Here is a 72,089-nt window from a genome sequence, read left to right on the forward strand (position 1 = left end):
TAGGTTGCGTATTGATGTAAGAAGGTCGAGTTGTGGCCTATGCGCCGAGACAATTAAAGCCACATGAGAAAAATTATCCGACCCATGATCTCGAATTAGCTGCCATCGTATTCGCCTTGAAAATATGGCAACATTACTTATTTGGTGAGAAGCGCCATGTATTTTCGGATCACAAAAGTCTCAAGTATTTGATGACTCAAAGAGACTTAAATCTGCGACAAAGACGTTGGCTCGAGTTGTTGAAAGATTATGAGCTTGTCATTGACTATCACCCGGGAAATGCTAATGTGGTTGCGGACGCCTTAAGTCGGAAATCACTGTTTGCTTTACGAGCGATGAATGTACACTTGTCTATTCTACCCGACAACGTGTTAGTAGCTGAATTAAAGGTCAAACCATTATTGATTCATCAAATTTGTGAGGCTCAGAAAGTCGATGACGAATTGGTTGCAAAACGGGCTAAATGTGTTTCGAACATGGAATCAGAGTTTCAAATTGATGACGACGATTGTTTGAGGTTCAAAAGTCGTTTGTGTGTTCCAAGGAATTCAGAACTTATTTCGATGATTCTGAACGAAGCTCATTGTAGCCGAATGTCAATTCACCCGGAGTACGAAAATGTACAACGACCTAAGACGCCGCTTTTGGTGGCATGGTATGAAACGAGACATTTCGATTTTGTCTCGAAGTGCTTAGTATGTCAGCAAGTGAAGGCGGAACATCAAGTGCCTACTAGTTTACTTCAGCCAATCATGATACCTGAATGGAAATGGGATCGAGTCACGATGGATTTTGTATCTGGGTTGCCAGTGTCAGCAAGTAAGAAAGATGCGATTTGGGTCGTTGTTGATAGATCGACTAAGTCGGCTCACTTTATCCCCAGACGCACGGACTTTTCATTGGATAAACTAGCTGAATTGTATGTCTCTCAGATTGCGAGATTACACGGGGTACCTACTTCTATTGTGTCGGATAGAGATCCGAGATTCACCTCACGATTTTGGAAGAAATTGCAAGAAGCTTTGGGTACCAAGTTGCATTTTAGCACCGCTTTTCACCCCCAAACCGATGGTCAATCCGAGCGGATAATTCAGATACTTGAGGATATGTTGAGATGTTGCATCCTCGAGTTCAGTGGTTCATGGGAACGGTATCTACCTTTGATTGAGTTCGCTTACAACAATAGTTTTCAGTCAAGCATTAAGATGGCGCCTTACGAGGCTTTGTACGGTCGAAAATGCCGTACACCATTGTTTTGGACCGAGCTCGGTGAAAGTAAAATTTTCGGAGTTGATTTGATTAGAGATGCTGAACAGAAAGTAAAAGTAATCCGTGAAAGTCTGAAGGCAGCCACAGATTGTCAGAAATCGTATGCGGATTTGAAACGAAAAGACATTGAATATCAGGTGGGAGATAAAGTGTTTCTTAAAGTTTTGCCTTGGAAAAAGATACTCAGATTTGGCCGTAAGGGCAAGTTGAGTCCGAGATTCATTGGGCCGAACGAAATCTCCGAACGAGTTGGTCCAGTTGCGTATAGATTGATTTTGCCCCCTGAACTTGAAAAGATTCACGACGTCTTTCATGTTTCGATGCTTCGACGTTATAGATCTGATCCGTCACACGTAATTAATCCATTAGAGGCTGAAATTCAATCCGACATGAGTTATGAAGAAGAGCCGATTCGTATAATAGCTCGTGAAGTGAAAGAGTTACGAAACAAGAAGGTTCCTTTAGTAAAAGTGTTATGGCTCAAACACGGGATAGAAGAAGCTACTTGGGAACCCGAGAACTCTATGAAAGAGCGATACCCAAACCTATTTACGGTAAGATTTTCGGGACGAAAATTTCTTAAGTGGGGAGAGTTGTGACACCCTAAAGTGACCCTAGTCGGAAGCGGTTTCGGACCGCTAAACCGAGTCACCAAATTATTTGAATATGATATTTAATGTCTAAAATATGTGATTATGAATGTGTGAAAGTTTTAAGCTTCGATTTAGTAAATTGCATGTGAATTTAGTCAATAGGACTTATGTGAGAAAATTTTGAAATGTGATAGGTCAAAACATAAGGATCTATTAGTGCATGAAATAAAAAGGGGACTTGCATGTTAATTTCCCCTAATTAGTAGTGGCCGCCATGACAAGTATGGTGGACCAAGTGTGATGGGCAAAAACATGTCATAAACATGTTAAGTTAGTGTTTCATGGGAGGTATGATAAAATAAGGAGCATGGGAATAAAATAATGAAAGGGAATATGATGAAAACAAAGAGAAAAAAAAAGTGCGTGGTTGTTCCCCCATTTTGCCAAAACTAGAAAAAAAAAAAGAGAAAGGCTTCATCCTTTGGTTCTTCTTGGCCGGTTTGAAAGGAAGAAGAAGAGAGGTTTCGGTCACCTTGAGCTTAAGGGGAGGTTAGTATGTTGTGTTAAATTCTTAAGTTTTAAACTTGTTTCTAGTTAATTAGCTAATTTCTTACACAAACCATGGCAAAATTTTGAAATCTCGGTGATGGCTTGAGCATTCGGTTTTGGTTGTTGAAAGGAATGACTTGGAGGTTGGATCATGTTAAGATTCGGCCTTGTTCATAAACATTAAGAGTTTGATGTTTTGTGATTTTGGAAGGTAAATAAGGTTACACAAGATAAATACTAAGATTTTGGTTGACTTGTTTTTAGTGAGGTTCGGCCAAGGACCTTATGTGCAAGTTTATTCGATTTAAGTAGAGAAAACGTGACGGGTAGATATGAAGTAATGTGTATATTGGTTCGGCTGCTAAGCAAGGAAATAATTGTTAGTAACATAGTATCTATGCACTTATGTATATATATGTATGTACAAATAACCTATTTAGCTATGGATATCTAAGGTGTTAAATAATGAAATCCTCGACGACTTGGGTTAAATAGCATTCGGCCAAGGACTATATGGGCTTGCTAATTAGGTTTAAGTGAAGAAACTATGATAGATAAATATGACTAAATTGTGGACTTTGACAATTTAAATGATGCATTTGACTTGTGTACCGACCTAGGACGATATGTGTTTCTATATGAAGTTAGATGGTGTTGATGAAATTCGATAATGCATGATGTTTAAATAGTATTGAGCAAGGTCATTGTACTTAAATTGTATGACATACATGTATTGAATGGAATTGCCCAAGTGAAAAATAATTAAATGAATTTATTGTTTAAATTAAGCTCAAGAGCAAAGGGGATCTAAATCCGATAAAGGGAAGGAAAAAGTGGTCGAATAGCCATCGAAATCGTTCGACAACATCCGAGGTAAGTTTTCTAGTAACGAGACTTAGTTTACGATTTGATTAAGTCATGACGTATGAGCGTAACAAATATACGGTGATATGATGATTCTACTGGAATTTTATGTTGAGTTAATTTGTCTATACGTGTGACGGGTAGCCGTATGTACATAGAGATCGTGTCATAAAGCAAACTAAACCATGCTGTTTGTATGTGGCTAGTGAGCCGAAAATGGGATTGCTTAATACATGACTTGTGTTTGAACTCTGATTATGAAAATGGAATATAAATGTGTCATGATTTGTTGATATGTGCATGAATGTTTGGATGATAACCGGGCTAAGTCCCGAAGGCATTTGCGCTAGTGACTAGTTCGGGCTAAGTCCCAAGGCATTTGTGTGAGTTACTATATCCGGCTAAGTCCCAAGGCATTCGTGCGAAGTTACTATATCCGGGCTAAGTCCCAAGGCATTCGTATGAAGTTACTATATCCGGCTATGTCCCTAAGGCATTCGAGCGAGTAGCTATATCCGTTAAATCCTCAAGGTACGTGGCTTGGGAATGAGCGACCTTGCTGTAATAGTTTCAATTAATACGCCGTAAAATCCAAGTGATGAGGTATGTTTTGTATGTGCTTTGAATTAGTTGATCCCTTACAAATAAGTATTCGCTCAATCGATAAATGAGCTATCGGCCTTTGGCTATGTTGATCTTTTGTGTATGAATATAAGGGTTGGTAATGTGAAGTAAGTATGATATTGAGAATTTGTGCATGTCAAATTATCCATTTAGCCATATGAATGCTACATTTTAGTTGTGTCAAATTTTATGGCTCAAAGCTTACTAAGCATTAAATGCTTACTCGCTTCAGAATCTGCTTTTATAGATTTTGGTTCTTCAGCTATCGGACTCGGGATTTTTGAAGTCGAAGTCGCCCACACTATCAAAGCTCCTTTTGGTACACTTTTGGTTGAACTTTGAAATGGCATGTATAGGACACCTCTTTTTTTTTTGTTATTAGTCAAGTACTTTGGTGTTGTATATATTTGGATAGCCATGCGAAAATGGCTTATATATATTTTGAGCATAATGTTATAATCATCTTGAATGTATATGTTCATTAAGAGGCATGGAAATGTTTGGCAACGATTAGCCATTAGAATGGTTCATCATGATTATATTTTGGGCTATATATGCTAAAGGGCTAGTTGAATCATGGAAACTATGAAATAGGTAAAGTCTACCTTAAAGGCAGATGCTGACAGCAGCAGTGATGTATATTTGAAAAATCACTAAAACTTGTCTGAATGGAATTAAATAGTGAATAAATTATGTAATCAAACCTTGATGAATATACTTTCACATGGAAGAAACGAAACGATCATATGAGTTGTATGTTAAGAGATATGTTGGTTTTCACGAAACAGGGCCAGAACAGTTTCTGGATCCCCTGTTCCGAATTTGGAAATTCATTATAAATTAACCAGAGACATTTAGAAGTTATGCAATATATGTATAGATTTCTCTTTGAGTCTAGTTTCTGTAGAAACAAACGGTATCAGTATTGAAGCCCTGTACAGGGAGATATCCAAGTCGTAATGCATGAAGGTCAGCATAGTCGAACTCTGAAACAGGGGAGACTTTAACTAATAAACTGTACTAATTGGCTTGACCAAAAATTCTAGAAAAAAATATGTAGATGGGTATATGAGTCTATTTTCAGGAAATATTTACGAGACTGGTTTTCAAGTTTTGGAACTCGAGATATGATTTTTAAGGTGACAGTGACGCAGTTAGCCAGCTCGTCTGGAAATTTAAAATGGACTGTACAAATAAGTGAGTTAAGTCTGCGAACCCCTCGTGTCTGACTCCGGCAATGGTCTCGGGTTCGGGGTGTTACACAACTTACCTAAAATAAATATCACACTTAACATAGAATACATACCAATCAATCGACCAAGATTATCCATGAAACATATGCAATATTTACCAACAATCAAGTTCAATGAACATTTAACCAATAGCATATAAAACCAAATTTAGACATAACAAGCAAACCATTTTCGAAGCACATGGTACCTACCACAAATATTAAATATTCATGGCACGTAACTATGAAACTAAAGCGAACATAAACCAAACTTAACATAACCTAATTTAAAAATAAAAGTTTAGCCATTTTCCCATGGCTTATATACATAGGCAACATTCAGCATTTCAAAAGTAAGTTCCAGTCTATACATGCCATAGTTCCAAAATGCAACTTATAAAATACCGAAGGTGGTCGATAGTGTGGTAGACTTTGCTGACGATCCCCGAGCTTGTAACTTGAATCCAAAATCTTTAAAACAGAGGCAAAACACACACAGTAAGCTATTATACCTTAGTAGCTCATAAGCAAATAAACAACTCAATAATATATTCAATTTGTTTTAAGCTAAACCGAATTACATTATCATTATCAATGTTTAACCTTTAACCTACAAATGAAATAAAATAATACATTTCCATACATCATTTTTTTTTACCTTGGCCGAATGCTCACCTAAACTAACCAACCAAATGTCATTCAACTTTTAAGGCAAAATGTCACTATATAATCAAACATACTTATACACATTCAAATAAGCTCAAGGAACAAAATATGACATTTTGTATACTCCTTATTTAGCAGAATATACGTAGTCACACACATGTATATACACATAGTTAAAAATCATTTTAATAATACTTAAATTATTTAACTACAAGGTCGAATTCACATACCATATTCGCATATAATCATTATTAGTATCACACACAATTTGTAACATATATCAAGTAGCTTACTTACCTCATTTCAAAAGATAACAGACTATTTCTTACCTGGTCTTTCAGCTCAAATTTCATATTTGTTCACAACTTATCCTTGCCCGATGAACCATTCAGAATTGGATAGGACACTCGGATAATCACACATATCGTACAATGCCAACGTCCCAGACGTGGTCTTACATGTAATCACATATCGATGCTACTATCCCAGACAGGGTCTTACTCACACACATGTATCGTAATCACATATTGATGCCATGGTCTTACTCGTACACATATATTGGAATCCTATGTCATGACACATGTTTCCTAGCTATTCCTAAGGTTCATACAGGGCTTTCAGACATTGTAACTCAGTCGAAACCAATTCGGAAACATAGTAATCAAGCTTATTCACATTCGGCTTTAGCATAAATAAAATCATATATTTCATTTCAGCATATATACCTTACATTTAATTAAAACTAAATACGTCTATTTTGTAATTTCCAGAATTAGGGCCTAATTAGAATAGTGGTTTCATGACCACAAATCTGAGATAGAAATAATTATTTTATAATTATTTTGATGTTTCTGATATGATTGTATGATTGTGTGAAAATTTCGTGATGAAATCCTATGCCTAAAGTGCTTAAATTGAAATTAGGGACTAAATCGAATAATTTGCAAAACTTGCATTCTAGGAGTTTTTAGTATGAAATTGCTTTGGGATATTAATGAGGAGGTCTTAAATAGAAATTTGACCAATTTCTAAGTCTATGGACAAAAATTGGACATGGATGAAATTTTTTTGAAAGTTTAGTAGGAAGGGCATTTTGGTCATTTAGTTATTAAAATGAATTAAAAACAAAATTAAAAGCCAATTTTTGTCCATCTTCTTCATTAGGCCGAAATTTCAAAGGTTCTCCATAGCTAGGGTTTTTTCAAGCTTCCAAGCTCTATAGTAAGTGATTCCAAGCCCCGTTTTTAATGTTCTTTACGTTTTTGGAATCCCGGTAGCTCGATTAAGCTTATACTAGCAATAATTCAACCTAGGGTTCATATTTGGAAAAATACCCATAGGTGAAATTTGTGTATTTTGGTGTTTTATGATATAATATGAGGTTTTAAATTATGTTAGACAGCTTGTACTACTCGGTTTTAAGTGAAAACGAGTAAAAGGGCTTAATCGATAAAAATACATAATAGTTATAAGTGCTTGTTAGAGTGTGAATTTGATGTTGCTATAGAAGGAAAAAATGATCATCATGTCATAAAACATAAGAATAAGGGATGAAGTTTAATTCCGAGCCTAGGGGCAAAAGTGTAATTATGCAAAGTTTAGGGCAAAATGTAATTTTGCCAAAGTTCGTATTAAAGACTGTTTTGATGAATGTATGTATTAAATAAGATTAATTTTTCATTATAGATCAAGAGAAACGAGATTCAAGTCGCGATCGAGGGAAAAACAAAATTTACGAAGAATAGGCTCGATTGCTAATATTTTGTATCGAGGTAAGTTCGTGTGTTAATATAGTAACATAATTGTCATTTTAAGCAATTTAATGTTGTTTATATGATATGATGCTTATTATTATCATGAAATGTTATGTTTTGTGGTTATTGTTGAATAATATGTAATTATGTGAATTACTTGATAAGTATGAACTATCACCGAAGTATCAATTTCGATATTTCGTGGAAGACGAAAAAGATGTGTAATCGAGGAAAAAGCCCGTTTGAAACTTGAGAATAGATTAGAATACAAGTGACATGTCACTAGGATACTTGAGTTCCGAACTCGTTGAGTTGAGTCCGAGTTCACTTATGGATGCGAATGCCCGAGCTCGTTGAGTTGAGTCCGAGTTCACTTATGGGAGGGTTACATGGTAGCTTGGCTACATAATTTCCGCAGGCTATTGAGTTTGTCTAGCTGCGGGTATGGCACTTACGTTCATGAAATCCGCGTATTTGAATTATATTCCGATGTGTTCAACGGGTGAATCTTAAGTGAATGAGAAGAATGCCTAAAATGAAGGTGACATATTGGTAAGTGTGATGAATGAGAAAATTTGACAGGTATGTGCTTAAATCCTCGGGTTGAGAACTTGGTATGATGAAATCGTAGAAAGATATTAAATGCAAATGAAACATGAATGTCTTGGTGTTGTTTATGCAAATGATGTTTTATGTGGAATTTCATGATTATGTTACTTGCTATTTTCATGTGAACTTACTAAGAATTTATGCTTAACCCCTTCTTTTCATTCATTGTAGTTGTTGAAAAGCTGGATTGAGGATCGGGATAGGTCGAAGACTCGTTCACACTATCCGAAGGCCTAAATTGGTAAAATGGCTTGTGTATTTTGAATGTGGCATGTATGGCAAAATACTCACTTTGTGTAAATGATTTTATGACAGTTATCGTTTGGTAAGAAAAGGGTTTGTGAATCATTAGCCATTGGAATGGCCAATCTAAATCATATTTGATGCCATGTATGTTTAAAATGCTATTTAGTCCATGGAAATCTATAGTAAAGTGAAATTTGTTATAAAATAGAATATTGCTGTAGAAATGATGTGAATTTGGAAAATCACTAAAAATATTAGAAATTGACTTAAATAATGAATAAGTTAAGGAATCGAAGCTTAATGAGTCTATTTTCATATGGATTGAACAAAACAGGTATATGAATTATATTTTATGAGATATTTGAATTTTTGTGAAACAGGGCCAGAGTGATTTCTGGATCCCCTGTTCTGACTTTAAGAATTCACCATAAATTGTAAAAAAATAATTATAAGTCAATTTTTATATTTAAAGATTTCTTATTGAGTCTAGTTTTAATAGAAATAAATGGCATAGTCATTGAAATTCTGTACAGAGAGAAATCTGATTCCTAATACACAGAGGTCAGAGAAGTCAAACCCTAAAATAGGGGAGACTTTAACTAATAAACTGTACTAATTGACACAACCGAAAATTGTAGAAAAAAATTTGTAGATATATATATGAGTCTAATTTCAGGAAAAATTTACAGAATTGGATTTTGAGTTTCGGAACTCGAGATATGAATTTTTAAGCGACTATGATGCAGTTGGCCAGCTTGTCTGGAAATTTTAAAAATAAATTGTTTGAGCTGTTAAAGTAATGAATTAAGTCCGTTAACACCTCGTATTCAACTCCGGCGATGATCTCAGGTACGGGGCATTACATATTTCCTTATAAACTTACCTTTGATGATACAAAATGGAACAAGGTAGCTAGTCGACAACTTTTGTTTTCCCTCGATCCAAATCCGATTTCTCTGGTTTTTGATCTTGAATCAAGCTTGAAAATGCTGAACCTAGGTTTTCTTTTCTTTTTATTTCTTGTTTTAGTTTCAGTCAAGAGAAAATAATATGAATACTTATTCTAATTATCATATATTATATCATATATTAACTTATTATTATTTTACCTAATTAACCTTTACCATTTAATAACAAAATGCCATTACCAAATTAAATGGGTTATTTACAACATAAAAGCTCCAACTTAGAAAGTCACTAACAATTCAGCCCTTATGCTTTTAACTTTCAAGTTTTCAATTTAGGCGATTAAGTCCTTTTATTTAATCGGACATTAAAACAATAAAATTAAATCACAAAAATTTCGCAAATATAAATTCACACATAATAAACACAGAAAATAATTTTTAAATATTTTTCTAACTGAGATTCGTGGTCCCAAAACCACCGTCCTGATTAGGGTCTAAATCGGGCTGTTACAAAAGCGCTACTGAACCGCTCTTACAACAACTTGTTTCTATTTAGTAAAACTTAAAGAAAGGTTTAAGAGTTTACTAGAAGACAGCTTAGGGCACAAGCTTTTATAAGCTTAACAGATAACACCATTGTTAACAACAAAAAACTGTTCTGGTTTTCTTCAATGATAAGAAATACTAGCAAAAAGATGAAATAGAAATCTTCTATCCACTACTAGGTTATCCTATTTATAGGTAACTCTCATCCAAATCCCACTCAAGATTAACTCTAATCAATAGTCATTCTCATAAGCTTCCACTAATTAATCTCATTCTACGAGGCTCTCTAAGTGTCCTGTTTACTAACATGTTACCTCTACTAGGATGTTAGATGACTTAAACATGTCCCACTAACCACTACACTTACATTAGCAACAACACAAAAACATAGGTGGAAGACTTATTAGTGAGAAAATGTAACAAACTGTTTTCAATGAAATTAGAATAGTGGTTTCAGGACCACAAATCTAAGTTAGAAAGAAAATTTGTTTTAAAATTTTTGCATGGTCTGCATCATGATAGAAAAGACGTATGAAAATTTTGATAAGAAAATTTTACCGATTTCATGTTTAATTATAGAAAGGACCAAATAGCATAAAATGCAAAAGTGGAGTTCTAGTAGCTATAAGTATCAAATAGCTATGGAATTCAAAACATGAGGTCCTTATATGGTAATTAGACCATTAAATGGAGTTAGTAGATATTTATGATGAATCATCCATGGAAAATTAGAAAAAGAAAAGGACTAAATTGAAATTTGGAATAAAAAAAGATGATAATAGCCTAATATCATCTTATTTCATCATCTTCCCCAAAGATTCTATGGAAACCCTAGGAAAGAGAAATAAAATCAAGCAAGCTTAATTAGGTAAGTAATCATGTCCCATTTTTAGTAATTTTTATATTTTTGAGATCAGAATAACCTAATCTATCTATTTTGGGGATCAATTTGAAAAGATATTAAAGTATTGAAATTTTCCATAGATGAATATGCTGAAACTGAAATTTATGGTAGAAAATGAAAGGTTGTTGATAGATAAAAAACTTTTGTAAAGTGAAATTTCATGAAATTGTGATTTAGGGACTAAATTGTAAAGATGTAAAATTCATGGAAAATTTGTGAGTTTTATGAAATATATGTGCTGTAAATTTTATATGTAGAAATCAGTTAGGCTTGAATAAGGATTAAATTGCATGAATTTCATTTCCGAGCCTAGGGACAATTTCATTTTGCCTAGGATGTGAATTGAATCAATTGAATATGAAATGGATTAAATTGACATAAATTCATTTATATAGATCTGAATAATTCAAATACGAAATTAGATCGAGGAGAAGAAAAAGTGTCGGATTAGTAGATTTCCGTATACGAACAAGTGACGAGGTAAGTTCATGTAACTAAATTGTGTATTTATATGTTTTCAATTGAATAATATGCATGTAAATTGTATCATTGTCATGAATATGAAATAAATCTTATATCCGAAAAAGCCCAATACATGATAAGTCCCGTTTGAATAATGGAATTCGATGGATATAGGATTTCCTGATTGGTTGAGATCTTGCATATGTTGCGGACACACTATAGCTCTTATGAGAATCTTGTTATAAGCCCTATCGAGCTTCCTGATACATGGTTCCTGCGAGCATCCTGATCAGTAGTGATTCTGCATGTGTTACGGACTACCACAGCTCTTTGTGAGCGTCGTGCTATATGACCATTGTGATCTTGCATATATTGCGAACACAAATGCAGCTCTTTATGAGCATCCTGAGATAGGGTCTTCTTGAGATTCTTGACATGGCTCGCTTGAATATCCTGTTATATGGCTATCCGGAGCTCCCTGATAATAGCTCTTCGGACTTATCTGTTAAGCTCAATGAGCTTCCTGTTCTAAACTCTTATGAGTTTCCTGATTTAGCCCGGATAAGCTTCTTGTTACATGGCTCATATGAGCATCCTGTTATATGGCTCGAGAGAGTTCTTTCTGATTATGTGCCCTAATCGGGTACTCTTGATTATGAGTTGACGGTTTACAGTTTTGTACACTTTGAGTGTACTACACGTGTATCCATCAATATTTCAAATAAATTCAACGGGAATAGTTTTGACATGTTTGAATTGAACTTAAGATGATTGATTATAGAAATGCAAATGCACATGTTATATAGAAATATGATATGAAAAGCATATGTTTATGAAAGTTATTACATGATGAGCTCATCTTTTATTTTTGATGTTTACATGATATACCTGACTAACAAGTTTCTTGAAATCATATGTGTTTAGGAAAATGGCCATAATGATTTGGATGCATGTTTCTATACTTATTTTGTAACGCCCCAAGTTTTGTGCATAAAAAAAATAGGTCTTGGGCTTGGGGAGCGTTTGGAAGTCGGCATGTGAATAATTGTTGTGTAAGAAGTGACATAAATGAAGGCTTGCTTTAGTGGTTAAGGGTCTTGAGAAGTGTTGGAGAAGTCTTGGGTTCAAACCTGGGCTTTAGCAAAATTTTTGGTTTTAAGTGAATAAAACCCTGACTGTTAGGTAGTAAGCCTTTTAATTAATTAAGGTTAAAGGGAGACACAAAGAAGCATGTGGTCAGGTGGCAAGGAGGCGTTAGGAGTGTGCATGTGGTCAGGGGTTCGAGTGTCGGCATAGTATTATGATGGATATTTATTTTGCTACATGGACGGCTAGTATTAGAGTTGGTTTGGGACTCTAAGTTGAGATGGTCATGGAGGAGTGGTTGGAGTGATTTGTGGAGTGATAAGGGGAGAGATTCAAGGAGAAGATTGGGGGGGTTTGTGGAGAAAAGTTAGGAGTTTGATGAGTTGAGGGAAATGTGCCGAAATGGGCATTAGAGATGTGGAAATTCGGCTAAGCTAGTTTTTCCACTCTCTTTTGTTCAGTTTTGGTCACTTTTGTTTTGGGGGAATCCTTCATTTTCTGCCGATTTTGTTATGAACTGAAGTGCCAAAAGTAGTCTCTTATTTTAGTTTCCATTTTGGTTGTTGGCATTGTCGAGTTGACCATTTGGGTAAATTCATGTGTATTGCCGAATACCTCTCTTAACCTCTGTAGACTGCTCACCTTCTTTCACCTTTTTTACCTTTCATTTTCTTGACCGATTTTAGTCTCTTTTCTCCTCATATTTTTCTCCATTTTTTGTTCTCCTTTCCTCTTGATATTTCGATTTCTTCTTATTCTGAGTTGGCCAAACATTCCTTGTCCTATCTCTCCCTCTCTATTCCAGTTCTACAAGAGTTCTCGACAAGACGTAATCGTGGGGTTTTAGGCATTCTTGAGGAGTGGTGAAGTGCAGAAATACTCAAGTCGTCAAACCCTTTTCTTCCATTATTCTATTAAGGTAAGAGCATTACCTTTCTTATTATTTGACATAGGCCGAACGCCCCTATATCTCTGTGAGATTTATGTCATGATCCTAGGCAACCTCACCTAGTAAGATCTTTTGATATCGCAGATTATCGGCAAGTAAAGTGGGATCGATTTTAGTCTACTACGATTTAGTAGAACGGGCCGTGGTTTGTTCAATTGAGGTAGATAGTATTATTGATTTGGGTATTAAGAGCCTATGAACTGTAATAAGTGAATGATTGATTGAATGTTTGGGATGAATGTAGGTTGGAGTACTGGCGGATCCTTCGCACGTTTTCGTAAGCAGGTGTGTAACAGTATGCCTTGTTTTGATAATCGGCTGAAAAGTCAAAAATGTCTGTGTTGTTTACTCTGCTATGACTGTTGTCGAAACCACCCTTTTTCTTTAAAAAAAATTTTAGGTTTAATGAAAATACGGAATCGACTTTTAAAAAACAGAAATATGGAGTCGCCATTGATCCTTTTGCTTTGGTGTGATCAGATCACCTAAGAGTGAGGTTATTTTAATAAAACATTTTTAGTTTACTAAAACAACGATTTTGGTCTACGAATTTTTGAGAAAATGGGTTCGGGAGTCGGTTATGCATGAGGAAGGATTAGCACCCTCACTACACCCAAAATTGGTACCAAATCGATTTAATACTGTCCTTATGTCTAAAATTAAAAATGTTTTTGAAATGTGGTTCCTTTTTTAATAACATTTGAATAACCCGAGTTGGTCACCAAAATTCTCTTGTTTAAGAGGGATAGAACATTACATCCAGCACGATAGGACATGATCTTTTATGCCCTCGAAAACATGATAAATTTTGACTTCCAAAAATTTATATGTTGAAAACCGCAAAAGGATGCCCAAATATTTAGTCCAACGAGAAAATCGAAACCCAGCACAGTAGGGTACGATTCCTTGAATTTCTAAACATCAAGCATTGCCTTATTTTAAAATTTAGAGAGTATGAGTGAAATTCTAAAGGAATCTTCGATTATTGAGCGAACGAGAAATCGCAACCCAGCACGATAGGGCATGATTCCCGAATTGCCAAACATCGAGTATTACCTTCGTTTTAAAGAGTTTTTAGAAGATACGAACAAAATTCTAAAGGGACATTCGATTGCTTTGAGCAAACGAGAAATTGCAACCCAGCACATTAGGGCACGATTCCGCGAATTGTCAAATATACATCGCCTTCATTTTAAAGGATTTTTAGAAGACATGAATGAAATTATGAAGGGATATTCGATCATTTTGAGCAAACGGGAAATTGCAACCCAACATGTTAGGGCACGATTCCGGAAATTGCCAAATATCAAACCTCGCCTTCATTTTAAAGAATTTTTAAATGAATATTTATAAAACTAGCTTAAAATGTATTAATGCATTTTTGAAATGAGACGAATTTAATCATAAAAATTGGGATTTTTTTTATATAAAAAAAACATATTTCATAAACCAAATAGAAAACGATGACATGGGGTAGTGGGCACATATGAAATACGATCAACTAACACGTTATCAATTAAATATAACTAACCTAAAAAGTGTAATCCGATTACAATAATGCATGGAGAATAATTGGCATGACAATATAAACAATGAATGATAAAAAAATAATGCAACGATAACATGCATGGCATAATATAATATGACTACTACGAGATACACAAAATAAAATACAAATCAAATAAGTAATATGATATCAAACTATTTTAAAATAATGATGAATGAATGGGCCATGAAATGTAGGTTGACAAATTTGTACATATAAAAGAAAACTAGGGCTAGATATATCATTTTTGAAATAGACATTATAGAATGAAAGTTTGAATCGAGTTGCATGTAAAGTATTTTAAACACAAGTACATTTGGAAATGACAAACTACATGATGATTTAAATAATATATATAATATAAAAGAATAATAATGAAGATATATGACAAGACATAACACACAAAATAGATTTATAAAAATATGTACAAGTAAGTCTATTGTAAAAAACAACCATGAAATTAATAATAAGATATATATAAAGTTTGAGTTAGTCTAAAAATTATACATGTCCTTATATCAAAACATTTAGAATAATAGACCATACAAACACCAAAGCCATATAATGTAAAGATATACTAAAAATAATAATTTTATAATCACAAAAAATGAAGTTTCTAAAATTATTTCATATATATATACAAAGAGAGTATTTAATAAATCATAAAGCAAAAAATATTTTAAAATAAAAAGATCTATTAAAGTAATAAGTGTATTGATATATATACATATAAATTTAAAAGAGAGTACATGCAAATTTATATAAAATGATAATGTGCATAGGGCTAAATTAATTTTATTATAAATTATAATGGATTGAAGAATATGCTTACATATGCATGAAGAAAACTATATATGTAAAATGTATGGGTTTAATAGTGTATATAAATCAAAGATATGTACTAACATAGGTAAGTATAAAAATAATTTAAATTTTACGCAATATATATATAAAACATATTAGAGTAACAAAAAAAAGGTTAAAGTGCATGGATAGAACCAAAAAACATTAGGTGTATGAAATGATATTAACTTTATCATAATATACATCTATGTCTATATAAAAGAACGCTTTAGACAAACAAATTTAAAAGAAAATAAATAGATAGATATATATATATATATTTATAATTACACATAGATGTATGTACATGGAATGAAGTAAACCTATTATAAAGTGTATATATATATATACACATATATATGACAATGCGTAAAACCTTTGTACAAAATACATAAAACGTGGCGATGGTATTACATAAAAAAAATTACAATAATAAAGAGGTAATTGTCAAGGCAGTAAAAAAAAAAATGTACAAATGAGTGAATAAAAGAAACTGTTAATTAAAAGGATTGAACTAGAACCAAACTAAAACAAAAGGATAATTTGAAAACCAAAAAAATAACAAAAGGGGTAATGTGCGACGCGCGTAAATGTCGAAGGACCTAAACTAGAAATATTCCAGCCCCCAAAATGCAGTATTTAAGTGCGGATTAATGTGCAAACGCATGCAAATTAGGGGGAAAATTTTAAAAAAAAGGAAATGCCAATATAAACTTATTTTAATATTGCGCGAAAGGGGAAGGACCTATATTGGAAATAACCCTTCACCCCGAGAACACGCGGGTCCTGAGGGTATTCCGAAACGGATCGGGTCGGGCTCACTAAGTGGTGTCGTTTTAAGGCTACAAATCATGCCTTAAATAGCACTGTTTCACGTCGCCAATTAAAAGAGGGCAGAGCCTCTAAAAAACCTAGACACTTCAGCCAAAATAATGGGGAGAGGGGAGAACCCTAAAGGCTCGGCGCCATTCAGCCACCATTTCATCGTTGTGACGATGAACAATGACCTTCGGTGATCCCCTTTTTCTCCTCCGTTTAAATTCTAGCGTCGAGTTCGTCGATCTAGCCCCAAAATCCTATCTCCGACTTCGATTTCAGCGAAGGGGATGAAGACTCCAAGGGCTCGCATGCGGAGGTAAGGCCTCTCTTTTTTTCCTTTCGATTCTTATGTTCAAAATGCGCAGTATGTAAAACTGGAGAAAAAGAAATGGAGGGGAAAACGAAAGAAAGAGCCAGAATCTGAATCTCACCTTTTAATTTCTTTTGCGTTTTGTATTTCAAATGTATTGATTGTGTGCGTAACCTTACAACTGGTGAAACCCCCTGGCTTTATAGCCGAATGGGGTAAAAATGATAAAAAAAATAAATCGAAAAATACAATATTCTTCGTTGTTTTGTTTGTTTTGCTGTGCGTTTGTCCGTTCTTTGCAGGTACAGGGTGCGTGGCGCTCAGGTACGAGACTGTGCTGGCACGGACGTGGCTGCTGAAACGTTAAGGCGTACGGAGGCACGGAGCTACTGTCCGATTGCTGTTGTGGCGCAGGAAGGAGGAGTGACCTAGGGTTACTGAAGTTGTTTCAGCTTTTGGGCTGTTTTGGGCCTTGAAGCTTTGGACTGTTTTGTAAATGGGCTAGGGTATTAATTTTAGTGGACTATTTGGGCTTGTAATAGGACTTTAAACATTTAATGGACTGTTATAATTTTATTTATTTTTATTTTTGGCTTGTTTTTTTGTTTTTATATGGGTCGGGCAAATTTGGCCCACTACAGCTGTCCCTCGTTGCTCATTGTCGTGTAACAAGAATAGAGCAAAGACTATAAAAAGGACCAAATTTTCCCGGTCTGGCTAAGTCTCAAAATCTTGATCCTCATCTTCCCCAAAGGTATTCTGATGTCTTTAGGAGTGTCAAATTGGCTATCTTCAACTTGCTTCTTGAAAATTCGGGAACACCAATCTGTTATTTTTGATCTGCTCTCTGCCAATACAGAGATGCCAAATCTGTCATCTTCGATCTGCTCTCTGTCAACACAGAGATGCCAAATCTGCTCGATCTGCCTTCTGACAATACAGAGACGCCAAATCTGCTATCTTTGATCTGCTTTCCGCTAATACAGAGATGCCAAATCTGCTATCTTCGATCTGCTCTCTGACAATACAGAGATGCCAAATCTACTATCTTTGATCTGCTCTCCGCCAATACAGAGACGCCAAATCTGCAGGATTCGCCAATGTCGCTACACTGTCTTCTAAAGACATGATGTGTAGAATTGGTTTCCTGTAACACCCCGTACCCGAGTCCGTTACCGAAGTCGAACACAAGGTGCACACAGACTTAACTTAATTGTTTTCACAGTCCATTTAAAAAATTTTCCAGACAAGCTGGTTACTGTGTCACTGTCGCCTTAAAAATCATATCTTGAGTTTCAAAACTCGAAAATTAGTTTCGTAATTTTTCCTTGAAACTAGAGTCATATGTCCATCTACAGATTGTTTTCTAGAATTTTTGGTCAAGCCAATTAGTACAGTTTATTAGTTAAAGTCTCCCATGTTACAGGGATCGACTACACTGACCTTCGCGCATTGCAACTTGAATACCTCCCTGTACAGGGCTTCAATACTGATGCCGTTTCTTTCTATAGAAACTAGACGCAAAGAGGAATCTATACATATATGGCATGACTCCTAATTATCTCTGGTTAATTTATAATGAATTTCCAAAGTCGGAACAGGAATCCAGAAACCGTTCTGGCCCTGTTTCATGAATACCTAAATATCTCTTAACATACAACTGATATGACCGTTTCGTTTCTTCCATATGAAAGTAGATTCATCAAGGTTCATTTACATAATTTATTCACTATTTAATACCATTCCTACTATTTTTACTGATTTTTCACATCCGCATCACTGCAGCGGTCAACCTCTGTCTTTAAGGTAGATTTTACCAACTTCATAATTTCCTTGATTCAACTAGCCCTTTTAACATACATGGCACAAAAGATGATCACGATTAACCATTCCAAGGGCTAATCGATTCCAAACATTTCCTCATCTCTTAATGAACAACATACAAAATGATTATGATACCATGCCAAAGTGTATATAAGCCATTTTCGCATGGCTATCCAAATTTATACAAAATCAAAGGGTCTATGACCAACAAACGAAAGAGTAGTCCTATACATCATGTGCAAACATATATATATATATATATATATATATATATGCTAGAGCCGAATCTCAAAGTTGATTATAACTACCATGCAATAAGCATAAATTATACTTATGGATGTACCATGGCCGAATACATCACAACACCATACCATTTCAATTTTGGTCATGGTTAAACAAAGAACTTAATGTCTCACTCAAAAATGCTAAAAAGAAAGTCCAAGAGCCATCAATCCACCATCACATGTATCATTAGCAAGCTTCATACTTAACATGCAATGGCATTAACACAAAATCCACCTTGGCCGAATACCATCCCCATGACATAGCAAGGATTTGAACCATGGGCTAATAAGAACATCAAGTTAGCAACCAAAAACATGCATGAATCTCATGGCACAACATCAAACATACCTTAATCTTGATACAAGTATGGCCAAACCTCTTCCTAATCCTCTTCCAAAAAACATGAAGCAAGAATTCCCTCCTCCTTAGAATTTTCGGCCAAGAGAGAATGAAAAGGATGAACAAATTTTTTTCTTTTCTTTTCTTCAACTCACGGCAATGGGGGGAATCACACACCTTCTTTCTTTTTTTTTTTTTCATTTCTTTATTACCCATAACCATTAATTTATTTTTTTTTTCTCCCATGATGCACCAACATAACATGTCTATGACATGTTTTGCCCATAATCCCTTGTCATGGCCGGCCACTAGCTATTAGGGGGGGGAAATTTGACATGCAAGTCCTCCCCTTTGATTACATGCACTATTAGGTCCTTATAGATCAGCCTATCACATTTCAAAAGTGTCACACAAGTCCTAATAACTGAATTCACATGCAATCGACTAAATCGAAGCTTGAAATTTTCACACATTCATAAATACATATTCTAGACAATAAATATTACGTTCAAACATTTCGGTGACTCGGTTTAGCGGTCCCAAAACCACTTCCCGACTAGGGTGAATTTTGGGCTGTCACAACTCTCCCCCACTTAAGAAATTTTCATCCCCGAAAATCTTACCGGTAAATAGGTTTGGGTAACGCTCTTTCATAGAGTTCTCGGGTTCCCAAGTAGCTTCTTCCATCCCGTGTTTGAGCCATAACACTTTTACTAACAGAACCCTTTTGTTTCGCAACTCCTTCACTTCACGAGCTAGGATACAAATCGGTTCTTCTTCATAACTCATATCGGCTTGAATTTCGACCTCGATGGACTAATTATGTGCGATGGATCGATCTATAACGTCAAGCATCGAAACATGAAAGACGCCGTGAATCCTTTCAAGTTCGGAGGCAAAATCAATTGATATGCAATCGACCGACTCGCTCGGATACTTCATATGGCCCGATGAACCTCGGACTCAATTTGCCTTTACGGCCAAATCGAGTATCTTTTTCCAAGGCGAAACTTTAAGAAACACTTTATCTCCCACCGATACTCAATATCTTTTCGCTTCAGATCCGCGCACGACTTCTCGACGATCGGAGGCTATCTTCGATTTTCACAGATTACTTTTACTTTCTGTTCAACATCTTTAATCAAATCCACTCCGAAAATTTTGCTTTCATCGAGCTCGATCCAAAACAATGGTGTACGGCATTTACGCCCGCACAAACCCTCGTAAGGTGCCATCTTAATACTTGATTGAAAACTATTGTTGTGTTTAATTCAATCAAAGGTAAATATCGCTCCCATGAACCATCGAACTCGAGGATGCAACATCTCAACATATCCTCAAGTATCCGAATTATCCGCCGGATTGACCATCGGTTTGGGGTGAAAGGCGGTGCTGAAATGCAACTTGGTACCCAAAGCTTCTTGCAATTTCTTCCAAAATCGCGAGGTGAATCTCGGATCTCTATCCGACACAATGTAAATCGGTACCCGTGTAATCTCACAACTGAGAAACGCACAATTCATCTAGTTTATCCAATGAAAAATCCGACGCGACAGGATAAAGTGAGCCGACTTAGTCACCTATCAACAACAACCCAAATCGCATTCTTCTTACTTGTCGACAATGGCGGTCCGGACACAAAGTCCATTGTGACTCGATCCCATTTCCACTTGGGTATCGTGATCGGTCAAGTAACCTCAAGGCACTTGATGTCCCGCTTTCACTTGTTGACATATTAAACATCTCAAACAAAGTCGGAGATGTCTCGTTTCATACCATGCCACCAAAATCTGGCGCCTCGGATCATTGTACATTTTCGTACTCCCGGTGGATTGACATTCGCTACAATGAGCTTCGCTCGAATCATCGAAATGAGTTCTCAATTTCTTGGAACACACAACCGATTTCTATACCTCAAACAATCGCCATCATCAATTTGAAACTCCGGTTCCACATTCGGAACACATTCAGCCCGTTTTGCAACCAACTCATCGTCGACTTTCTGAGCTTCACAAATTTGATGAATCAATAATGGTTTGGCCTTTAGTTCGCTACTAACACATTGTCGGGTAGAATAGACAAGTGTACATTCATCGTCAGAAAAACAAAGTGATTTTCGGCTTAAGGCGTCTGCAACCACATTAGCCTTTCCCGGGTGATAATCAATGACAAGCTCATAATCTTTTATCAACTCGAGCCAACGTCTTTGTCGCAGATTCAAGTCTCTTGGAGTCATCAAATATTTGAGACTTTTGTGATCTGAAAATACATGGCATTTCTCACCAAATAAGTAATGTCGCCATATTTTCAAGGCGAATACGATGGTAGCTAATTCGAGATCATGGGTCGGATAATTTTTCTCATGTGGCTTTAATTGTCTCGATGCATAGGCCACAACTCGACCTTCTTGATTCAATACGCAACCTAACCCAAGTAGGGAGGCGTCACTATAGATGACAAACTCTTTGCCTGATTCGGGCTGCACTAAAATTGGGGCTTCCACAAATAAGTTTTCAGTTGATCAAAACTTTTCGACATTTTTCATCCATTCGAACTTAACATCTTTTGAAGTAGCTTCGTCATAGGTGTGGCTATCATCGAGAAAACTTTACAAACCGTCGGTAGTAACCGCAAGTCCCAAAAAGCTCCGAACCTCAAGAATATTTCTGAGGCTTCCAGCTAAGTATGGCTGAAATTTTGCTCGGTCGACTCGAAAATTCGATGCAGATACCACATGACCCAAGAAGTGACCTCTTTAACCGTAACTCACACTTGCTGAACTTAGCATATAACCGCTATCCCGTAAAATTTGCAACACTAATCTCGTGTGTTCAAAGATGTTCGGTCTCATTTCTTGAATAGACCAAGTTGTCATCAATGAACACAACTACGAACCGTCCAAATATCGTCTCAAGATCCGATTCATCAAATCCATAAATACCGTAGGGCATTAGTGAGCCCGAACGGCATCACTAAGAACTCAGAGTGACCGTACTCGCTCGAAAGCGCTTTGGGTACGTCCAATCTCGAATCAGAATCGATAATAACCCGATCTCAAATCTATCTTTGAAAACACCGAGGCTCCCTTTAGTTGATCAAACAAATCATCAATACGCTGTAACGGATATTTATTCTTTATCGTCACTTTATTCACCGACGATAGTCAATACACAACCTCATGGTTCCGCCCTTATTTTTCACAAACAATACTGTGCGCCCTAAGGTGAGAAACTTGGTCGAGGGAAACCTCTATCCGTCAATTCTTGCAACCGAGCTTTCAACTCCTTTAACTCGGTTGGTGCCATACGATCTGAGCTATCGAAATTGGCGTAGTCCTGTACAAGCTCAATACCAAACTCTATCTCCGAACAGTGGCAAACCCGTAATTCTTCGAAAAATATCCGGTATTCGCAAACCACCGCATGATTCGGTTTAATTTCTAACTCCTTATCATCATACATACGCAAGGTATGCTTCGCACCCTTTCTTACATATTTCGGGCCAACATTGATGATATTACGGTGGCAACCCTTTAAGTCCGTAGACTCAACTCGGATCATCTCGTTATTTGCGCACTCAAATCCATAGTCTTGCTTTTGCAATTCACAACCGCATCATGCACGGTCAACCAATCCAAACCAAGAATAACATCAAATTCATCGAATGGTAAAAGCATCAAGTCCGCCGGAAAACAGAACCTCGAATTACTAGGGGCATTTCTTACACACTTTGTCAACAAGCACGAACGACCCAAGGATTTGACACCGAATTACGAACTCAAGAGACTCAATAGGTAAAGTCTTATCGATGCTAAGGTTTCGCATATATAAGAATGAGTAGAACCGTGGTCAATCAAAGCAATCACATTAGTATCAAAGAGAGTGAAAGTACCGGTAATAACATCTGGCGAGGAAGCATCCTCACGTGAGCATATGGCATAAGCCCTAGCAGGAGCGCGAGCCTCGGATCTGATCGTAGTATCTCTAGATCCTCTCTGACCACCACTAGCATTGCCCATATTTCTAGATGGTCTACCTCGAGCAAATGGTAGCGCCCGGCTTCCCACTCGATCTACATTCTGCTCGCATAACCCGGGCAATCTTTAATGAAGTGGTCAACTAATCCGCACTTGTAACAAGAGCGGTCACGGAATCTACAACTTCCGAATGCCATTTGCCACAATGTCGACACTCGCTCGTCTCGACGCTCATTCCCAACATGGCGAATCAAGTGCCTCGTGTACCCATTGTGGGGTCGATCACGATCTCGCCTAAAAGGCCCAAGTGCCTCTAGACCGCCCACATCATCACGAAATTTCTTCGATGCTGTTGAAGAGACTTTCCGAGGATCTTTACTAAACTCTCCAATTCCCACATCAACTTTTTGTTTTTCTTTTCTAAGCTCTTCACTTTACAAGCTCGCCGACAAGTACTACGAACTCTCGTATTTCAAGAATGCCAACGAACATTTTTATATCTTCATTCAGCCCATCCTCGAAGCGTTTACATGATGACCTCGGACGAAACACATTCCCGAGCGTATCTACTAAGTCTAACAAATTTTCGCTCAGAATCAAGAATCGACATAGAACCTTGCTTAAGCTCAAGAAATTCCTTCCGCTTTTGATCAATAAATCTCGATCGATATACTTTTTCCAAACTCGCTTTGGAAAAACTCCCAAGTTACTTGCTCTCGGGCACAACAAGTCGAGTACTCCACCAATAGTAGGCGTAATCACGTAGCAAGGAGATAGTACACTTTAGGCATTCATCGGTGTACAAGATAGCTCATCGAAAATCCGGATAGTATTGTCCAACCAAAATTCAGCTTGCTCGGCATCGTCGCTATCCGTAGCTTTAAATTCAGAGCCCCATGTTTTCGGATTTCATCAACTCGGGGCTTATTCGACCTTATTTGGTCGGGCCATCGGAGGCATTGTAGGTGAAATGTGTTTGTTGGGAATGGAGGTTGTGGAATACCAGATTAGTTCGAATGTATTGGTTGAACCAATCATTCATCACGCTATAGAAAGCTTGTCTAGCTTCATCATTTGGATTACTAGCATTAGGTTGAGAGTCCATGGCGCCGTCCCTTGTCTTGGGAGCAAAGCGCTACACTCTAAAGATCATCACTACCACTCGGTCGGGATCGGGATCCATCACTATATATAAACACATGTGCAATTGTCAGAAATCACCACACTATCAAATAATCACATAAAATGGCATGTATAGCTAGACCCAAACTCATTACAGTAGTCCTAGAATCGACTAAACCTGGCTCTGATACCAATAAAATTGTAACACCCCGTACCCGAGTCCGTTACCGAAGTCGAACACAAGGTGCACACAGACTTAACTTAATTGTTTTCACAGTCCATTTAAAAAATTTTCCAGACAAGCTGGTTACTGCGTCACTGTCTCCTTAAAAATCATATCTTGAGTTTCAAAACTCAAAAATCAGTTTCGTAATTTTTCCCTGAAACTAGACTCATATGGCCATCTATATATTTTTTTCTAGAATTTTTGGTTAAGTCAATTAGTACAGTTTATTAGTTAAAATCTCCCATGTTACAGGGATCGACTACACTGACCTTCGTGCATTAAAACTTGAATACCTCCCTGTACAGGGCTTCAATACTGATACCGTTTGTTTCTATAGAAACTAGACACAAAGAGAAATCTATACATATATGGCATGACTCCTAATTATCTCTGGTTAATTTATAATGAATTTCCAAAGTCGGAACAGGGAATCCAGAAACCGTTCTGGCCCTGTTTCACGAATACCTAAATATCTCTTAACATACAACTCATATGACCTTTTCGTTTCTTCCATATGAAAGTAGATTCATCAAGGTTAATTTACATAATTTATTCACTATTTAATACCATTCCTACTATTTTTACTGATTTTTCACATCTGCATCACTGCAGCGGTCAACCTCTGTCTTTAAGGTAGATTTTACCAACTTCATAATTTCCTTGATTCAACTAGCCCTTTTAACATACATGGCACAAAAGATGATCATGATTAACCATTCCAAGGGCTAATCGATTCCAAACATTTCCTCATCTCTTAATGAACAACATACAAAATGATTATGATACCATGCCAAAGTGTATATAAGCCATTTTCGCATGGCTATCCAAATTTATACAAAATCAAAGGGTCTATGACCAACAAACGAAAGAGTAGTCCTATACATCATGTGCAAACATATATATATATATATATGCTAGAGCCGAATCTCAAAGTTCATTATAACTAAACATGAACATAAATCCAAAACACAAATCTTACCTACCATGCAATAAGCATAAATTATACTTATGGATGTACCATGGCTGAATACATCACAAGACCATACCATTTCAATTTTGGTCATGGTTAAACAAAGAACTTAATGTCTCACTCAAAATGCTAAAAGAAAGTCCAAGAGCCATCAATCCACCATCACATGTATCATTAGCAAGCTTCATACTTAACATGCAATGGCATTAACACAAAATCCACCTTGGCCGAATACCATCCCCATGACATAGCAAGGATTTGAACCATGGGCTAATAAGAACATCAAGTTAGCAACCAAAAACATGCATGAATCTCATGGCACAACATCAAACATACCTTAATCTTGATACAAGTATGGCCAAACCTCTTCCTAATCCTCTTCCAAACCAAACATGAAGCAAGAATTCCCTCCTCCTTCATTAGAATTTTTGGCCAAGAGAGAATGAAAAGGATGAACAAATTTTTTTCTTTTCTTTTCTTCAACTCACGGCAATGGGGGGAATCACACACCTTCTTTCTTTTTTCTTTTTTTTCATTTCTTTATTACCCATAACCATTAATTTATTTTTTTTTCTCCCATGATGCACCAACATAACATGTCTATGACATGTTTTGCCCATAATCCCTTGTCATGGCCGGCCACTAGCTATTGGGGGAAATTTGACATGCAAGTCCTCCCCTTTGATTACATGCACTATTAGGTCCTTATAGATCAGCCTATCACATTTCAAAAGTGTCACACAAGTCCTAATAACTGAATTCACATGCAATCGACTAAATTGAAGCTTGAAATTTTCACACATTCATAAATACATATTCTAGACAATAAATATTATGTTCAAACATTTCGTGACTCGGTTTAGCGGTCCCAAACCACTTCCGACTAGGGTCAATTTTGGTGTCACATTTCAGATCTGTATGCCAAATAATTAGGTGCCATGATCAAAATGAACCAAATGTCCCTAACTAGATGTGGTGTTTATGTCAAATAGTTAGAATGCTATGATCGAAATAAATCAAGTGCTTCTAACTAAATGAATGATTATGAATGTAGAAATGTCATGAGAGTGATTCTTTTTTAAACGCTTAAGTTATCATTGCTCATAATTCGTCCGGGTTCTATCATTGATGCGCTGTCACGCCCTCTTGCTTAGCCATTATCTTCGATAGAAAATTTGAAGAGATAGTCACAATTAGGGCTCTTCTTTTTCGAATGTTTCAAATTTTGAACCTGGTTAGTCCTGACTAGTGGCCCTGTTTCAGGTCCTTGTACTATTTAGAAACTTTCCAGAGTAATATGCATAACATCTTTTGTGTGAATATTACATGTCAAAAATCGCGATTTCAACAAAAATGCTAGAAAGAGATTATCATAATGGACTAAATGGAATTTTATTGAGTAAAAATCCAAGTGAATACATCAAACAAGATAGAAAATCTGCTAAAGCAAAAAAATGAGAATGAGAAAAGAGATGCCCTAGATATCGCAGCACGAGTTTCACTATTCCAACTTCTCAAAGGCTCTTTCGAACCAAATGTGTATTCAGGAGATCCTGCGTATTTTGTTGATGCTCCAAGGTGTACTGTTCTTCTGTCTTGCCAATTTCAGGAGGACAAGACTACCATATGCCCCATATTCAAAATTTGAGCTGCCCGTTTTCAGGTTTTCAACTCAAAAGCCCTTTTGGTCTCAAAGTGCCCTTTGCGGGTTTTCACCTTGGCCTCTCCGTTTTTTTTTTTTAGATTTTAGAGCGCCCTTTGCGGGTTTTTACTCTGGCCTCTCTTTCTTCTGGTAAAATACTTCTTGACCGAATTCGAGTTTACAGGATTGGGCAAGTTTCTACCGTCCATCTCGGCTAGAATTAATGCTCCTCCGGAGAAAGCTTTCTTCACCACGTAAGGCCCTTCCCAATTAGGCATCCATTTCCCTCGAAAATCCTTCTGTATGGGGAGGATCTTTTTCAAAACCAGGTCTCCCTCTTGGAATTCTCTAGGGCGAACCTTTTTGTCATAAGCCCGCATCATTCGGTTTTGGTATATCTGACCATGACGAATAGATTTTAGCCTTTTTTCCTCGATCAAGTTCAGTTGGTCATATCGAGATTGGACCCACTCTGCTTCATCCAATTTTAGTTCTAACAACACTCGGAGGGATGAGTTCTCGACTTCGATGGGCAAAACTGCCTCCATTCCGTAGACCAGGGAGAAAGGCGTTGCCCCAGTTGAGGTTCTGATCGATGTTCGATAAGCAAAGAGGGAAAATGGTAATTTCTCATGCCAATCTTTGTAGGTCTCAGTCATCTTCCCCGCGATCTTCTTAATATTTTTATTGGCTGCTTCCACTGCCCCATTCATCTTCGGGCGATACGGTGACGAGTTGTGATGTCTGATCTTAAATTGACTGCAGACTTCTGCTATCGTACTGTTGTTCAAGTTTAATGCATTGTCAGATATGATCCTCTCCAGCTTTCCATATCGACATATGATCTCTTTTTTCAGGAACCTGCTCACTGCTGACTTTGTAACACTAGCATACGAAGTGGCTTCTACCCATTTGGTGAAGTAGTCAATAACCACAAAGATGAACCGATGCCCATTGGAAGCTTTCGGTGATATTGGTCCAATCACATCTATGCCCCACATAGAGAAAGGCCATGGAGAAACCATGACATGTAGCGGTGAAGGAGGCACATGAATTTTGTCTCCGTAGATTTGGCACTTATGGCATCTCTTGGCGTAATTGATACAGTCTCATTTTATAGTGGACCAATAATACCCGAATCTCATAATTTGCCTGGCCATCATAAAGCCATTAGCGTGTGTCCCACAAACGCCTTCATGGACTTCTTCCAAGATTTTCTTAGCCTCTGCAACGTCTATGCACCTTAGTAGCACTTGATCCTTTATTCTTTTGTATAGGATCTCCCCATCTAAGACATAGTCAATGGCCAATCTTCTCAGCGTCCTTTTGTCATTCTCGATTTCCTGGTCCGGGTACTCACGATTATTCATGTATTGCAATATATCGTGATACCAAGGGTGATCATCTTTCTCTTCATCTTCTTCAATATTGTAACAGTGGGCTGGAATTTCATAAATGCTCACCCGGATGGGTTTGATATCTTCTTGTTTGTTCACCTTGATCATGGAAGCTAAGGTAGCCAAAGCATCAGCCATCTAATTTTTGTCTCGTGGAAGGTAGTGGAAGGTAATGTCCTCAAACTCTTTAACCAATTCCAGGACCAGCTTCCGATAATCGATTAACTTAGGGTCTCTGGTCTCCCATTCTCCCTTGAGTTGATAGATCAGTAGTGCAGAATCCTCATACACCTCTAGCATTTTAATCTTTTGTTCTATGGCTGTACGGATTCCCATGATGCACGCTTCGTATTTTGCCATGTTATTCGTGCAATCAAAATCCAATGTACTAGTGAATGGATAATGATCTCTGTTTGGGGACACCAAGACTGCCCCAATTCCATTACCCATGGTGTTTGATGCCCTATCGAAGTTTAGTTTCCAAGGAAGTTCTTCCAGAGCACCTTCTTCAGTGGTAGCAAATGCATTAGGTCTTCATTCGGAAAGTCGAAGTTCAAAGGTTCGTAGTCTTCCAAAGCTCTACTAGCCAGAAAATCTGCTATTGCACCCCCTTTTATTGCCTTCTGATTCACATAAACTATGTCGAATTCGGAGAGCAGAATCTGCCATTGGGCTATCCTTCCATTCAAAGCTGTTGACTCCATCATGTACTTTAAGAGGTCCAATTTTGAGATGAGCCAAGTGGTGTGATACAACATATACTGCCTCAGTCTTCGGGTTGTCCAAATTAGGGCACAACACAACTTCTCTATCAGCGGGTACCTTGCCTCACATTCCGTGAACTTTTTACTGAGATAATAAATAGCTTTTTCTTTCCTTCCTGACTCGTCATGCTGACCCAATATGCACCCCATGGAGTTCTCGAATACTGCCAAATACAGTATCAACGGCTTATCGGAGTTAGGTGGCATCAGCACCGGGGCGTTAGATAAGTACTGTTTGACCTTTTCGAAGGCCCTTTGGCATTCTTCATCCTATTCACCTGGGTTATGTTTCTTGAGGAGGAAAAAGACAGGGTCACATTTCTCGGTCAGTTGTGAAATGAACCGAGCGATGTAATTTAACCTTCCTAGAAAGCCTCGAACCTCCTTCTGGGTATGCGGCGGAGATAGCTCTTGTATGGCTTTGACTTTGTCTGGATCAATCTTAATCCCTTTCTCGCTAACCACGAATCCGAGCAACTTTCCAGACTTGGCTCCGAAGGTACATTTGGCAGGGTTGAGTTTTAGCTGGAACTTTCTCAATCTCAAGAACAATTTCCTCAGGACTTGTATGTGCTCCTTCTCTGTTCGAGACCTAGCGATCATATCATTGACATAAACCTCGATTTCTTTATGCATCATGTCGTGAAAAAGGGTTACCATGGCTCTTTGATAAGTTTCCCCCATATTCTTCAGTCCAAATGGCATCACCTTGTAGCAGAATGTGCCCCACACGGTTACAAATGTGGTCTTCTCCATATCTTCAAGATGCATCTTGATCTGGTTATATCCGGAGAAACCGTCCATGAATGAAAACAGTAAGTGTCCTGCCGTGTTGTCCACTAGGGTGTCGATATAAGGCAGTGGGAAATTGTCTTTCGGACTGGCTTTATTGAAATCTCTGTAGTCCACACACATTCGCACTTTTCCATCTTACTTTTCCATCTTTCTTAGGGACGGGGACGATGTTGGCTACCCAATCTGAGTATTTTACCACCTTCAAGAATCGGGCGTCGAACTGCTTTCGAACCTCTTCTTTTATTTTTAGCAAGACATCGGGCCTCATTCTTCGAAGTTTTTGCTGAACTGGCTTACTTTCTTCCTTTATGGGGAGTCGGTGTAGTACGATATCGGTGTCCAACCCGGGCATATCTTGGTATGACCATGCGAAGACATCTTTGAATTCTTGAAGTAATTCAATGAGGTTTCGCTTCATCTCCGTAGTGATACATGTTCCGATCTTCACCTCTTGTCCTTCTCCTAAGCTCACAATTTCAACTGATTCTTTGTGAGGTAGGATTTGTTTCTCATCTTGTTCTACCATCCTCAACAAATCAAGAGATAGGTTGCAGCCTTGGTCATCTTCAAAATCCTGAGAATCCTCCATACACACATCTCAATCGAAAGGAAATTCTGAGTCGCTAGCAATATTACTCGTATCATTAATATCTGGGGACCTGTTATGAGGATGAAGGCAGATACAAAGAATCAACAGAATTCGAAACATTTATTTGCATGGTATGATTATGGATGGTGAATGAAAGAATATTTAGAAGAATGTTTCAAGAATAAAAGAATCCGAAAGTAATCATTTGTATGGTTATGAATGAAATTGAAAGGATGAGAGGACATTTGCTCAAAAATGATAATAACCGTGCATTTTATTGAAATAACGTTTTTAAACATCGGCCTATTTCACAAAAGATTCTTATTACTTCTAGGCCTAGAGCAATAAGTGTGTTTTGGACATTACTCTGAATCCATTCTAAAAACTACAGGAATCTCTTCCACAGTCCAGTTGTCTAGAACACTTCCAGGTGTGTAGGGGCAAATGCCCGACAAATTTTCTCTTTCAGTCTCCTCTTTGTACATGACGCTGATGTCCAAGCTTTCCAGCCTTTCTTCTATAGCTCCCGTCATTGGCATGTCTTTCTCGGGATGAATGATTCCCCTAGACACAAATGTTTTTGATATATGGGGGAATGTCATTGGTTCCCATTTGATTTCCTCCCCCGTTAATCATGCTCTCCTTCTTTCTTGCTTCTTTTCTAACTCCCTCCTCCTTTGTTTCACATCCGGCTTAAATCCTAAGCCGAAGCGGTCTCTCTTGTCCTTCAGCATTGGCGTTTCAACCCTTCCTTGCAGATGCTTCCCAAGTCTTCTTCCGGGTAGGACCCCTTTTCCAATCGTCAACTGGAGGCTCATCCTTATGGTTTTGGACAATTTTGGCACCAGAATATTACTTCCCTCGACGATGAAGGTTACGTTAACAAATTCCAAAGATCGAAATGAACATTCAATTGCTTCGTCATCTGTCTCCAAATAGGGCGCATTATTGCTTACAGTTGCAATGATATCCTTCTCAGCCTTGATCGTTATCAACCTCCCCTCCGATACTAGCTTCAATTTTTGATGCAACGAGGAAGGAACTGCCCCAGATGAATGTATCTAGTGCCTCCCCAACAAGCAATTGTATGAGGGCTTGATATCGATTACGAGGAAATCCACCTCATACGTGTTTGGCCCTATCTGAAGAGGTACCTCAATTCTGCCCATCACCTTCCTCTCTGTGCCATCAAATGCTTTCACGATGTTCTGGCACTCCATCATGTGAGAGTTTTCTCTAGGTAACCTATTCAACATGGTCAATGGCAGGACGTTCAAAGCCGGCTCATTGTCAATCAGCACGCCTGGCAGCGTATACCCTTTACAGTGCGTGGTGATATGCAAAGCCTTAGTCGACCCCATGCCCCCGGGTGGTATCTCATCGTCATTGAAAAAGATATAGTTGTCGGCACTAATGTTGCTAACCAAGCGGTCCAACTTGTTAACGGAGATATCATTGGCAATGTATGTTTCATTCAAGACCTTCATCAACGCGCTGCGATGAACTTCCGAGCTTAGAAGTAAGGTCAGCACCGAGATACGGGCTGGTTGTTTACGTAGTTGTTCTACCACACTGTATTAGCTATGTTTTAGGAGTTTTAAAAACTCCTTGGCCTCCTCTTCGTTAACTGGCTCGTTAACAGGCTTGGTTGCTTTTTCCTTCATTTCCTCGACCACTGGGGCTTTTCCTTTTGTGGGTTGTGCCTCCTCATTTGCTGTATCGTAACGTCTCCCGCTACGTGTATAGGAGCCCCTAGCTTGGTCCCCTCTTGAAGCGTCAATCGGGCCCTCCTTTCCTGGTATCGTCATACTGCACTCATAATTCCATGGGACCTTTTTGATGTCTTTGTAGGGGAAGACTACAGGTCTTTGGATTATGACCCTCGGTGGCATTTGTACTCCAGGTTCATTATTTTTGGGTCTCAAAATGATCACCACGGGATAGTTAGATGTTCGATTCTGTGCCGTCGATTCTCCCTCTGATGCGCATATATCTTCCTCTACAGGGTTTTTGGCCTCTTCATAAAACTCAATTTCCTTATTGTTCATCATGTTTTGCACTAAGGCTTTGAACTCCACGCAATCTTGGATTTCATGCCCCACCTCGTCGTGAAACTCATAGTAGTTTCTCTCTTCTTCTAATTCTTCCCTCGAATCCAACGCGATCAATCCTCTCTTTGCCATCTCTTTCCATACCCGCCTCAACGGGGTCCTGACTTCTACCACCACATACTTGGTCTTCTTGTTCGTACCTTCACTTATCCTATTCACTCCTTGGTCGGTATGATTGGGGAGTGGGTTTCCTATTACATTAGGTGTGGCTGGGTCGTCAAATCTCACGACCCCCATCTTAATGAGTCTTTCGACTACTTTCTTAAACACGGCGCAGTTTTCGATAGAGTGCCCGGTGATTCTCGCGTGGTATTCACATTGGGCGTTTGCGTCATACCATTTGGGATATAGGGGCTGTAGTGGCTTTAGGTAGAAAGGGGATACCACATGAGCGTTGAATAGGTTCTGGTACAACTCCCTTTACGTCATGGGTATAAGGGTGAATTGTGGCCTTTCTGTGTTCTCCCTCGCGTTGGATTCTTGTCTTACAGAGCTTTGCTGATTGGTGGTGACCGTCTTGGGTTCATTTACAGTGAATGACTTGGACTGACCCTTGTTGAATGTACTCGTGTTGTTCACTTTATTGTCTCTTTTCCTCGGGGCCGACCTCCTGGCACTCTCTCCTCATTCTATCTTACCGCTCATCACAGCATTTTCAATCATTTCCCCGTCATCACTATGTCAGAGAAGCTTTTGGTGGCGCTTCCCAACATATGAGTGATAAAAGGGGCCTTCAAGGTGTTTATAAAGAGCACCGTCGTCTCTTTTTCTAGAAGTGGCGGATGAACTTGTATGGCCACCTCTCTCCATCTTTGTGGGTACTGTCTGAAGCTTTCATTCGATTTCTTCTCCATGTTTTAGAGAGTGATTCTGTCAGGCGTCATGTCCGTCACATGATTGTATTGCTTCATAAAGGCCTAGGCCAGGTCCTTCCACGAGTTAATTTTAGAGTGGCTTAATTGGTTGTACCACTTAGACGCCGCCCTGACCAGACTATCTTGAAAGCAGTGGATCAATAGCTGGTCATTGTTAACATATCCCATCATTCGCCTGTAGAACATAGTGATGTGGGCTTCAGGGCAGCTTGTTCCATTGTATTTCTCGAACTCGGGCATTTTGAATTTGGGGGGAAGAACTAAATCTAGGACCAAACTCAGGTCCTTGGCATCAATCCCTTGATGATGATCCACGCTCTCTATGGCTTTGAATTTCTCCTCAAGCCATCTACACCGTTCTTCCAATTGTTTTTGCGAATCCATCCTCGCATTTTCTTCTTCGGCAACTTCATCAAAATCGGGAACGGGCGGATAGTTCGGGTTGTTGATAAAGTTAGAGCCTGAGACAGTTTGGAAATTCATTGGTACTGAAGCTCTGGCCTGAACCTGCTGGGGCATGATTGTGACAGATGGTTTCGGTAGATTAATCTCGGGCTTCATTGGTACATGTGTCGGAGTGAAGCCAGGGGGTGTTGAGGATCTTCATTAGTTTCCTCGACTTTGTCCATGGGGCCCTTTCCCTTATCTGTTCCTCCCAACAGCAATTGGGATAACTAACTCATCATTTCCCTCTGCCACTCCATCATTTGCTCTTTCATCTCTCGCTGAATCTTGGCTAACTGCTCTTGCATCTGAGACTGCATTTGTTCTTGCATGTCTTTTTGCATTTTCTCCAATTTCTCGAGTCTCTTATCCATTGATTTATTTCTTGTATCGTAAGGGTGCGTGGTTGGTTGGTTTTCGTTAGTTTCCAGGTTACTAAAATAATTTTTAATTAATTAATTAGAAAACTCTTATGGCCTTTAATGCATAATGGTATGGTGTAATGCAAATGCATGAATGCAAAGGAGGCATCAATTTTGATTCAATTGCCTTTAGAAAATTTCACTTGAAAATAAAATCTTTTACATAAAGTTGAGTTATAAATAAAATTTCGCTTTAACACTCAAAGTCTTAATTTTTCTAAGCAACGAGGCCAGCTCTTGTCCACGATCCGACTCCAACTCATACTTTACGCTCAGTGTGTCCACTTGAACAGCTAAAGTTTGCAAGTAGTCTGCTACCTTCCGAATCTGGGTTATGGCTTCCCCCATAAGGTAATCTCTATTTCTGACTTGGTCTTGTGTATGGTGAAGCTGCTCTTTCCAACGATCCTCGTTTGCTTCTAAAAACTGGACCCGCATCTCACAGTTTTGTAGTGACGCCTCTAACTCTTCTATTTTTCCTTTCATTTCTTATATCTTGCTCAAGCTTGCACTCAATTCCATTGCGGTCTTGCGGTTTCGGTATTGATGCAGAGACTTCTCGAGTTCTGCCACTCTAGCCCTTAATTCCCCTCGCTCATTTCTGCTTTTTGACAGACTTTTCTCCAAATCTTCGTTTCGTGCCTGAACTTCTCGAAATTTCCTTTCCTACCGGTTGGTATTGGCCTTTTCTTCTCAAATATCATGGCACCATTGTTCGGAAGTCTTTCCTAACTCTGCAGTCCTCATGGATAGGCGCAGCTTCTTATAGTCGGTCTTTAAGCTGTCTAGATCTTCTTCGGCCTTGGTTTTCCCTTTTCTCCACTTTTTAGCCTCTGATCTCTGGACATCAGCGTCTAACCTTAGGTGCATCTTCTCTGCTTCCATTTGTTCGATCTTCTTCCCAAGTTCTGAATTCTTCTTATCAAAATCTTGCCTTATAATTTCCAATTCTAACGGGGCGTCTTGTAATTGTTCTCCGATAGGTTGAGCATTCTCCAAGCTTGGCCTAGGAACATTATCATTAACCCTCTTCTTAAACCACTCGTTATACTCAGGCATTACCATGGAACCGACGGCTAACCTCCAACAAGTTTGCTTCCAAGCATCCGATAACTCCCAAACTCTCTTCTTATAGTGAGCACCTTTAAACGAGAATCACTCTGAGCAAGTCCATAGGTCGTGGGTACAAACTGCCTCGATTTATAGTCTCAAGGCTAGTAGTGGAGAATACCCGGTAGCTCCCCAAATTCCTAACAATGGCACCCAATCAAAGTTACCACATTGGTACATGATCTCATCAGGAACCATCTAATAAGCTCTCCACTCGATATCTCCCTCTTTGAGGTTCTGAAGAATGTCCATCCACTTCTACTCTGAGATATCCTCTCTCCTTTGTATAGCTGCCTCTTCTTTTAATGGGGAATAACCTTCAGAAAAGACCTGATAGGAAACCTTGTCTACCTTCCAAAAGTGCCCGTGAAACCATGCCATCAACAACTATACCCATCCAATAGGCAGCCCCTCGCCTATCTTCAGACTTGAGCTCAAAGATCTGAACGTTTCTGCCAATATCACCGGTACCAGAGTGATTCCTCTCTCAAGTCGATCGAATAAGTGAATGACTGCCTCATCCACGTGCCTCAAAGCCTTAGGAAAAATTACCAATCCATAGATGCTTAAGGCGAAGATGTCGACCCTCTTTCTTTCGTATGGATGCGTCAAAATCAGATCTCACAAATTCTCCCAAGGGATACATTTGCTATCTCCTTTTTGCTAAATCCGAGCGGTGACCCAAGGCTCGCTCATCCCAGAAATACTTATCAGTTTCTTCATTAAAGTCTGACTACTAAAAACACGGGCATAAGTCTTCCGGACCTAAATCTTTGGACACCTAAGCAGCGTAGTGTATTCCTCCTTGGTAGGTACCAAATCCACTTATCCAAAAGTGAAACACTTGTACGCAGAATTCCAAAACTGCACCAAGACTCGGAACAAATGCTTATCCACTCTAATGTATAGCAGGTAGGATATGTCACCATAGCTTTGGTAGAATAACTACTTGATCCCTTCATCCCAACTAGCCCAAATGTCTCTCAACTCTTGCAGCTCATTCTGTACTACATTGACGCGAGTGAAATCCTGTAGCTCCAATACATACCCTTTTGCCAAGCTATCCCCTCTCTCTGATTGTAGCCTCTCTGACCATGCACGAACAGCCGCATTATCCTCGAATTTACTAAGAAATTCATTCTCCATGTCAAACTTTCTAACTTAGTAATTGAATACGGATTAACACCTCTTTTAGTATGCAATGTCATGAAAAAAAGAAAATCAAAACAAAACACCGGTTAGTATCAAATAATAGCGATAGAATGCACGTACATAAACGATAATTATAACGCATATATGGGTAAGTACTAGGGCTTGACGCAGCTCCACCCAAGGATAGCTCCTAAGGTCTTTCTATATGTGGCTTGGTTCTAGAGTAAGGGTACCCGAACCAGTAGATTCCTCAATCCTTACCCATTATAGGCTCATATAGATCGAGTTTGGTTCGGGGGATACATTTCCCTATGACCATGCGGAGATGAAAATCTCACGAAATCATAGGTACGGATGTACCCCGGAAGCAATCCACTAGCACATGCGGAGGTGAAAACCTCACGAAAGCGTAGTTTCTTACTCCCACTTAGAAGGTGTGACCACAACAGTCATGCAATGAAATGCAGTACTATTCTACGAGACCCGCACCAAAACGATCATACAATCAAATGCAATCGAAAGATACATGATTTTTTTTCAAAATAAATTCTCGGTCTTTGACAAAAGGACAGTAAATAATCGATTTTTATGGCTCGACTCTCGACCATCCCCAGTGGAGTCGCCAAGCTGTCGAAACCACCCTTTTTCTTTTAAAAAAAATTTTAGGTTTAATGAAAATACGGAATCGACTTTTAAAAAATAGAAATATGGAGTCGCCACCGATCCTTTTGCTTTGGTGTGATCGGATCACCTAAGAGTGAGGTTATTTTAATAAAACATTTTTAGTTTACTAAAAAAACGATTTTGGTCTACGAATTTTTGAAAAAATGGGCTCGGGAGTCGGTTACGCATGAGGAAGGATTAGCACCCTCACTACGCCCAAAATTGGTACAAAATCGATTTAATACTGTCCTTATGTCTAAAATTAAAAATTCTTTTGAAATGTGGTTCCTTTTTTAATAACATTTGAATAACCCGAGTTGGTCACCAAAATTCTCTTGTTTAAGAGAGATAGAACATTACATCCAGCACGGTAGGACATGATCCTTTATGCCCTCGAAAACATGATAAATTTTGACTTCCAAAAATTTATATGTTGAAAACCGCAAAAGGATGCCCAAATATTTAGTCCAACGAGAAAATCGAAACCCAGCACGGTAGGGCACAATTCCTCGAATTTCTAAACATCGAGCATTGCCTTATTTTAGAATTTAGAGAGTATGAGTGAAATTCTAAAGAAATCTTCGATTATTGAGCGAACGGGAAATCGCAACCCAGAACGATAGGGCATGATTCCTGAATTGCCAAACATCGAGTATTACCTTCATTTTAAAGAGTTTTTAGAAGATACGAACGAAATTCTAAAGGGACATTCGATTGCTTTGAGCAAACGAGAAATTGCAACCCAGCACATTAGGGCACGATTCCACGAATTGTCAAATATCGAATATCGCCTTTGTTTTAAAGGATTTTTAGAAGACATGAACAAAATTATGAAGGGATATTCGATCATTTTGAGCAAACGAGAAATTGCAACCCAGCACGTTAGGGCACGATTCCGCAAATTGCCAAATATCAAACCTCGCCTTCGTTTTAAAGAATTTTTAAATGAATAATTATAAAACTAGCTTAAAATGTATTAATTCATTTTTGAAATGAGACGAATTTAATCATAAAAATTGGGATTTTTTTTATATAAAAAATAACATATTTCATAAACCAAGTAGAAAACGATGACATGGGGTAGTGGGCGTAACATCCTAATTTTGGGCTTAGTCGGAATAGTGGTTTCAGGACCACAAATTCGACGAGGAAAATTTTATTTTTATCATATTTTTATGTTCTATGATTTCACGGAATGATTTCGTGAAAATTTCATTCAAAAATTTCGACGTTTGGGCACTCAATTTGGTCAAAAGGACTAAATTGTAAAAAGTGCAAAAGTTGAGTTTTACATGTTAGGAGTGTTTAATTGTTATGAGTTTTTAAATAAAATGTCCTTAAATGGTAATTAGACCATTTTGAAGTTTATGGACAAAATGGAATTTTTTTGAAAGTTTAGTAGTAAGGGCATTTTGGTCATTTGCATATTAAATGAAATAAAATGGGAAGAATAACACAAAATGGTCATCTTCTCCATATGGAGGCCGAAATTAGCATGGGGGAAGACATGGCTAGGGTTTTCAAGCTTTCCAAGCTCAATAGTAAGTCCGTTCTAGCCCCGTTTTTCAAGTTTTTTACGTTTTTGGAATCCCAGTAACTTGATTAAGCTTATGCTAGCAATAATTCAACCTAAGGTTCGTATTTGGAAAAATACCCGTAGGTGAAATTTGTGTATTTTGGTGTTTTATGACAGAATATGAGGTTTTAAATTATGTTAGACAACTTGTGCTACTCGGTTTTAAGTGAAAACGAGTAAAAGGGCTTAATCGGTAAAAATACCTAATAGTCATAAGTGCATGTTAGAGTGAGAATTTGATGTTGTCATAGAAGGTAAAAATGATCATCATGTCATAAAACATAAGAATAAGGGATGAAGTTTAATTCCCGAGCGTAGGGGCAAAAGTGTAATTATGCAAAAGTTTAGGGGCAAAATGGTAATTTTGCCAAAGTTTGTATTAAAGGCTGTTTTGATGAATGTATGTATTAAATAAATTAATTTGGTATTATAGATCAAGAGAAACGAGATTCAAGTCGTGATCGAGGGAAAACAAAGTTTACAAGGAATAGGCCGATTGCTAATATTTTGTATCGAGGTAAGTTAGTATGATAATAATAATGCAATGTTATGTTTGAATTATATTTCTTACTATTATTGCATATATTGTATGATTTAATATATTGGAAAAGTTCATGGAATGGTGTTTATGATGTGGAAATATGACATGAAAGAATGTTACATGAAGTGCAAGAAAATGATGATACATGACAAGTGATATATGAAATATGTGATTTATGTTATGTAAATTCTTAAAACTGATTTTCTATTTGAGTTGTGTCTTATTATACTATGAATGGACAATTGGTACTATGGATAGTGAGATCGACACTTGAGTAAGTTCAGTATATAAATAATCTATCGATTCTTTTTATGTTAATATATTTTGATATCATATGAAATGTGGTCGCCTATCAAATGATTATTTGATGTAAATTATGAATTTAAATTGATTACGGACAATTTAGTAAAATGTTGAAAATGAGGAATTTCTGGTTGAACCTTGAATAGAAACGATACCAATGAGCTATTGTGAGGTCACGTGTGTAGTACTAAGTGTAGGCTACTACGTTATGCGAGATAATTGGTCGCATGTGTAGTACTAAGTGCGAGCTACTATGCGCATGCAGATAACTTCGATCACGTGTGTAGTACTAAGTGCAGGCTACTACGTGTATCAGATGGTTAGGTCACATGTGTAGTACTAAGTGCAGCCTACTACGTGTATCGGATAATTGGTCGCGTGTGTAGTACTAAGTGCAGGCTACTATGCGTACCAGATAGCTTCGGCTACAAGTGTGGAAATGAGAAAATGTGCAGGCAATTGTGTATCTGTTATTATACCGATGAGTTCAACGGGAAATCGATTAAGTGAAAATAAATGTGAAAGTGATTATGTGATGAACAAGTGCAAGTATATGTTATTTGAATTTATGAGCAATATGCTCGATATTTGAGTGAACCTCGGTAAAATGGAAGGGATTAAGTGAAATTGTGCAAAAGTGAACTTTAGTAGTAAAATAGTGTTGGACAGCAACAGTGCATGAATTTGAAAATTTACCAAAAATTGTGTAAGTTGAATTAAATTTCAAATAAAATATGTAATTACATTTTATTAAGTCTATTTTCACATAAAAGAAACAGGGGAATCAAAAGAATTCCATATTATGTGATATTTGAATTCTTGTGAGACAGTGTCTGAATGAATTCGAGATCCCCTGTTCTGACTTGGAAAAATTGTTAAAAATTATAGAAAAATAATTTTGGGGTATAATTTATGTGCCTAGAATCTTGTATGAGTCTACTTTTAATAAAAACAAACGATAATATTATCCAAGTTTTTTACTATGAGATAAATAAATTTTAGTGAAGAAAGGTCGAAGCTGTTAAACAGCAAACAGGGGATATTTTGAATAATAAACTGTACTTATTGGCTGGACTAAAAATTCTGAAGATTTTATGGAAGAAATATATATGAGTCTAGTTTTTGGGAAAATTTACGGATATTAATTTGGAGTTCCCTAACTCTAAATATAAATGATTTAGTGACTATTACTCAAGAAAATAGCTTAACCAGAACATGTGTAAATGTACAAATGAGTTAGTTTTATTGTGGGAAGCATGTTAGTAAATTGCTTATTATTATTTCATGTGAGCTTACTAAGCATAAAGCTTACCCCATCCTTTCCATTTCTTTTAGTGTTGTCGTTAGCTCGGGGTTGGAGACCGTCGGAGGCAAGATCACACTATCAAGCCAACACCTTGACAAGATAAACACATATGCTAGATTTATCAAGTGAGTGGCATGTATAGGGACCTAATTTTATAACATGTGTTATTATTATTTGGCCAAATATATTGGTCTTTAGTGAGCTAATGATTCGACTTATAAATCTAGCTATTTATGTTATGTTTGATATTGGTGATGTGCATATGCTTGGTTGTCATGCATGGTTGGTAATAAGTTGTTTAAGTTGTTTAATTGATGAATTAAGTTTAGTAATACTTCGTGCTTGACTCCGGTGATGGTCTTGGGTACAGGGGCGTTACAGTGGGCACATATGAAATACGATCAACTAACACACTATCAATTAAATATAACTAATCTAAAAAGTGTAATCAGATTACAATAGTGCGTGGAGAATAATTGGCATGACAATATAAACAATGAATGGTAAAAAAATAATGCAACGATAACATGCATGGCATAATAGAATATGACTACTACGAGATACACAAAATAAAATGCAAATCAAATAGGTAATATGATATAAAACTATTTTAAAATAATGATGAATGAATGGGCCATGAAATGTAGGTTGACAAATTTGTACATATAAAAGAAAACTAGGGCTAGATATATAATTTTTGAAATAGACATTATAGAATGAAAGCTTGAATCGAGTTGCATGTAAAGTATTTTAAACACAAGTACATTTGGAAATGACAAACTACATGATGATTTAAATAATATATATAATATAAAAGAATAATAATGAAGATATATGACAAGACATAACACACAAAATAGATTTATAAAAATATGTACAAGTAAGTCTATTGTAAAAGAACGACCATGAAACTAATAATAAGATATATATAAAGTTTGAGTTAGTCTAAAATTATACATGTCCTTATATCAAAACATTTAGAATAATAGACTATACAAACACCAAAGCCATATAATGTAAAGATATACTAAAAATAATAATTTTATAATCACAAAAATGAAGTTTCCAAAATTATTTCATATATATACAAGGAGAGTATTTAATAAATCATAAAGCAAAAAATATTTTAAAATAAAAAGATCTATTAAAGTAATAAGTGTATTGATATATATACATATAAATTTAAAAGAGAGTACATGCAAATTTATATAAAATGATAATGTGCATAGGGCTAAATTAATTTTATTATAAATTATAATGGATTGAAGAATATGCTTACATATGCATGAAGAAAACTATATATGTAAAACGTATGAGTTTAATAGTGTACATAAATCAAAGATATGTACTAACATAGGTAAGTATAAAAATAATTTAAATTTTACGCAATATATATATAAAACATATTAGAGTAACAACAAAAAAAAAAGGTTAAAGTGCATGGATAGAACCAAAAAACATTAGGTGTATGAAATGATATTACCTTTATCATAATATATATCTATGTCTATATAAAAGAACGCTTTAGACAAACAAATTTAAAAGAAAATAAATAGATATATATATATATTTATAATTACACATAGATGTATGTACATGGAATGAAGTTAACTTATTATAAAGTCTCTCTATATATACACATATATATGAAAATGCGTAAAACCTTTGTACAAAATACATAAAACGTGGCGATGGTATTACATAAAAAAAAATTACAATAATAAAGAGGTAATTGTCAAGGCAGTAAAAAAAATGTACAAACGAGTGAATAAAAGAAACTATTAATTAAAAGGATTGAACTAGAACCAAACTAAAACAAAAGGATAATTTGAAAACCAAAAAAATAACAAAAGGGGCAATGTGCGACGCGCGTAAATGTCGAAGGACCTAAACTAGATGTAATATCCTGATTTTGGGCCTAGTCAGAATAGTAGTTTCGTGACCACAAAATTCGAGATATAAATAATTATTTTATGATTATTTTGAGGTCTATGATATGATTGCATGATTGTGTGAAAATTTCGTGAAGAAATTTTATGCATAAAGTGTTTAAATTGAAATTAGGGACTAAATCGAATAATTTGTAAAACTTGCATTCTAGAAGTTTCTAGTATGAAATTGTTTTGAAATATTAATTAGGAGGTCTTAAATAGAAATTTTACCAATTTCTAAGTCTATGGACAAAAATTGGACATGGATGGAATTTTTGGAAAGTTTAGTAGTAAGGGCATTTTGGTCATTTAGGGTAAAATGAATTAAAATACAAAATTAAAAGCCAATTTTGCTCATCTTCAACCCCATGGCCGAATATAGCAAGGAGAAACCATGGCTAGGGTTTTTCAAGCTTCCAAGCTCGATTGTAAGTCCGTTCTAGGCTCGTTTTTAATAATTTTTACATTTTTGGAGTCCCGGTAGCTCGATTAAGCTTATGCTAGCAATAATTCAACCTAGGGTTCATATTTGGAAAAATACCCATAGGTGAAATTTGTGTATTTTGGTGTTTTATGATAGAATATGAGGTTTTAAATTATGTTAGACAACTTGTGCTACTCGGTTTTAAGCGAAAACTAGCAAAAAGGCTTAATCGGTAAAAATACCTAATAGTCATAAGTACATGTTAAAGTGAGAATTTGATGTTCCCGTAGAAGGGAAAAATGATCAGAATGTCATAAAACATAAGAAAATAGGCTGAAGTTTAATTTACAAGCTTTGAGGCAAAAGTGTAAATATGCAAAAGTTTAAGGGCAAAACTGTAATTTTGCCAAAATATGATTTTGGGTCAATTTGAATAATGTGAGTCCTAATTAGACTATATTTTAAATGATAGAGCAAGGAAAACTGAAATTCAGGCTAAAATGGAAAAATACCAAGTTGTGGACGAAATGGTAAAAATAGCCATTTTCGCATACGAGGTAAGTTCATGTGTAAATAATGTAGCATAATTGTTATTTTTAAGTTATTGATGTTAATTATATGATATGCTGATTTTTTTATCATGAAATATTATGCTTTGTGGTTAATGTTGAGTAATATCCAAATTATATTTACTACTTGATAAATATGAATTGCTACCGAGTATCGGTTCCGATATTCCATGGAAGACGGCAATGTGAGATAGAGGAAAAAAACCCATTTGAACCTTAGGAATAGATTATGATACAAGTGACATGTCACTAGGATGGTTGAGCATCCGAACTCGTTGAGTTGAGTCCGAGTTCACTTATGGATGCGAATGTCCGAACTCGTTGAGTTGAGTCCGAGTTCGTGAAATGTAATTAGGCATCCGAACTCGTTGAGTTGAGTCCGAGTTCACTTATGGATACAAACGCCCGAGCTCGTTGAGTTGAGTCCGAGTTCACTTAGGGGCGGATTACATGATTTCTTGATTACATGTGAGGCACTTATGTGCAAATTATCCGTGTATCTGAGTTGTATTCCGATGTGTTCAACGGGTGAAATTTCTAGTGAAATGAAAGAACACTTAAGATGCAAGTGACGTTTTGGTAAGTGTTGTGAAATGGACACTTTGGATAGGTATGTTCTTAACCCTCGGGTTGATAATAGATACAACAACGATAAGGTAGTAAGATGATGAATGATGTTTAGAAATATGATATATGTTTTGGTGATACCATGCTAAAGTTGTTTGGTATATTTGTATTGTTATGTTACTTGTTATTTACATATGAACTTACTAAGCATTTATGCTTACTCCTCCTCTTTATGTACTGTAGTTTTGAACAAGCCGACTTGGGAATCGGGACGGTCGAAGGTTCGATCACACTATCCAAAGGACTTTCATCGGGTAAATGGCTTGTAAAACTTAAGTATGGCATGTATAGCAATATATTTAATTTGTGTAAATAATTTTATGATACAGCCATGATTGGTTGAGAAAATGTTTGATATTGATAAGTCATGGTGATTGTTAAATTTAGATCATGTTTGATATCATGGAAGTTTAATAGGTTATCTAGTTCATAACAACTCATGAAAAGATGAAATTTGCCTTAAAACAAAATATTGCTGCAGCAATGACATGAATTTGAAAAATCACTAAAAATAGTATAAATGGAATTAAATGATGAGAAAGTTATGAAATTGAAACTTAATGAGTCTATTTTCATATGGATAAAAAAAACAGGCATATAATTATACTTTATGAGATATTTGAAACCTTGTGAAATAGGGCCAGAGTGATTTCTGGATCCTTTATTCTGACTTTAAAAATTCATAATAAATTGTAAAACAATAATTAGAAGTCATTCTTTATATGTAAAGATTCCTTATTAAGTCTAGTTTTAATATAAACAAACCTCATAGTCATTGAAATTCTGTATAGAGAGATATCTGATTCGTAATAGATAGATGTCAGAGTAGTCGAACCCTGAAACAGGGGATACTTTAACTAATAAACTGTACTAATTGGCCCAACCAAAAATTCTAGAAAAAAATTAGTAAATAGATATATGAGTCTAGATTTATAGAAAATTTACAGATCTTGATTTTGAGTTTTATAACTCAAGATATGATTTTTCTTGTAACTGTGACGCGAGTAGCTAGAAAGTTGTGAATGTAGAAACAAAAGATTTGAAGTTCTTAATTTGATAAATTATGTTCGGTAACTCCTCAAGCTCGACTCCGGCGACAGTTTTGGCGTGGGGGCATTACATTTAATGGTATCAGAGTAGGTTTAGTGGGTTCTCGGACTAACCTAGCATGTGTAAAAGTTTAGCTATACATGCCACTGATCTGTGATAGTGTGATGTATTCCGACGCGTATGAGTACCGTCTTATTTAGACAGGGTACTCTCCAACCGAGCTGCGCTGACCATGTTTAATGTTATGCGAAGGTATTTGAGTAAAGTTATGATTATGATAAGTCTCGGTTCAGAAAAGTATGAATAAAATTTTATGATACATATGTGATAATATGTGAGATGAAAGTTCATGTTGTGATAAATATCCATATTTGCTTAATGCTCATACGATGTAGTGTATGTGGCTTACTTGATAAGATGAATGCAGAATAAATAGAAAGTAGTAGAGGTATGAATAAAGGTCATAATATCATGATACTGAATGAAAATGTCCTTGTCTTGATTGGACGTTGAATGTTGATGAATGTTAATGATATACGATTTTTATGAGATAAAGGATTATAATGAAATGAACTTATCTATGTTAAATTGTTGGACTGAATTATATGATTGTAATGATATGTACATGATGATGCACGAAATGAAAGTTGTGATTGTGATGCAAATATCTATGTTTGTTTGGCCTTATATGATGTCATGAGCATGAATTAATTTAATTAAATGAATGGATAAGTAAAGCTATCTAGAAAACATAGAATGTATGCATAAGTATATTGTCTAAATGGGACAATAGGAAAATTAGTGTAAGCCAACATGAATGAATGACATGATTTTGATGATGTTGCTATGATGGTGGGAGTTGTGTCATATGTGTATGTATAAGAAAGTCGAGTCAGAGGTCCTACAACCCCTCCCCCTTACCAAAGTGGTACTTATAATGGAATTTCATGAGATTTGTATTGAATAAGTTTTCGGTTGAGAACCCAAAGAGTTCAGTGATAGAATAATTATAAGTATGATTAGAGATTGAAAATGAGCTGATAAGTAAAGTCAGAGCCAGTAAAGTATCGGATTGACGTAAAGATTATTGGAGTTATGCACTGTCCCAGTTAGAAAAGGAATTCTCCTTGGTAAACCGAATTATTCAGTTGCAAGGTTAAGAAAAGTGTAAATCGAAATTTATTCAGAACTGGCCTTCTTTAGTGAATGGTTTAATATGAAATTTGTGACGGCAGAACTAGTTGGGGAAATGATAATTGAAATGTGAACTATCCGAGTGTGACGATTATGACGGATGATTTAGCGATCTCTTTTGAGATGTTCTATGTGTTTACCCGTTCTCGTAAATATTACTATGGCTATTGATCTTCTGAAGAAATTCTTGTTATATGGGAATGTCTTTTAATCCTTATGTTGGATGAAAGCATTGGTAGTCTGACTGGTTTATAATTTATATTGCTCTATTTCATCGGGTATTCTATTTCATTTAAATCGATAAGAATTGATGAGAGAATACATATGATATTATGATTCTGTTTCTTCTACTTGATGCTTCATCGATATATATGTATGGGAAGATATATTGATCTTGTTATATTTGATTTGAGTGGGATTAAATGATGTTTTCTTCGGACTTTCTTTCTTTGAAGAATTATCGGTATTCGTATTTTCTCTATGAGTTTAGTTTTCGATTCTCGGTATAGTATCATATCTTGGGTTTCTTTATTCGGATTTCTTTATTCGGATTTCTATCTTGGATTTCTTTATTCGGTTTCCTTGTTATCTTTGTTCCATAATTTGTCAATTATGGCTCGTGTTCAGTCGTTCTTCACTCGTGATAATCATGTCAAATATGACTATACTTCTAATTTGATCTTGGTAATGTGGTGATTTTAGTATTGGGATTTTTTCTAATTTCTGTGTAAGGATTTGACATCAGTAAAGGCATAGGTGATAAAAGCGCAAGTTTCAGTCGGTATGGTGAATTATTTATTTGAAATATTTCATGTGACAATTATGTCAGGATTATTTTTCTCAAGTCTGATAATAGAATTTCATTTTGTATAGATAAAAGAGTAAATAGTCTGAACGAGAAGTGTATATTTATTAGAAAGAGTTGGATATTAGTTAAAGTCACTACGAATGATAAGGTTTTCGTCTTGTGAAAGCTGAAAAGTTTATTACATGTTGACAGAGTTCGGATAGATGAGAATATTGGTAACCGAAGCGTCTGAACTAGACTAGTCTACATTGAGTAAAGACTTCCTGACTTTCAGTAATGTACCGTTGTATGAATTGTGATGTGTTTCAAGACAGTGAGGTAATATGATAGTTTAGAGCAATCGATGTTACATAAAATCTGAGTTGTTAAAGAGGTTAAAGCCGAGCATTGGGATTTATCAAAATTATCCTTGCCAGTGTTGATATTGGGATGGAAATGAAAAGGATTATTCTTGAGGCCATATCAAAATTATTTCCATGGCGGAAAGAGGAAAATGTGATGTATCCTATTGTTAAATGTTTGGCGAGATCTATAAATCATATCGGTATTGAATGAATTCCTACTCATCAGATTCATGGAATTTCAGGTCTTTTTGATTGTTGAATTTCTTGGAATTCTAGTCTCCATTAACCAAATTGAGATCTGGTTTTATGTCAAGATGACAAGGGAAACAGAGAAGGGTTGAAAATTTAAGAACAATTAAGAGATGAGTTCGTAAACTTTCAGAATATATGAGAAATTAATGAGATATATTGGAGGCACCGCCTGAGTGAAAGTTCTTCAGCACCGAATATGAAATTGAGGAATCTAAGTGAAGACCACTTTTCTGGTAAGATTTTTGAGGACGAAAATCCCTAAAGGGGGGAGAGTTGTAATATCCTGATTTTGGGCCTAGTCGGAATAGTGGTTTCGTGACCACAAAATTCGAGATAGAAATAATTATTTTATGACTATTTTGAGGTCTATGATATGATTACATGATTGTGTGAAAATTTCGTGAAGAAATTTTATGCATAAAGTGCTTATATTGAAATTAGGGACTAAATCGAATAATTTGTAAAACTTGCATTATAGAAGTTTCTAGTATGAAATTGTTTTGAAATATTAATTAGGAGGTCTTAAATAGAAATTTTACCAATTTCTTAGTCTATGGACAAAAATTGGACATGGATGGAATTTTTGGAAAGTTTAGTAGTAAGGGCATTTTGGTCATTTAGGGGTAAAATGAATTAAAATACAAAATTAAAAGCCAATTTTGCTCATCTTCAATCCCATGGCCGAATATAGCAAGGAGAAACCATGGCTAGGGTTTTTCAAGCTTCCAAGCTCGATTGTAAGTCCGTTCTAGCCTTGTTTTTAATAATTTTTACGTTTTTGGAGTCCCGGTAGCTCGATTAAGCTTATCCTAGCAATAATTCAACCTAGGGTTCATATTTGGAAAAATACCCATAGGTGAAATTTGTGTATTTTGGTGTTTTATGATAGAATATGAGGTTTTAAATTATGTTAGACAACTTGTGCTACTCGGTTTCAAGCGAAAACTAGCAAAAAGGCTTAATCGGTAAAAATACCTAATAGTCATAAGTACATGTTAGAGTGAGAATTTGATGTTTCCATAGAAGGGAAAAATGATCAGAATTTCATAAAACATAAGAAAATAGGCTGAAGTTTAATTTACGAGCTTTGAGGCAAAAGTGTAAATATGCAAAAGTCTAGGGGCAAAACTGTAATTTTGCCAAAATATGATTTTGGGTCAATTTGAATAATGTGAGTCCTAATTAGACTATATTTTAAATGATAGAGCAAGGAAAACTGAAATTCAAGCTAAAATGGAAAAATACCAAGTTGTGGACAAAATGGTAAAAATAGCCATTTTCGCATACGAGTTAAGTTCATGTGTAAATAATGTAGCATAATTGTTATTTTTAAGTTATTGATGTTAATTATATTATATGCTGATTTTTTTATCGTGAAATATTATGCTTTGTGGTTAATGTTGAGTAATATCCAAATTATGTTTACTACTTGATAAATATGAATTGCTACCGAGTATCGGCCCGATATTCCATGGAAGACTGCAATGTGAGATCGAGGAAAAAGCCCGTTTGAACCTTAGGAATAGATTAGGATACAAGTGACATGTCACTAGGATGGTTGAGCATCTGAACTCGTTGAGTTGAGTCCGAGTTCACTTATGGATGCGAATGTCCGAACTCGTTGAGTTGAGTCCGAGTTCGTGAAATGTAATTAGGCATCCGAACTCGTTGAGTTGAGTCCGAGTTCACTTATGGATGCGAACACCCGAGCTTGTTGAGTTGAGTCCGAGTTCACTTAGGGGCGGGTTACATGATTTCTTGATTACATGTGAGGCACTTATGTGCAAATTATCCGTGTACCCGAGTTGTATTCCGATGTGTTCAACGGGTGAAATTTCTAGTGAAATGAAAGAACACTTAAGATGCAAGTGACGTTTTGGTAAGTGTTGTGAAATGGACACTTTGGATAGGTATGTTCTTAACCCTCAAGTTGATAATAGATACAACAATGATAAGGCAGTAAGATGATGAATGATGTTTAGAAATATGATATATGTTTTGGTGATACCATGCTAAAGTTGTTTGGTATATTTGTATTGTTATGTTACTTGTTATTTACATATGAACTTACTAAGCATTTATGCTTACTCCCTCCTCTTTATGTACTGTAGTTTTGAACAAGCCAGCTCGGGAATCAGGACGGGTCAAAGGTTCGATCACACTATCCAAAGGACTTTCATCTGGGTAAATGGCTTGTAAAACTTAAGTATGGCATGTATAGCAATATATTTAATTTGTGTAAATAATTTTATGATATAGCCATGATTGGTTGAGAAAATGTTTGATATTGATAAGTCATGGTGATGGTTAAATTTAGATCATGTTTGATATCATGGAAGTTTAATAGGTTATCTAGTTCATAACAACTCATGAAAAGATGAAATTTGCCTTAAAACAGAATATTGCTGCAGCAATGACATGAATTTGAAAAATCACTAAAAATAGTATAAATGGAATTAAATGATGAGCAAGTTATGAAACTGAAACTTAATGAGTCTATTTTCATATGGATAAAAAAAAAATAGGCATATAAATTATACTTTATGAGATATTTGAAACCGTGTGAAATAGGGCCAGAGTGATTTCTGGATCCTCTATTCTGACTTTAACAATTCATAATAAATTTTAAAAAAATAATTAGAAGTCATTATTTATATGTAAAGATTCCTTATTAAGTCTAGTTTTAATAGAAACAAACCTCATAGTCATTGAAATTTTGTATAGAGAGATATCTGATTCGTAATAGATAGATGTCAGAGTAGTCAAACCCTGAAATAGGGGATACTTTAACTAATAAACTGTACTAATTGGCCCAACCAAAAATTCTAGAAAAAATTAGTAAATAGATATATGAGTCTAGATTTAGGGAAAATTTACAGATCTTGATTTTGAGTTTCGTAACTCAAGATATGATTTTTCTTGTAACTGTGACGCGAGTAGCTAGAAAGCTATGAATGTAGAAACAAAAGATTTGAAGTTCTTAATTTGATAAATTATGTTCGGAAACTCCTCAAGCTCGACTCCGGCGACGGTTTCGGACGTGGGGACGTTACACTAGAAATATTCCAGCCCACAAAACGCAGTATTTAAGCACGGATCAATGTGCAAATGCATGCAAATTATGGGGAAAATTTTAAAAAAAGGAAATGCCAATATAAACTAATTTTAATATTGCGCGAAAGGGGAAGGACCTATATTTGAAATAACCCTTCATCGCGAGAACACGCGGGTCCTGAGGGTATTCCGAAATGGATCGGGTCGGGCTCACTAAGCAGTGTCATTTTAAGGCTACAAATCATGCCTTAAACGACACCGTTTCACATCGCCAATTAAAAGAGGGCAGAGCCTCTAAAAAACCTAGACGCTTCAGCCGAAATAATGGGGAGAGGGGAGAACCCTAAAGGCTCGACCCTGTTCAGCCACCATTTCATCGTTGTGATGATGAACAATGACCTTCGGTGATCCCCCTTTTCTCCTCCGTTTAGATTCTAGTGTCGAGTTCATCGATCTAGCCCCAAAATCCTATCTCCGACTTCGATTTCAGCGAAGGGGATGAAAACTCCGAGGGCTCGCATGCGGAGGTAAGGCCTCTCTTTTTTCCTTTTTGATTCTTATGTTCAAAATGCGTAGTATGTAAAACTGGAGAAAAAGAAATGGAGGGGAAAACGAAAGAAAGAGCCAGAATCTGAATCTCACATTTTAATTTCTTTGCGTTTTGTATTTCAAATGTATTGATTGTGTGCGTAACCTTGCAACTGGTGGAATCCCCTGGCTTTATAGCTGAATGGGGTAAAAATGATAAAAAAAAATGAATCAAAAAATACAATATTCTTCGTTGTTTTGTTTGTTTTTTGTATGCGTTTATACATTCTTTGCAGTCTGTGGTGCGTGACCTTCGCATGGGATGCTGTCTTTGGCGCGGGCGTGGCTGCTGAAATGTTAAGGCGTACGGAGGCAAGGAGCTACTGTCCGATTGCTATTGCGGCACAGGAAGGAGGAGTGACCTAGGGTTACTGAAGTTGTTTCAGCTTTTGGGCTGTTTTGGGCCTTGAAGCTTTGGACTGTTTTGTAAATGGGCTAGGGTATTAATTTTAGTGGACTGTTTGGGCTTGTAATAAGACTTTAAACATTTAATGGACTGTTATAATTTTATTTATTTTTATTTTTGGTTTGTTTTTTTGTTTTTATATGGGTCGGGCAAAATTGGCCCACTACAACTGTAGATCGGAAAAATACCGAAAAGCCAAAAATATGGCGTATGATGCCACACGAGTGTGCGATCGCGTGTACGGTGAACCGAGCTCTCAGAACGTAGGCATACGATGAGGAAGGCCACCATGAGCGAATTCGTAGGCTTATACCGTAGTGGGCCACGAAATGGACTGAATAGGCCCAATAGGCCTATGGGCTGGCTAGTGTCAAATCATCTGCTAGGTGGAATATGGTTGGGCTTGTCATGTCACGTACATGGCATAGGCCGTTCTGGGCCACGTTGGGCCGAACTGGGCCGTGTGGGCCTAATGGGCTTATGGGCCCACACAGAGAAAATGTATGTTATGTGGTAAGTTTTGGACTGGGCTATGTCATTCGTACCGCCGTGAATAGTTCTGGGTTAAATGGGCCGTATGGGCCCAATGGGTCAGTGGGCTCGCGTGGGTAAATTTCGCTGTGAAGCGGGAAGTAGTTGGACTTGTCATGTGGCGCACATGACTTAAGTTATTTTGGGCCTCGATGGGCTGAAATGGGTCTTTTGGGCCCAATGGGCTCGTGGGCCCACACAGATAAAATCTTTGGTAAGCGACTATTAATGAACCGGGCTATGGTGTACACGTAGCCGTATCTAAATTTGTGACACCCCGAATGTGACCCTAGTCGGAGAGTGGTTTCGGGACCACGAAACCGAGTCACAAGAATAATTAAGTGTTATATTCCGTACTTATTGTATGTGGAATTGGTATGCGTAAATATTTCGTGTCTCGATTTTTATTAATTAGGTGCTAAATTATAAGAAAGGACTTAGTAGTGAACTTTGAAAGTACGATAGGAAAATAGGTGATGACTAATTAAAGCATGCATGCAAAATAATGGACTTGCATGTCAAATTCCCCTTTTACAAGTAATGGCCGCCATGACAAAGAAATATGGGTCAAACATGTCATGAAACATGTTTTGTTGGGCATTAGGGAGAAATAGTAAACAAATAAGCATGGGTAAGAAAAGAATGAAAAAAAAAAATGTGTGTGAGAGAGTGGCATACCCCATTGCCGTGAGTTGTAGAGAAGGAAAGAAAAAATTTTGTTCATCCTTTCTTTGAGCCAAAACTAAGGAAGAAGGAGGATTTTGCTTCATGCTTGGTTTGGAAGAGATCTAGAAGGAGATTTGGCTAAGTTTGCATCAAGATTAAGGTATGTATGAGGTTGTGTTGGGAGTTTCATGCATGTTTTGGTTGCTAACTTGATGTGCATGTTAGCCATGGCTCAAATCTTTGGTATGCCATGGAAATGGTATTTGGCCAAAGTTGTTATAGTGATAAAGCCATTGCATGCTAAGTGTGAAGCTTGATGATGATGCATGCAATGATGGATTTTCTACTCATGAGTAAGGTTTTGAGTTTTCTCTTTGTTTTATCATGATTAAAGTTGAAAAGGAGCATGATTGTCATACTTGGCCATGATGCATTCTTGAGCATGATTCATGCTTCTTGCATGTTAGTTAAAAGTTTGTGTTTTGGATGGCTATGGACACTTTGAAAATTCGCCATGCTCATATATGCATATATATGATTGCACATTTTGTTTGGTTATGAACTAAGTGATGAATATATTGATTTAAAGAAGAAAATGTGGAAGAATGCTTGTGAAATTGCAAGCACAATTGACCTAGCACACATATAAGTGCTTGATGCTATATTATAAGTTTTGGGCCACAATGTGCAAGCATTAATTAGTAGATTGCATGCTGTTTTTGTGAGGTATTAAGTGCAAATTTTGACCTCAACAAGTACATGAATATTCGCCTTGGGTAGCCCATTGAAGGCCTTAGCATTTCCTTGATGTTCAAACAAATTGTATTGAATTGCTTGATGTAGTATAAAATGTGCATGACCATTGTGTATTCAAGCTAAAGAGTGGCCATATGACCATCTAAAATCCTTGTCATATTCGCCATAAGCAAGCACAATGAGGTTTTAATAAATTGAATTTGTTTGAATTAGCTCAAGAGCCAAGAGGGCCACAATTGGACAAGGGAAGGAAAAGGTGATCGAATAGCCGAAAAAGCCGTTCGACAACATCCAAGTAAGTCCTCAAGAAGTGACCTTACTTGAATTATGTGAGATGAAATATGGATGTGTATGATTATTGATTATGTGTGTATGAGTATTTGAATTCCACCGGGCTAAGTCCCGAAGGCGAATATGCTAATGATATTAATTGTGTTTGAGCCTTAGTAACGAAAATGAAATATGTATGTCCAATGATTATTGATGTATGTGTGCATGAGAAATTGAATGATATCGGGCTAAGCCCAAGACAATTATGCTTGAAATTATATCCGGTTAAGACCAAGGCAATTGTGCTAGTGGTTATATCCGGGCTAAGGCTCAAGGCATTCGTGCGAGTTATTCTATCCGGGCTAAGACCGAAGGCATTTGTGCGTGATTATATCCGGTTATATTTCAAGAATCTTGGGCTGGAGGTGAGTGTTGGTTGCTGAAATGAATTTAATTAGTACACTCGGACAGCCCAAAGGATAAGGTACGTTATATGTGCATTGGAAAGTCGGCGTGTTTGAGCAACATTCGCTCAATCGACTAATGAATTTCAGTTATTGAATTGATTGATGTTTTGCGAACTTATACAATGATGAAGTATGAAGTAAGAATGTGTATTAATGAAATGATGCATTTGGCTATGTGAATGTATTGCTGTAAATTATAGTTCATTATATTCCTTGAGACTTACTAAGCATAAAAATGCTTACCCGTTGCTTTGGCTCTTAGTTTTCTAGATTTCGCTCGAGGCAATCGGATTTGGGATCGTTGAAGTCAAGTCATCCACACTATCAAGCCTCCATTTTGGTATAAATTTTTGTTTGAACTTGAGATGGCATGTATAGGACTACCCTTGTTTGTTAAATATGTTGTAATGTAAGTATGTACGGCCGTGCGAAAATGGCTCGAAAAGGAAGTATGAACTTAGACTAATTGTGGGTTGTATGTATATATTTTGTGTCATGATGTGGCTATGGCTTGGAAATGAGAATGTTGGTCATATGATCAGCCATTGGCACGGTTAAAATGATCATATATGAACCTATGTATGGTAAGGCTAGTTGAATCATGGAGACCACCAAATAGGTGAGTCCTATCTTAAAACAGATGCTGCCAGCTGCAGTGGCGTGAATGTGAAAAATCACCAAAATTCATAGGAATGGAATTAGATAGTGAATAAGCTATGTAAATGAACCTTGATGAGTCTATTTTCATATGGAAGAAATGAAACGGTCATAGGAGTTACAGGTTAAGAGATATTAAAGCCATTGTGAGACAGGGCCAGAATGGTTTCTGGGTTCCCTGTCGCAACTTTAAAAATTCACTATAAATTATCCAAAAGAATTAGGAGATATATCTTATATGTACAGATTCCATTTTGAGTCTAGTTTCATTAGAAACAAACGACACCAGAATTAAAGCCCTGTACAGAGAGATATTCAAGTTATACCGCGCGAAGGTCGGAGCAGTCGATCCCTGTAACAGGGGTAACTTTAACTAATAAACTGTACCAATTGGCCCGACCAAAATCCTAGAAATAAATCCATGGATGGATATATGAGTCTAAATTCAGGAAAATTTACGAAACCAGTTTCCGAGTTTTGAAACTCGAGATATGATTTTAAGGCGACAGTGACGCAGTTTTCCAGCCTGACTGGAAATGTCAAATTGGTGGGCAAAAACATGTGAACTTGGTTTGTTAACCCTCGGGTCCGACACGGCGATGGTCTCGGGTTTTGGGGTGTTACAATTTTATTGGTATCAGAGCCACGGTTTAGTCGATTCTAGGACTACCGTGATGTGTTTGGGGTCTAGCTATACATGCCATTAAATGATGAATCGATAGTGTGATGAATTCTGACAATTTGACTTCATGATTGTTTATAGCAATGGATCCCGATCCCAACCGAGCGATAGCTGATGATGTGGAGAGTGTGGCGCCTGCTCCCGCGCAAGGGACAGCGGCGGACTCTCAACCTATGGCCATAATCCTAATGATGAGGCTAGGCAAGCCTTTTATAGTGTGATGAACGAATGGTTCAATCAATACATTCGAACCAACACTATTGTTCCACCACCTCCATTCCCGACGAATGCAACCCCGACCTACAATACCTCCGGTGGTGACCCAATAAGGTCGGGTAAGCCCCGATCGATAGGATTCGAAAACATGGGGCCACTGAATTTAAGGCTACGGATGATGATGATGCCGAAGCGAGCTGAATTATGGTTAGATAACACTATCCGGTGCTTGATGAGCTATCCTGTACACCCGATGAGTGCTTAAAGTGTACCATCTCCTTGCTACGCGAGTCCGCCTACTATTGGTGGAGTACTCGACTTGTGGTGCCTAGAGAGCAAGTGACTTGGGAATTCTTTCTAACCGAGTTCGAAAAAAGTATATCGATCGAGATTCATCGACCAAAAGCGGAGGGAGTTCCTTGATCTTAAGCAAGGTTCTATGTCCGTTATCGACTACTGAACGAAAGTTTGTGAGGCTTAGCCGAGCTGCGAGAATGCATTTCGTCCAAGCTATTATGTGAAAACGCTTCGAGGATGGGCTGAATGATGATATAAGGATGTTTGTTGGCATTCTCGAGATACGAGAGTTCGTAGTACTTGTTGAGCGAGCTTGTAAAGTCGAAGAGCTTAGAAAGGAGAAACAAAAGCTGATGTGGGGATTGGAGAATTCGAAGAGGTCCTCGGAAAGTCTCTTCAACAAGCATCGAAGAGATTTCGAGATGATGCGAGCCGGTCTAGAGGCGTTTGGGATTTTCTAGACGAGGACGCGATCGACCCTGTGACCACACGAGTCACCTCGATTGCGGTGGCGGAAATGATCGCCGAGAGAGGACGGAGTGTCCACATTGTGGCAAATGGCATTCGGGAGCTGTTGGTTTCGTGATCGCTCTGCTATAAGTGTGGATCGGCCGACCATTTTATGAAGGATTGCCCGAGGATGCATGAGCAGAATGCAAGTCGAGTGCAAACCCGGTGCTACCATCGCCGAGGTAGGCCACCTAGAAATATGGGCAATGTCGATGGCGGTCGAGAGGATCTAGAGATGCTACCATCGATCCGAGGCTCGTGCTCTGCTAGGACTTATGCCATACGCGCACGCCGAGGATCTGCCTCTCCGGATGTTATTACCGGTACTTTCACTCTTTTCAATACAAATGTAATTGCTTTGATTGACCTGGTTCTACTCATTCTTATATATGTGAAACCTTAGCATCCGAGAAGACTTTGCCCATTGAGTCTCTTGAGTTTGTAATTCGTGTCAAACCCTTGGGTCATTACGTGCTTGTTAACAAAGTGTGCAAGAAAAGTCCCCTAGTGTTCCGAGGTTCTTGTTTTCGGCGGACTTAATGCTTTTGCCATTCGATGAGTTCGATGTTATTCTTGGTTTGGATTGGTTGACCATGCACGATGCGGTTGTAAATTGCAAGAGCAAGACTATCGATTTGAGGTCGCGAATAATGAAATAATTCGGGTTGAGTCCACGGACTTAAAGGGTTGCCACCGTAATATCGCGATGTTGGCCCGTAAATATGTAAGAAAAGGGTGCGGCGTACCTTCTTGCGACGTACTCGATGACAAGGAATCGAGAAGAAACCCGAATCTGTGCCGTGGTTTGTGAATACCCGGATGTTTTCCCCAAGAATTGCGGGTTTACCACTGTTCGAGAAATAGAATTTGGCATCGAATTGGTACCGGTACCACCCCAATTTCGATAGCTCCGATCGTATGGCACCAACGGAATTGAAGGAGTTGAAAACTTCGGTTGCAAGAATTGGTGGATAGAGGTTTTCCTCGCTTGAGTTTTTCGCCTTTGGGTGCGCCGGTGTTGTTCGTGAAGAAGAAGGATGGAACCATGCGACTATGCATCGACTATCGTCGACAACAAAGCGACGATAAAGAACAAATATCCGTTGCCACGTATTGATGACTTGTTCGATCAACTGAAGGGAGCCTCGGTGTTCTCGAAAATAGATTTGAGATCGGGCTACTATCAATTGCGAATCCGAGATTGAGACGTGCCCAAGGCGCCTTGAGCGAGATATGGTCACTATGAGTTCTGGTGATGCCGTTTGGGCTCACTAATGCCCTGCGGTATTTATGGATTTAATGAATCGAATCTTTAGACCATATTTGGATCGATTAAGTAGTCGTGTTCATTGATGACATCTTGGTCTATTCAAGAAATGAGACCGAACATCTTTGAACACTGCGGTTAGTGCTGCAAATTTTACGGGACAAGCAATTATATGCTAAGTTCAGCAAGTGTGAGTTCGTTAAGAGAGGTAAGCTTCTTGGGTCATGTGGTATCTCAGATCGGGTATTCGAGTCGACCGAATAAAATTTCAGCCATACTAAATTGGAAGCCTCCAGAAATATTCCGAGGTTCAAGCTTTTTGGGGCTTGGTTACTACCGACGATTTGTAAAGGCTTCTCAACGATAGCCACGCCGATGACGGCTTACTCCAAAAGGATGTTAAGTTCGAATGGACGGAGAAATGCCAAAAAGCTTCGATCAATCGAAAACTTATTTGATGAAGCCCCAATTCTAGTGCAACCCGAGTCCGCAAGGAGTTTGTCATCTATAGCGACGCCTCTCTACTTGGGTTAGGTTGCGTATTAATGCAAGAAGGTCGAGTTGTGGCCTGCGCGTCGAGGCAATTAAAGCCACATGAGAAAAATTATCCGACTCATGATCTCGAATTGGCCGCCATCGTATTCGCCTTAAAGATTTGGCGACATTACTTATTCGGTGAAAGGTGCCATGTATACCGGATCACAAAAGTCTCAAGTATTTGATGACCCAACGAGACTTAAATCTGCGACAAAGACGTTGGCTCGAGCTGTTAAAGGATTATGAGTGATCATTGACTATCACCGGAAAGGCGAATGTAGTTGCGGATGCCTTGAGTCGTAAATCGTTATTCACTTTACGAGCGATGAATGTGCACTTGTCTATCCGATCCGACGGTGTGTTAGTGGCTGAAATGAAAGCCAAACCATTATTGACACACCAAATTCGAGAAGCTCGAGAAAGTCGATGACGAGTTGGTTGCAAAGCGGGCCGCGTGTGTTCGAACAAGGACTCGGAGTTTCAAATCGACGATGACGATTGTTTGAGGTTCAAAAGTCGTCTGTGTCCCAAAGAATTGAACTCATTTCGATAATTCAATGAAGCCCATTGTAGCCGAATGGCAATCCACCCGGGAGTCGAAGATGTACAATGATTTGAAACGTCGATTTTGGTGGCATGGTATGAAGCGAGACATCTCGACTTTGTTTCAAGATGTTTAATATGTCAACAAGTGAAAGCGGAACATCGGTGCCTTGAGATTACTTCACCAATCACGATACCCGAGTGGAAATGGGATCGAGTCACAATGGACTTTGTATCCGGACCGCCATTGTCGCAAGTAAGAAGGATGCGGTTTGGGTCGTGGTAGATCGATTGACTAAGTCGGCCCACTTTGTCCCCGACGCACGGATTTTTCAATGGACAAATTAGCGGAATTGTACGCTTTCGAGTTGTGAAATTACACGGGTGCCTATTTCTATCGTGTCGGATAGAGATCCGAGATTTACCTCGCGGTTTTGGAAAAAGTTGCAAGAAGCTTTGGGTACCAAGTTGCATTTCAAGACCGCCTTCCACCCCCAAACCGATGGTCAATCCGAAGCGGGTAATTCAGATACTTGAGGATATGTTAAGATGTTGCGTCCTCGAGTTTAGTGGTTCATGGGAGCGGTATTTGCCGTTGATTGAATTCGCCACAACAACAAACTTTCAATCGAGTATTAAGATGGCACCCTACGAGGCTTTGTGCGGCGTAAATGCCGTACACCATTGTTTTGGACTGAGCTTGGTGAAAGCAAGATTTTCGGGGTGGATTTGATTAGGGATGCCGAACAGAAAGTGAAAGTAATCCGTGAAAGTTTGAAGATAGCCTTCGATCGTCGAGAAGTAAATGACGCGGATATGAAGCGTAAGGATATCGAGTATCGTGGGTGATAAAGTGTTCCTCAAGGTATCGCCTTGGAAAAAATACTCGTGTTCGGCCGTAAGGGCAAGTTGAGCCCGAGGTTCATTGGGCCATATGAGATATCGAGCGAGTCGGTCCGGTGGCATATCGTTTGATTTTGCCCCCGAACTCAAAAGGTTCACGATGTCTTCCACGTTTCGATGCTTCGACGTTATAGATCCGATCCATCGCACGTGATTAGTCCATCGAAATTGAAATTCAAGCTAATATGAGTTATGAGGAAGAACCAATTCAGTATCCTATCACGAGAAGTGAAAGAGTTGCGAAACAAGCGGGTTCCGCTAGTGAAAGTGTTATGGCTCAAGCACGGGATAGAAGAAGCTACTTGGGAGACCGAGAACTCAATGAGAGAGCGATATCCGAACCTATTTACGGTAAGCTTTTGGGACGAAAATCTCTTGAGTGGGGAGAGTTGTGACACCCGAATGTGACCCTAGTCGGAGAGTGGTTTCGGGACCACGAAACCGAGTCACAAGAATAATTAAGTGTTATATTCCGTACTTATTGTATGTGGAATTGGTATGCGTAAATATTTCGTGTCTCGATTTTTATTAATTAGGTGCTAAATTATAAGAAAGGACTTAGTAGTGAACTTTGAAAGTACGATAGGAAAATAGGTGATGACTAATTAAAGCATGCATGCAAAATAATGGACTTGCATGTCAAATTCCCCCTTTTTACAAGTAATGGCCGCCATGACAAAGAATATGGGTCAAACATGTCATGAAACATGTTTTGTTGGGCATTAGGGAGAAATAGTAAACAAATAAGCATGGGTAAGAAAAGAATGAAAAAAAAAATGTGTGTGAGAGAGTGGCATACCCCATTGCCGTGAGTTGTAGAGAAGGAAAGAAAAAAATTTTGTTCATCCTTTCTTTGAGCCAAAACTAAGGAAGAAGGAGGATTTTTGCTTCATGCTTGGTTTGGAAGAGATCTAGAAGGAGATTTGGCTAAGTTTGCATCAAGATTAAGGTATGTATGAGGTTGTGTTGGGAGTTTCATGCATGTTTTGGTTGCTAACTTGATGTGCATGTTAGCCATGGCTCAAATCTTTGGTATGCCATGGAAATGGTATTTGGCCAAAGTTGTTATAGTGATAAAGCCATTGCATGCTAAGTGTGAAGCTTGATGATGATGCATGCAATGATGGATTTTCTACTCATGAGTAAGGTTTTGAGTTTTCTCTTTGTTTTATCATGATTAAAGTTGAAAAGGAGCATGATTGTCATACTTGGCCATGATGCATTCTTGAGCATGATTCATGCTTCTTGCATGTTAGTTAAAAGTTTGTGTTTTGGATGGCTATGGACACTTTGAAAATTCGCCATGCTCATATATGCATATATATGATTGCACATTTTGTTTGGTTATGAACTAAGTGATGAATATATTGATTTAAAGAAGAAAATGTGGAAGAATGCTTGTGAAATTGCAAGCACAATTCGGCCTAGCACACATATAAGTGCTTGATGCTATATTATAAGTTTTGGGCCACAATGTGCAAGCATTAATTAGTAGATTGCATGCTGTTTTTGTGAGGTATTAAGTGCAAATTTTGACCTCAACAAGTACATGAATATTCGGCCTTGGGTAGCCCATTGAAGGCCTTAGCATTTCCTTGATGTTCAAACAAATTGTATTGAATTGCTTGATGTAGTATAAAATGTGCATGACCATTGTGTATTCAAGCTAAAGAGTGGCCATATGACCATCTAAAATCCTTGTCATATTCGCCATAAGCAAGCACAATGAGGTTTTAATAAATTGAATTTGTTTGAATTAGCTCAAGAGCCAAGAGGGCCACAATTGGACAAGGGGAAGGAAAAGGTGATCGAATAGCCGAAAAAGCCGTTCGACAACATCCGAAGTAAGTCCTCAAGAAGTGACCTTACTTGAATTATGTGAGATGAAATATGGATGTGTATGATTATTGATTATGTGTGTATGAGTATTTGAATTCCACCGGGCTAAGTCCCAAGGCGAATATGCTAATGATATTAATTGTGTTTGAGCCTTAGTAACGAAAATGAAATATGTATGTCCAATGATTATTGATGTATGTGTGCATGAGAAATTGAATGATATCGGGCTAAGCCCAAGACAATTATGCTGGAAATTATATCCGGTTAAGACCCAAGGCAATTGTGCTAGTGGTTATATCCGGGCTAAGGCCCAAGGCATTCGTGCGAAGTTATTCTATCCGGGCTAAGACCAAGGCATTTGTGCACGTGATTATATCCGGTTATATTCAAGAATCTTGGGCTGGAGGTGAGTGTTGGTTGCTGAAATGAATTTAATTAGTACACTCGGACAGCCCAAAGGATAAGGTACGTTATATGTGCATTGGAAAGTCGACGTGTTTGAGCAACATTCGCTCAATCGACTAATGAATTTCAGTTATTGAATTGATTGATGTTTTGCGAACTTATACAATGATGAAGTATGAAGTAAGAATGTGTATTAATGAAATGATGCATTTGGCTATGTGAATGTATTGCTGTAAATTATAGTTCATTATATTCCTTGAGACTTACTAAGCATAAAATGCTTACCCGTTGCTTTGGCTCTTAGTTTTCTAGATTTCGCCGAGGCAATCGGATTTGGGATCGTTGAAGTCAAGTCATCCACACTATCAAGCCTCCATTTTGGTATAAATTTTTGTTTGAACTTGAGATGGCATGTATAGGACTACCCTTGTTTGTTAAATATGTTGTAATGTAAGTATGTACGGCCGTGCGAAAATGGCTCGAAAAGGGAAGTATGAACTTAGACTAATTGTGGGTTGTATGTATATATTTTGTGTCATGATGTGGCTATGGCTTGAAATGAGAATGTTGGTCATATGATCAGCCATTGGCACGGTTAAAATGATCATATATGAACCTATGTATGGTAAGGCTAGTTGAATCATGGAGACCACCAAATAGGTGAGTCCTATCTTAAAACAGATGCTGCCAGCTGCAGTGGCGTGAATGTGAAAAATCACCAAAATTCATAGGAATGGAATTAGATAGTGAATAAGCTATGTAAATGAACCTTGATGAGTCTATTTTCATATGGAAGAAATGAAACGGTCATAGGAGTTACAGGTTAAGAGATATTAAAGCCATTGTGAGACAGGGCCAGAATGGTTTCTGGGTTCCCTGTCGCAACTTTAAAAATTCACTATAAATTATCCAAAAGAATTAGGAGATATATCTTATATGTACAGATTCCATTTTGAGTCTAGTTTCATTAGAAACAAACGACACCAGAATTAAAGCCCTGTACAGAGAGATATTCAAGTTATACCGCGCGAAGGTCGGAGCAGTCGATCCCTGTAACAGGGGTAACTTTAACTAATAAACTGTACCAATTGGCCCGACCAAAAATCCTAGAAATAAATCCATGGATGGATATATGAGTCTAAATTCAGGGAAAATTTACGAAACCAGTTTCCGAGTTTTGAAACTCGAGATATGATTTTTAAGGCGACAGTGACGCAGTTTTCCAGCCTGACTGGAAATGTCAAATTGGTGGGCAAAAACATGTGAACTTGGTTTGTTAACCCTCGGGTCCGACACCGGCGATGGTCTCGGGTTTTGGGGTGTTACAAAATTTGGGCTAAATGGGCCACACGAGCGTGTGGGCCCATTTGGGCTGAGTAATGGGCCTTCGGCCCATTTACATCATTATGATCGTTTAGGTTATCGATGCCGCTCAAAGCGACTGTAGACCTTCAAAGAGGTCGTTATCTGAGTTGAAACCCTAAAATAGGTAAAATGATCGTAATACCCCTTTAGGGTAAAATGACGGTAATGCCCCTGTAGAGTAAAATGACCGTAATGCCCCTGTAGAGTAATATGACCGTAATACCCCTATAGAGTAAAATGACCATAATGCCCCTGTAGGGTAAAATGACTGTAATACCTCTGTATGGTAAAATGACGATTATGCCCTTATGTTCCGTATGACTGATGTGCTTATGATTTACATATATGATTGTACTGAGTATGACTTTGCATACACATAATATTTATGACACAACATACTGCATGGGGTTGGGATTTTGATATAGAGGAAGTTCTGTACTGGTGACTATGTCACATTCACTGTTACTAGTGGCTATGCCACAATTACAGATACTGGTGGCTTTGCCACATTTATTGTTTCTGGCAGCTATGCTGCATTATTATTACTGACAGCTTTGCTGTGATATTGGTGTGCTGGCTAGATGGGTCAATTTATATCCTCACATGGTGTGTTGGTTGGTACAGGTGGTGTGCTGGTTGGATTTAGGTGGGATGCATAATTGCATTACACTGTACTGTATTGTTACTGCATTGGGCTTAGGCCCACACTACTACTGAATAGGGCTTAGGCCCAGGCTATACTGATACTGAATAGGGCTTAAGCCCAGACTATGTTATTCATTGTTTGCTTGTTATTGGGATTACACACTGAGTTTTTTGTAAACTCACCCATGTTTTTAACTGTTCAGTTAATCCTTAAGTAGATCGGTGCTGCGAGGGACTCAGAGATGGCCACACTACTGCTTCTGTTTCTTCTATTAGCTATTAGATTTCGTTTTGGGTTTTAATTTATGTAATAAGGCCGGTTGTGAGTTTAAGTTTTAATTGGGATCTTGATTTCTTATATTAATCTGCCAGTCTAGGAAAACACGAGTTTTTAAAATAGTCACGGTTTTCTAAAGAACACAAGCTTTCAATAACAAAATTTTCAAAATACTTTCGCGGTTTAAATTTAAGTAATATACCAAAGGCAAACAAATTGGTAAATGTTTTGACGAGAACTTTTGTTAAATAATAATAAAATGATTTAGATTTAGTGACAATTTTTTACCAAAAAGATCAATTTTAGAAAAACACTTCGATGTAACACCCCAGATTCAGCCATAACGTTTAGGCCGGGTTTGGGGTGTTACATATTTTGAATGTACATGATTGGTAAGTTAAATTATTGTTATACAAACTTACTAAGCATTTGAAATGCTTACTCGATTTTTTTTTCTCTGTTTTATGGTACTTGGAAGCTTGTAAAGGTTGGAATTAGTAGGAGCATCATCACACTATCCTTCAACACGTTTTGGTATAAATAGAAAACTTATTTTGGTATAATGGCATGTATAGGCTAACTTAGCCAATATATGCATGTAAATGGTTTCTTGTAATCTAGCCATTGGAATGGCTAGTAATAGTATATTTAGTGAATATATACTTGAGGTTATAATATGGTTAATATATGTTTGCTTGGTGTGGTTAGATTGAATTATAGTAATCATATATGTCTTTAAAAAGGTAAGTTTGAATACATGTGATGATATATCAATTATAATGTTAATGTTGACTTGGGTTTAACATCTTAAATTGGTTGGTATACGTATGTAAGTATTAATGTAGGTGATAAACCGTAATTTATACATATTTTTATCCCATCCTTAGCACATTTATGGATGATTTTTCCTTAGATTTTGTGAATTCGATGCTCCTAATCCTTTAATTTCATGTTTATACTCAAGTGAGCATAGAAGAGTAAAAAGAGTGAGAAACGAGCCAAAAACGGAGAAAATGGGCCAACATGGGAAATGAACACGACCTGGACTTCTTCACACGGGTAAGCCACACGGCCGTGTCCATTTGGCAGGATCGAAGCACGACTTACACGAGTAGACCACACGCCCGTGCCTATTTAACACCTTGACCACGGTCTGAAGTAATCACACATGGGCGTGTCCTTGTTGAGCCCAAGTATAGTCCTATTTGGAAAAGGCCACTTTTGAGGGCTCTTAGGCATTCTTAAGCCTATTTAAACACCTAATGAGGTACTTAGGAGAGGACACGGAGTAGAAGACAAGGAATTACTCAAGGAAAGTCGATTAATCCATATCAGAAGCCGGATTCATTGTCAAGACTGAAGATCTCCCTTCAATTTTCTTCAGGAGTTTTGGGTTTTCTTTATGTTTTGTTATCTTCATTCTTTTGAGATGCTTTCTTTCATAATTATGAACTAAAACCCCTAAATACCTAAGGGGAATGAAACCTAAGACGGATCTTGTTATTATTATCTGAATTGTATGATAAATATTTGACTTGTTCTTAATTAGGTGTTCTTAATTCTTGTTTTAATATTCTAGGATATTGATTCAAATTTATGCACTTATTCAGAGGAGAAAAAGTCTCTGTCTAAGATTAAACCTGTCATAATTAAGTGGAGTTGATTGCACGCCTAGAGATAGGGTGACAAGATTTTTTCGGACTAGGGTGAAACCTAATAAGGGAGTCCATAGATCGAGTTAATGCAACACTAGGGTGTTAATTAGAAAGAGATTTCAATTAATCAACCTAGGGTTAGACGTTATTAGTCACGAGAGAGATAATAATATAACTTAGGGATTTCTACGGATCAAGTCAAATGAATAATTCATCTAATTCAGAGTCAAATAACAAGTGAAGCCTAGGTGGATTTTTCCTTGGGTATTGTCTTCATGAATCGAGTTTTCCCAAAAGCTTTTTCCCAATTTTCTCTCTGTGCACCCTTAGTTTAGTTAATTAGTTTAGATAAATAAATCCCTTAATTTTTAGGCTAGATAATAAAAAGAAAGTAATTACTAGTACTCTTTGTTCTTTTGGTTTCGACAATCTGGTCTTGCTAAAGCTATACTACTGTTCGACAGGTACACTTGCCTTCATCGTGATAATAGTTAGTTTCAAGAACGATTAATTATAAATTTTTTAAAACCTGTCACGAATATCACATATCAAGTTTTTGGCGCCGGTGCCGAGGAAGTAAGATATCAGGAATTCTCGATTTTTATTACTTTAGCCATTTTTCTTTATTTGTAATTTAAATTTTTATTTTCTTTTCTAATTTTTCTTTTATTCGATCCTGACAGGTTTTTATAGTGTATAACTAGAAGAAACCCGTCGGGACCATTACTGTTTGATAGTGAGATCGATCGCATAGTTCACAGAAACTGAAGAGAAATAAGGCGAAGCTTAAGATACACAGAGGAAGAGCAAGAGGACGATACTTCAACCAGAACCAAGGAGATGGCTAAAAATCAGGAAAATCCGCTACCTCCTGCGACTCTGCGTACTATGTATGATTATGCTAAACCTTCTTTAACAGGAACTTAATCAAGCATAGTTAGGCTTGCTGTCGCTGCAAATAATTTTGAACTGAAACCTATCAAAAATCAAATGATACAACTATTTGTTCAGTTTGATGGTTTGCAGAACGAGGATCCCAATGCTCACTTGGCAAATTTTCTGGAACTTTGTGACATATTTAAAATCAATGGTGTTTCTGATGATGCCATTCGTCTTTGATTATTTCCCTTTTCATTGAGGAACAAAGCTAAACAGTGGTTGAACTCGTTACCACGAGGGTCAATCACTACTTGGGAACAAATGACCAAAAAGCTTTTATTAAAATATTTTTTGCCATCTAAAACCGCTAAATTACGTAATGATATCTCTTCTTTTGTGTAGTTGGATTTAGAAACACTCTACGATGCATGGGAGAGATACAAGGACCTTTTGAGAAGATGCCCTTACCATGGGTTACCACTCTAGCTACAGGTTCAAACATTTCATAATGGCTTGAATCCTTCGACTAGACAGATGATTGACGCAGCTGCTGGTGGAACTATCAATAATAAGACACCTGAGGATGCTTATGAATTTATAGAAGAGATGCCACTGAATAATTATCAGTGGCAAGTCATGAGGACAAAGCCAACGAAAATAGCCGAAGTTTTTAACGTCGATTCGGTCACCATGCTCTCTTATCAGGTAGAAATTTTGAATAAAAAATTGATGATTTTCTTGGTTCTTCACATGTTCACCCAGTAATGCAGTGCGAAGGAAGTGGAGGTGGATCAAGCAATTCAGAATACCCACCCTATGGGCACAACTTGGAGAACGAGCAGTTAAATTACATGGGTAATAATCCTCGATCTCAAATTAATCCTTATAGTAACACTTACAATGTAGGTTGGAGGAACCACCCAAAGTTCTCATGGGGAGGCCAAGGGAATCAGAGACCACCACCTCCAGGCTTCCAACAACCACCCTACCAACAAGAGAAAAAGCCGAACCTTGAGGAGATGCTAATAAAATTCATCTCGGTGTGAGAAACTCGTTTTTAGAATACTGAGAGAGCACTTAAGAATCAACAAGCATCGATCCAAGGGCTCAAAACTCAGATAGGAAAACTCGCCAAATTAATATTTGAACGACCACAAGGTAGCCTGCCGAGTAACACTGAATCTACCCCAAGGTAACAACTCAACGCAATTACCATCCAATACAAGGAAGGGTTAGTTGAACATGAACCAGAACCAAGGCAAAGAATCGTGGTAAGTAAAAGAAAAGGTGAGGTAGACTATAGTGAACAAACACCGATAAGTAAAGAGTACAAACCTCGTGTGCCATACCCCAATGCGACAAGGAAAGACCGTACAGACAAACAATTCGGTAAATTCCTTAAATTATTAAAGAAATTACATATTAACTTACCGTTTATTGAAGCTCTTTCGCAGATGCCAAACGTAGTCAAATTCTTAAAGGAGCTTTTAAAAAATAAACGGAAGTTGGATGAGGCGTCGTATGTGGAGCTAAATGCGTTTTGCTTAGCCATACTACAAAATAAGCTAGCCAACAAATTAAAAGATCTAGGGAGTTTTACGATTCCCTATTTAATTAGTAGCTTAGATGTTAATACTGCTTTGGCTGATTTAGGGGCTAGCATCAATGTCATGCCTTACAAAATGTTTAAGGAACTAGGTCTTGGGAAACCCAAACAAACTAGGATGAGTATTCAATTAGCCAATAAAATAATCAGATTTCTTAGGGGTATTATTGAAGATGTACCCGTTAAAATTGACAAATTTATATTCTTAATTGATTTCGTTATTCTAGACATAGAGGAGGATAGTAACGTGCCTTTAATTTTAGGGAGGCCCTTTTTAGCAACTGCTAGAACGATAATTGATGTTGGTGCGGGTGAACTCACACTTCGTGTAGGTGATGAAACAATCACTCTTCAAGCTTGTAATTCGAGTAACACTTCAAAAATCGAGGGTGATTGCATAAATCATACTACTAGTACTAATCGTTTGGTGAAACCCTCTGTGCAGAAAAAAGAATCGAAGAGTGCACGTGAACCGTGTTAAAGCAACAACAAAGGACCTATCTATGAAGAACGAAGGCTACGAGTTGAGGAACTAGATGAATGGTGGACACATAAACCAAAACCACACATTGACGAGCTCAATATTCCACCAAATCAACTTAAGGTTGGAGACAAAGTACTACTGCATGCAATAGATCCTCGTATTGCCACTTCTAAATCTAATGGAAAAATTCCTCTCACAGTACTCAATATTTTTCCATATGGTATAGTCAAGGTAATTCATCCCAAATTTGGCATGTTCAAGGTAAATAGTACTCATCTTAAACCTTATATTGATAAAACTGATAGTAGGGATGAGAAGTGTAAACTCCTCAAACCACCATGACCACGCAACAAGAGAGGTAAGTCGAGCTTAGACTATAAATAAGCACTTCTCGGGAGGCAACCCGAGCACTAACAATATTGATTTTCTTTAAAATTTTAGTTTTTAACATCTAACCACTAACTGAGTCCTTGAAACACAGGTTTTCTAATCCACACGGCCAGGCACACGGGCGTACCTTAGGCCATGCTCACACCACGAAAGGAAACACAGCCGTGAGGTACGGCCATGTGGAAACAGGGCAAAATCTTTTCCCAACACGAGATGCGATAAGTTGCCACGGCCGTCCGACATGGCCGTGGGCGAGTCTGTCAAAACAGCATGGGCGTGCAACACGCTCGTGTCTATAAACCGTGGTTGAGACTGAGAAAACGCCCGTGCCCACCACCCGTGTTCGAGACTGATAAAACAACACGGGTGTGCATATTTAAACACGGGCGTGGGAGAAACAAACGAAGTAGGACACGACAGTGCAACACGGCCGTGTGCACCAACATGCCCAAAGAGCACGAGCGTGTGATGAATTTCAGATGTGCCTAAATTTAAAAATCGCGAAACACACGGGCTAAAATTAGGGCACACAGGCGTGCCCTATGGCCGTGTGCCCCAAAATCTATATAAACCCCTCACTGTTCTCATCCCTTCCCCAGAATCCCTAACCTTAGCTGTCGCAACTTCTTCACACGCCCTCCCTGCCACACCTGTGCACCGACTACAACACCACCCTCGACGACCCAAGCTTTTCCCTCTTGCACTTGTTTACTACTTTCTCTCTATTCTCTTCAAATATTTTACTTATTTCATGATTTTTTTTGTTTTATTTGATTATTTTGAGTAAATATTCATAGTTATAATAATACTTATGCTCTTTGTTAGAAATTTTCCAATTTAGTCAGTACATTATGCTACATTCATCATTTTTTATTATGTCTCCATGGATTTCATGCTTACCCACACCATATTTCATATTATCAAACCCATATGCATTCATTCACTAGATATTTTCGTTAACATTATTCTCATAGTCATATTCATAATAATGACCTGATATATCTACTTTGGTTGTTTTAGTATATTTTTCATCTAGTACGAGAGCCCCATGAAGTATTCTTATTCAGTTTTAAGCACACTTGCATTCTTTTCCACACTATTCTTGGGGAGTCTATAACTTCGACTTTGCATTGTAGGTATACAATGTCAACCTCACATGGTAAGAAGACCGCCGTCCCCGCTTCCAAGAAAAGGAAAAGAGCAGCGTCATCCTCGGGTCCTACCGCGGATAACGATATGGGGATACGAACCATATGCTGAATAGCTACCCGACCAACCTTGGTTGTAGTCATCCATAGCGTTTGCATAGCCACTATATTGACTGGGCCGCACTTGATCAAGTCCAACTAGCTGACGCGGTCAGAGCCCTTCTGTTGATTGATCCATGGGAGCTCTTCTTTAGGATCATCGAGTCGACGTACCTCGAGCTCACACTGGAACTCTGTTTGACTTTTCACTTCCAAACCGTTATGGCAGAGTTTGATGATCCTGGAACAGTCCAGTTCTGCCTTTGTTGTTTAGTGCGCAAATTGAGCGTACCGGAGTTCGGAATTGTACTAGGGCTGTATACGGAAGAGTTCATGGACAACAACAAACTCGACACCCTTCATCGTCACATCCACTATTCACCATCCAAATGCTGGAAGGACCTTGTCCCTGCCTCGGCCACCTACTACCCTGGCCGCTCCAAGGCATCGGCTCTCCCTCCATTCTTGAGGTACCTACACACCCTCTTGGCCCACACTTTGATAGGGAGACAAGAGAGCACTGGCATCGTCAACACTC

At 37.6% G+C, this 72,089-nt stretch overlaps 1 protein-coding gene, 1 long non-coding RNA gene and 1 other non-coding gene across 3 annotated transcripts; 1 reads left to right on the forward strand and 2 right to left on the reverse strand.

The window, feature by feature from the left end:
• Window positions 1-28,697: 28,697 nt before the first annotated feature.
• LOC128285429 (uncharacterized) lies at window positions 28,698-29,962 on the reverse strand. The gene is made up of 2 exons (XM_053022925.1): window positions 29,685-29,962; window positions 28,698-29,091 (listed from the first exon to the last, which is right to left on the reverse strand). Exons 1-2 carry the CDS (start codon window positions 29,960-29,962, stop codon window positions 28,698-28,700), a joined length of 672 nt encoding a protein of 223 aa, XP_052878885.1.
• Window positions 29,963-49,085: 19,123 nt separating this feature from the next.
• LOC128285275 (uncharacterized) lies at window positions 49,086-50,703 on the forward strand. Its single transcript, XR_008275741.1, has 2 exons — window positions 49,086-49,146; window positions 50,521-50,703. It is a non-coding gene; the product is annotated as an uncharacterized LOC128285275 (long non-coding RNA).
• Window positions 50,704-68,193: 17,490 nt separating this feature from the next.
• On the reverse strand, window positions 68,194-68,300 carry LOC128285846 (small nucleolar RNA R71). Its single transcript, XR_008276394.1, has one exon. It is a non-coding gene; the product is annotated as a small nucleolar RNA R71 (small nucleolar RNA).
• Between the last annotated feature and the right edge of the window lie 3,789 nt (window positions 68,301-72,089).

The sequence above is a fragment of the Gossypium arboreum genome, chromosome 12, assembly GCF_025698485.1.
Source record: "Gossypium arboreum isolate Shixiya-1 chromosome 12, ASM2569848v2, whole genome shotgun sequence".
Taxonomy (NCBI): domain Eukaryota; kingdom Viridiplantae; phylum Streptophyta; class Magnoliopsida; order Malvales; family Malvaceae; genus Gossypium; species Gossypium arboreum.

Coding starts and splice junctions, on each gene's coding strand:
- LOC128285429 (XM_053022925.1), bottom strand. CDS start 29,962: ATGATGCATAAAGAAATCGAGGTTTATGTCAATGATATGATCGCTAGG. Junction 29,092..29,684: donor GTTCGAGGCTTTCTAGGAAG/GTTAAATTACAT, acceptor TTCCGAATGAAG/ACCTAATGCATTTGCTACCA.